The sequence below is a fragment of the Folsomia candida genome, unplaced genomic scaffold (genome assembly GCF_002217175.1).
Source record: "Folsomia candida strain VU population unplaced genomic scaffold, ASM221717v1 Fcan01_Sc016, whole genome shotgun sequence".
In the NCBI taxonomy this organism is placed as follows: Eukaryota; Metazoa; Arthropoda; class Collembola; order Entomobryomorpha; family Isotomidae; genus Folsomia; species Folsomia candida.
Genome location: NW_019091208.1, coordinates 1106013 through 1178101, shown reverse-complemented (window position 1 = coordinate 1178101; position 72089 = coordinate 1106013). Strand labels below are relative to the sequence as shown.

Here is a 72089-nt window from a genome sequence, read left to right as displayed (position 1 = left end):
TTCGAATCCTGGTTACATGGAGATCTATAATTTTGAAAAGTTTCCGGACTCGTGGAGACTCTGGGGCTGGTGTAATTGGCAGTTGGGAATTTACGCGGCTTTCGTCTACATGGTCGCGCTCGCGGTGGGGGCGCGTTTCATGGAAAATAGGGCCCCATTCAAGTTGAAGGGGGCACTGATCGGGTGGAATTTTGGCCTCGCGTTATTCTCGGGAGTCTCGTTTTTTAGGGTTTTGCCTGAAATTTTAAACGCCATTGGGACAAGTGGAGTTTTGAAATCGTTTTGCAAATTGTAAGTATTAATTTCTAAAAAAAAGTGGCGTTGTCTGTCGACACTGATAAGAAATGTGTGGGAAATTGTGATAATATAGAAATGTTGTGATAAAAAATACAATCTAAATTTAGAAATTTATTAAATTTCTGATTTTCGTAATCTCTTCATGCATTTTGAAGCAATTAATCATACATTCTTACAAATAATGTCTAAATATTACCCTCTTGAAAAGGGTTAAATACATTGTTGTTAAGAGTGTATTCATAAATACCTATATATTTAAAGACTTTAGACGTTTGCTCTTCCTCTATTCCAGGGAAGAAGCCAATCACGCCACGTACTTTTGGGCCTTAATGTTCGCCGTTTTCAAAATCATTGAATTTGGTAAATTACCATAAACTTTGACATAAATTTGGTAATTGTTTATTTTTGAAAAATCACAAATTATTTTATTCCAGGTGACACAGCCTTCATCATTTTGAGAAAACAGAAACTTATCTTCCTCCATTGGTACGTACAAATATATATTTACATAATTTTGGTAAATTTCTTTTTGGTTTTCAAGGTATCACCACGTGACGGTTTGTATTTATGGCTGGTTCCTGTGGAGCACTTATGACCCCGTGGGACGCTACTTTTTCGCCATTAACGCCTTCGTGCACTCCATAATGTACTCCTATTATGGGCTCAGGGTTAGTTAAGCACTGCTGAAAACCTGGTGGAGACAAATACAGGGTGGTTTTAATGTCAGGTTACAATGGAAAATTTTTCAATAGGAAAAATACGCAAGTCTCCATTAGTTACAGGGTTACTCTATGAGTTATGGTAATGGACCTGATGTCAAATATCGATTTTTTTGAAATCCTTCAAGTATGTGATAGAAGATCTTAAAATATGCAGAAAAATCATTTTCCCCGAATTTTTCAGGTTTCAATTTGGCTGCTAGGAGGGGGTGTGGCTTCCGTTGAGATACCACCTTTTCGTAGCCGCTATTCCACGCAGGGACTCCAAATTTCACATCAAGCTACCATGGGCCAATACAATTGCGGGTCTTTTTTTCTTTTTTTTGGAAATTAGGTGACGGTGACCGTTTTTAGGTCAAGATTCACAACACGTCAAATTTCTCTGAAAAGCCAAAGTCTCATATAACCCCATAACTAGGGTATCGTTGGAAAGGTCTCGGCAAGAGGATTAAGAATATATATACTTTGTAGGGTGTACGACCACTCCCTAGTCTTTCAGAAGCTGACAAATATTTTTGAGTTTGTCCTATCTCTTTCTATGTTAGCTCGCCAATCTGCTACAGTGTGAAAATCTGGAAGCAATGAAAATTCTCATTATACTGCTTCTGGAAGGTCAGGGGGCAGCTATATGCCGGACAAAGTATATATATTCTGAATCCTCTTGCCTATACCTATCTAACGATGCCCCATTTGTGGGGTTATGTGAGACGATTTACGAAAAAATTCGACATAACGCACATGTTGACGTAAAAACGGTCACCATGACCAAATTTGCAAAAAAGAGAAAAAGATCCGCAATTGTATTGGCCAATGGTAGCTTGGTATGAAATTTGGAGTCCCTGCGTGGAATAGCGGCTGCGAAAAGGTGGTATCTCAACGGAAGCCACACCGCCTCCTAGCAGCCACATTGAAACCTCAAAAATTCGGGGGAAATGATTTTTCTGCATAGTTTAAGGTCCTCTATCACATACTTGAAGGATTTCAAAAAAATCGATTTTCGACATCAGGTCCATTACCATAACTGGTGGAGTAACCCTACAGAACTTTTGCTTCTGAAATTCAATATTTTAAGAATTTTATCATCAGTGTTCCATAAGTTTTGCTAAAAATTAATAAAAATCTCAATCACAAATCCGTAACTAATGGAAATTTAGAAATAATTTTTCCCATTGAAAATGTTTCCATTGTAACCTGACATTTAAACACCCTGTATGTAAATACGCTCTAAATAAAAATAAGTAAAATTTACTCAAGTCATGAGTCATACTCTCTAACTCATAAAAGTTTTATGTCAGTTTTCTTAGGGTGTATTTGAATGAAAAAGTGACATTTTTTTTTAATTTTTATATTTATTTTAACAGTCTGTCCACGTAAAATGGCTCCCGAGCTATCTCCCCATGACCATTACGGTGATACAGATTGCACAAATGTTTGCAGGGGTTTTCATTAGCTTGTATACTGCGCGTGTAATTCGTAAGTTTGTAAAATCTATTTAAATTACACACTTAAAAATCATTCTACCCTTTTCAAAAGTAAATGAACTGAAAATTCTAAAAAAATAATAAAGTTTACTCTTTATCAAAACAACGTTACCTTGAATTTAGTATGGTTTGCTTAAGTTATTGAATTCAAAGTTCATTTACTTTTTGAAAGGGTGACATCATTTTTTAGAGTTCATAGCATTATTTTAATTGCGTAAATTTCTATTAATGAAAAGTGTGTTTGTTATTCCGCAGTTTCTGGAGGGGACTGTGACCGACCGTGGTCCAATATTATTGTTGCGCTCGCCATGTATTTCTCCTACTTTGCATTGTTCCTCAACTTCTTTTACCATCGATACTTTTTAAACACGAAGACAAAGAAGGTTGAATAAGCAAAACAAAGAATTATGAACTTCAAAAAATTTTGTAAAAACATTTCCTAAAAAAATCAACTCACATATGTAAATATCCCAGTTAAAATGTATTATTTAGTGGTTTTATCCACTTTATAAGAAAACCTTGTCCGTCCTTTAGGTATGACTTGATTTATAATAAACTTACATTTTTTATAAGGTAAAAATCAACCACAATAAATTCCTCATGGTTTAAATCTAAATGTGATATCTTGATCCGAAGCAAATATCAGACAATACAGAAAGCAAGGGGAACGTTCATATATTAGGTCGTCAAAAAGGTGCGTGAGTGACACATATTAGAAGGCCTTCGTACCTTATTCGAGTTATATAAATATGTAAGCTTAACATGCGTAGAGTATGGAAAGGGTGGGTGGATGTGTGGTCGAAAAATAGGCCTATGAAGTAATATATGGACGCACCCTAAATACCTGATGCGCAAAATATTTACTATTTATGCACAAGTTTCCAAGGACAATTGTGTCCATACAATGTTTCGCAATATGAAAATATCCATCCACGTGGTAGGAGATAACGTAATTATGTAAAGTTAATAAAAAAATTTAAACCTTTGTGATTAACAACAACTTACATAAGTTTTAGTCCCTGCCAGGAACTGAAACTTACTGCAGCATGTAAATAAATTTCAGATTCTAGATAATTTAATAAGTTTATGTATTGCACGTAAACGGAGTAAACAAATTACGAAACACAATAAATGTACGAAACTAGTTATAAATCCGGCGTAATCTGATTGTAATTAAAACATTATGCATACAATTAACGCAACAAATTGAAAGTAAATTTTCCCACGGTTTTGCAAATTCTTCAATTCCTTTTGGAATTTTGAACCAGCGTATTTAATTTGCACGTGCCGGATTTCTTGAATTTGTGCAATTTCGGTCTTAAAAATTTTGCATGAGAGATGTGTGAACATATGTATTGTAGATACCAGAGTAATTCACAAAAAAGAAGAAATTATGTATTTATGTACATATATAAAACGGGACTTGGCTTAGAATTCTGCATAAGTGTGTACATACCTATGTATGTACTTCAACATTGTTTCCTTTACTGGACTAAATTTTTGAACACAAAATAGGGCCAAATTTGTGCAGCAAACCGGTTCAAAGTTTTAGTTCAGGAGCGAAGCCCTAATAGCCTGGAAACCAGGTCCAGAAAACTGCATATTTACATACGCATATATACAAATATACATAATACATATGCAAAAACCAATTGCACGTGGAAAGTTCCAATGCTCCGTTAAACCCACGTGTTAAGATTATTAACGAGATTAAAGGAGGAGTCAAACTCATTATTTTTTCCTTGTATGTGTTTTCCTTGCACACATGGCCATCATTGGCGGCTGAGACTGGGGTACATTCTTCTTCCAGAAATTAACAAAATATGTATTTTGTTTAAATTAATTAGTTCCTCAGTCTCCCATACCACAATGGTAATGTCCCTTATGTCCCCCCTCACCTTCCGCGGCCACTGGTTGGCCATACTCAAGTTGGGTCTCACGGTATCCTACATGCATTAGTATTAGCTCATTAATAGAATTTCTACTGTGGACAGGTTTACTGGGGTATCGCTTCGATACAACTTATACCAAATCAAAACTTGATTTTTTTTCATTTTGAAATTAAAAACAAAACAAAAAACGATTTTTATTCTAACAACGTGCAAAATGTCGTTAATTTGTGACACGTCGCGGATGTCAAACGTGACGCTAAACCGAAATCCTGGGTACATGAAGGTTTACAATTTTGAAAATCTTCCGAACTCGTGGAGACTCTGGGGTTGGTGTAATTGGCAGTTGGGAATTTACGCGGCTTTCGTCTACATGGTCGCGCTCGCGGTGGGGGCGCGTTTCATGGAAAATAGGGCCCCATTCAAGTTGAAGAGGGCTCTGATCGGGTGGAATTTTGGGTTAGCGATATTCTCGGGAATTTCGTTTTTTAGAGTTCTGCCTGAAATTATTGATGCCATTGGGACGAGCGGGATTTTGAAGTCGTTTTGCAAATTGTGAGTAAATTTAATTTAAAGAAAGCTGGGGTTGCGCGTCGACAGTGAGTGAAATTATAAAAAAATACAGGATTAAAAATTTTTCAAAATCATTTCTGCAATTTTGTTTTATCTTACAAGGGATACTTCCGAGGTGTGGTGTCCAGGTAGCCACCATGTTTTTTTTAATCTACTGGGACCCAAGATGAAGGATCCATTCATACATATTTCCGTGTCAAACTTATATATATTTGGCGCCGAAGCGTGGTGCCACATTCGCCAAATTTGAATGTTTTTAATTTTAAACCCGCCACAACTTTTGAAATCCTGGGCGGATTTTCACAATTTGTGACTAAAATCATGACAAAGGGTTATATTTTCGTTGGCAATGAAAGGTTTCAAAAATATGAGTTTTTCTAATTTTTTCCCAAATTTCGCAATTTTCTTAGACATACATATGTAAATTTGCCAAAGGCTAATATATTTTATAAGAGTGTACGCCTTCTAACCTAACCAGTCATTAATTTGTAACGTATTTTAGGGAAGAATCCAATCATGCCACGTACTTTTGGTCCTTGCTTTTCATCATATTCAAAATTGTTGAATTTGGTAATTAAACAGTTAAACTATGCCATACTTTTTTTGAAAAATCATTTACATATTATTTTATTTTATTTTAGGTGATACAGTCTTCGTCATTTTGAGGAAACAAAAACTTATATTTCTCCATTGGTACGAATACTTATAATTTTGGTAAATTTCTTGTTTTAAAGATGTTTTAAATTTCTTAGATAGGTACATTTCTTTATTAAAAGGTACCACCACGCGACAGTTTGTATGTACTGCTGGTTCCTTTGGAGCACGTTTGACCCCGTGGCACGCTACTCGTTCGCACTAAATGCATTCGTTCACTCCATAATGTATTTTTATTACGGGCTCAGGGTTAGTTCTAAATACACTCTAAAAAATAACTTACAATGCAAGCCTTTTACGTGTATGTAAAACTCAGATCTCAGTGGGACTAATTTTCTTTTGTTTACCACACAAAATAAGCATACCCGTATTTTTACATTTTTACATTTTTCATAATGCGCTGATGAGATCGGGGACGCGAATTTGTAACTATTTTCCAGTCAAACCCTCGATTTTTAAAAAATTTTATAAATTTTCGAATTTTTGCGCGAATTCAAAACTTCGAAAACATTTCTCTTCGGAATGACTTGATTTACATGTGATTCTTGATTTATTCTTATTCTTGATTTATGAAAAATCTGCGTATAATATTTTTTGAAGATTTAAAAATCTGAAAGAGTTTGCAATTTTAATGAATTGGAAAAACTGGCAAGAATTTCTGAAATTCAAATTTCAACACAATTGGATTTATTGTTTATAAGTCAGGTAAATACGTAACTTTTTTTGTTTCTAAATTCGGCAGTCGGCAAACATAAAATTGGGAACTTATCTCCCCATGGCGCTCACGATTATCCAGATTGCACAAATGTTTGCCGGGATCTTCATTAGCGTCTACACTTCATACGTAATTCGTAAGTTGAAAATAATATGAAAATGAATGTGATCTCTTAAAAATAATGTTATATGCCCTTTAGAAAAATTAAATCTGAAATTTCCAACTTACGTAAATAACCTGTACTAAAACCTGAGTCAGGCCCCGTTCAATTCAATGTGGCGCCCTAGCAAAAGACAATGGCGCCCTAATGTATGTATATTCGGCGCCCCCAATTTTCTCCCCTTCTGATTACATAATCGTGCACAAATTTGTCTTTTGGACTAATTGCAGTAGAAAAAAATCAGCAATTGGGAAATAAATTTAATTAAATATTTGTACTCTTTTGAAAAAATGAGTACTTTTTACCAATTTTTTATATTGTGTTTGGCATGATAAATTATAGAACTCAATCAAAGTTGGTTTTATCTGGTGTATACGGGCCCACCCGCACCCCCAAAAAATTTGCTCCCTAGGCGGTCGCCTACATAATTCGCGAATACTTAAAACGTGGCCTGACCTGTTAAGCAAATATCGCTTTTGATTAAGTTTGCGTTACTCTAGATTTAGTTTAGTTTGCTTATAGTATTTAATTCAGAGTACTTAAGTATTTTTCGAAACCATAGCACTATTTTTTAGAGTGTAAATGTATATATAAAATTAGTTGAATTAATTAATTATGTATGTATCAAAAATATGTCCTTATACTTCAGTTTCTGGAGGCGAGTGTGACCGACCGTGGTCCAATATTGGCGTCGTCTTCGTCATTTACTTCTCGTACTTTGGATTGTTCCTCAACTTCTTTTATCAACGATATTTAAGTACCAAGTTTAAGAAAGTGAAATAAAACGGGGTACAAATATTTAAAACATAATTAATAAACATATTTATGTATGTATAGTTATCAAATCTGTGTTTGTAGATAACTCGCATTCAAATTGATTTATATTTTTGACATTTTTCCATACAACGCATACATAAATTTGCAAGGGTAATATTTGCATCCACATAATGTTTCGCAATGTACACGTGGAAGCAATTAACGTATTTGTGTAAAGCAGGAAAAAAATATTAATTAATAAAATACATAAGTTCTGATTCAAGTATGGAAATAAAATTTAGATTCTTTTTTGATACGTTTTTTGTAATACTGCGCATGTAAAAATTATGGAATTTCCAGTACGAAACTAAACATCTAGTTGTGAATCTGTGGTAATCTGATTGGAACTATATTGAGGCAAAGTTTCGCACGGTTTCGCAACTCTGCGAAACTAGATGCTAATTTCTGCGGCCAGTGTCATAAGTACACCCACGTGGTATACATACACCTGGATTTCTTGAGAATATGCAAATGTAATGAGTTGATTTATGACCTATGTACATGAAATAAGTTTAAACTATTAAGCTGCTTGGTGTGAAGACTTTGTCCGTCCGTCCGGTTGTTTGTCTGTCTGCAGGAAGGCAGCGAGATAAATAGTTGAGACCTGCTTGCAGAGTCGTTTTTGCATATGAATGGTCCCCAGGGGGAGGATCCTGTAATCTTTTTGGGTGAATCAGACTAGGGGAAAATGGGGAACTTAATCTGGGGGAAACTGAGATTCTTCCTGAAATTTAAGCTACGGTACGGTGAAATTAAGTGTTTCCCCGCTGGTCGGGGTGAAATGAGACTGAAGCTACTTCGTTATGTGCGTTTTCTACGGTGTATTCACAACAAAGAAGAAATAAACACTATAATACATACTCCAGTTGATAAAATATATTAATCCCCCTAAGCTAGAAATTAATGGACCTGAACTACTGTTCATCCAGTATTATTAGTCGCCAAAAATTCTGAAAGGTTACCTGGCAGATTATTTATTTTTCAATTAGCAACCAAATAACCTCTCAGAAAATTTTTCAAGAAATTGCGACTATAAATATTTTAAGAATAGTAACTCAGGGTCTTTTATTTCTTCTGGGAAAGGGTACACACAGACATAAATATGCATATTAGTTCCTAAATTATGTAAAGCGAAGGGGGGAGGGGGTGTATACAAATCGGGAATTTCGCGTTACGTAATTAATGAACGGCCCCTATACATTTAAGTATATACAATGTTTATATGCAAATAAAAACATGATTATCGGTCAAATAAATATCTGCTAATAAATAAATTTTTTTATCTACTCGTGTCAAGTTCTTAATTACAAACTACATTATGTAAACTTTCTCACGGTGCCTCGTGGAATAAACAAATGTAACCGAACTAGTGCAGATATGTACTGCCCCCCTTGCGAATAATGGCAGCTCAATTCCGCATTATACAAAATCTATGGTAATATGAACATGATAAATTATTCTCACGATTTACTCCGGTTTACTAGATTCAGAATTCAGTAAGCTGTGTACGCTTTTGTCTTACACAGAATTTCGCTACTTTAAGTCAAGGTGAGTAGCCATAAATCACAACTTAATACAAAATTTGGCTTGAAAAATAATGCTGACTTTTTGAAAAGTTAACGCCCCCTGAATTTGATATTCAGCAAAGTATACTAAATCCAGAGTAAACTTTACAAGTTCACGTTACTCTCAGTGTTTAACATAGTTTATTTAATTCATAATTCAATTTCCTTTTCAAAATGGTAACATTATTTTTAACCGTGAACATATTTAGATAAGCGATTTAATAACATCAATTAGTCCACTCTTAGAAATAGGGTTACGATTATAATCAAAAAGTAATCGTATATGACTCTAACGCCGTGGTTATACATACATACATAAATTTGTCATCGAGTAGTTACAATTGTCACTAAATAATTATAAAGTTTCACCGACTTGGTATTAAATTTTCACCAGAGGAAATAAATTTTTAATCAGTTGGTGACAAACTCATAACCACGGCGGTAGAGTCGTATACGTTTACATGTAACCCTATTTCTAAGAGTGTATGTAAATCAGGATTTGCATTATCTTTCAATTGCCGAAAACTAACTCTTTTATCTCATAATTAGACTTATGCATAAGAAACACACAAAAAAGGTCTAATTTTAATGCACAGACCATACAGAGATATGGCTCCCAACGCACATCCGCCACAAATTACGAGTGCTTCCTCAGTAAAGGAAATTCTCTACGAAGGAGATTACTACGATGTGACAAACTTTATTAAGCAGCATCCCGGCGGCTCAATTATTGAATTCTATGTCGAACATGGTAAGTATTTAAATCTGTAATTAATAGAACAATTAATTAGAGTAATTAATTAATTAAATTAAATAGGACAAGATGCCACCCACGCGGTTCAGCAGTTTCACCAACGTTCCTCCAAAAAAGTCAAGGTCATGATGCAATCATTCCCGAAACGTGAAGCGACCGACAGGCAGGGTACGGATAGTTATTGATTTATTGTTAAAGGGCGGATATGTGTTTACGAAAAATCCCTGAAACATATTTGCTTCCAAATAAAAAATGAGAACCAGGTATGTATTTTCGCAAAGTTTGTGGTTTTAAATCAGACTTGAGTTGGATATCCGTTTTTTGGATAAAACGTGGCACCATTCGGTTTGGTCGGATCGGATATTTTGATCAATCCGAAAACTGATCAGACTGAATCGGATATTTTTGAAAATCCAAAAACAAAATTGGATCGGGTTCCTGAAAATTCTGATCCATCTGACACAACAATTAAAATCAAATCCCCTGAATTTTTTGAAGAACAATTTATTCTTACAGAAAAAATAGCCTCTTCGTTCAAAAATTGACAAAATGAATGTATTTTTGACAAAAGTAGCTAAGGTAGGAACCAAATAAACAAATGCTAATAAATCTATGTCCGCCCTCCGCTCATAAAAATTAAAAAAAACACTTGTCACCCACCAGAAGGGGAAGATCCAGATATTACGTCATCAGTTTAATGGGTGGATGGTTTAGGTCTTCGTATCTGTCCCATGTTAAAATTTTCTATCCCTTAATGTTAACATTTGATGGATGGATGCTAAAATCCAGAATTTTTGATGACGTGATACATGTATGGATAGCCCCAAGCCTGTTTTTACTTGAAAATTTCAAGTTGAAATTTTTAAAATTTAGTTGTCCTTGGAACCGAGAAGCTGAAAAGACACCGCGCCCTCACGGAAGATTTTAACACGCTATATCTCGAACTGGAAAAGGAGGGAATGTTCAAACCTTCTTATTTGCATAATATTTATCGCATCTTGGAAGCCATCGCGATCGGATATCTTGGATATTTGCTCATTTTTTCACAATTTTATACGGTGAAATTGTTGGGCTGCTTGCTTCTCGCCTTGGGGCAGAGTAGGACCGGCTGGATGATGCAGTAAGTTCTGTAAAGTCTCGTACACAGGACGGATTTTTGACGGGAAAAAAGTTGGGAAAAGGCGAATTTAGAATTTGGAATAAGATAGATTTGAATACTTGGGGACATTTAAAATGTAAAATAATCAAATAATATTTGATTGTTTTAGCAGTAGTTTGATCGATTTTCCGTATCTCGACTAAATGAACCATTTCTGTTGAACCATTTCTTCCCAAATCTTTGGACATTTCCCAAGACAACTTAATGTTAAATTTAGAATCTTTTAGTTCTTCCGAGTTTTAAGTACTAAAACCATTTAATTCCTTCACCCGCCCGATGATACTTATGGCGTCCCCGACTTAATGCATTTTTCAAAAATACGACAAATTTTTCACTTTGTTTTCCTCCTATCCACCCAAAAAAAGTGAAGCCGGCCATAATTCGATGACTGGAAACCCCAAGGTGGACAAAGTCTTGCACAAAATAATTTGCGGGACGGGTGTCGGGATGTCGTCGACTTGGTGGCAGAAGGGTCACAATCGCCACCACGCGATGCCACAACGCCTCCACCGCGACATTGATCTGGACACTTTACCCCTGATTGCGACTAATGTTGCGATCGTCGGAGAGCGGGAGAAAGGATCGTTTCTTCTGCAGAATCAGGTAAATATTCACGCACTCTTAAAAACAAGTTGAGTAACCCGTCTAGACGGGTTTTGGGTAAGTTAAGACCGTCTGGGGTAATGTGATATCCCAGCGACAAGTTCAAATGGTGACACACACTACGAAATTCATATCGTGAAAAAATCGATAATCTCATAATACCCCAACCATTTAAAGTCAAGGTGTGGCGTTTTTTTTAAATTTACAATAAATGAAACATCGAATGACAATAACATCGAAATGGGTCTCGTTTTGTCCCATGGTCAAACCAAGTTCTTGCGCCCACGTTCAAATTGGACAGCTCACTCACGGCTAATCTTAGTATCACAAGTAGTCTCCGAAGCCCGCATTGCGGGCTTTTAGCCTCAGAGACAAATTGGTCAATCCAGGATTATTATTGTGGATTAATTAGTCCTTAATCTCAATCTCTAATCCCAAGTTTTAGAATTTTAATCCTTAATCCTCAATCGAAAAGTCAACTCCCGACTATATGGGGTGTGCCCAGATCAAGGGTCAACTCCCGACTATAAGGTGGGTGCAAGGGCCCGGGTCAAAACTCGCCTTGTATAAGGGGCGTGCCCATGTCGCAGATCGAGTCTCGACTCTAAGCGATGTTCGAAGCTTCAACCCGATTTCAATTAGGGGAGTTGTGTGCTCGGTTGTTCTGCTAGTCAACGTTTGTGAACTTTCTGACACTTTCAGCGTAGAACGCCCTCTACCGGCTGAAAATAGTTCCTCAAAACGCCGATAGGTGGCGCTGGCCATGATTTTAAACAGCTCTGGGGTAATGTGAGATGCGGGTGTAACCAACCGCTAACTGTTTTAAAACACACAATTGATGATTGATGACGTGATAAATGGCATAATAGCATCAATAGAGGGCGTATAGTTCATGATTATGCAAAAACGATTTATCTCACAATGTCCCAATCATTGAAAGCCAAGTTTGGCTCATTTTTTAAAAATTTACAATGACATTGAGTTGTATCTCATTTTGCCCCAAGTTTAAACCAAGTTCCAGCGCACATGTTCAAATTGGACAGACAAACACAGTGAGTCACGGCTATTCTTAGTATTGATAACAAGAATTGTGCAAAGTTGTGTGTGTGTATGTTACCTTTTGAACCAAGCGCTTCACTCGATGACGTGTATCACATAGCCCCAAATTTATTTAAATTACCGGCCAACGCCACCTAACGGCACTTTCAGGTACCACGTTGCACTTTTTGACGCTAGAGGGCGTTTTTCGCAGAAAGTGTCAAAACGTTCTCAAACCGTTCTCAAAAGGTTCTCAAAGCATTTCACTTGATGACGTGTATCATACTGCCCCATCTTTATTAAATTTGCAGGCCAACGCTATCTAGCGGAACTTTCAGGTACAAGGTTGTTTTTTTTGCAACTAGAGGGCGTTTCCGCTGAAAGTATACAAACGTTTCCAAAACGTTGTCGACCACTAGATCAAATAACCACAGCTGCAATTGGTTGAGGCTTGGCTTTTGATGAGCGCACACATCAAATCAAAACTAGGGCATGTAATCTCGATATTTCGAGATCTCGAAATGAAATTAAAATACCGAAATTATCGGTATTCAGATATCGAAATATCGATATTTCGATATTACAATACCGAAATTCAAATCTTGCAATTTATGAATTTATTTAATTAATATAACACTTTCGAATCAACGTAACCCCTTGGAATTCAAACTTTGGGGTGTAACCAGGTCAAAATTGAAACACTGGGGGTGTAACCAACTCAAGATTTAGAAATAATAATATCGAATTTTGACTTGGCCATAGCTCTACCTAAAGCTTCTAAAATTAAATTTTGACTTGGGTACACCCTACAATTTTCCCAAATTGAATTTCGAACTGGTCACACCCCTAAAGTTCCAAAATTTATTTTCGGTTTGGTCACACCCCTAAAGTTCCAAAATTTATTTTCGGTTTGGTCACACCCCCAAAATTCCCAAAATCGAATTTTGAGTTCGTTACACCCCCAAAGTTCCCACAACTGAATTTTTGACTAGGTTACACCCCCAAGGTTCCCACAACTGAATTTTTGACTAGGTTACACCCTCAAAGTTCCCACAACTGAATTTTTGACTAGGTTACACCCTCAAAGTTCCCACAGCTGAATTTTTGACTAGGTTACACCCCCATAGTTCCTAAAATCAAATTTTGACTAGGTTACACCTACATTCGGTATTGTAATATCGAAATATCGATATTTCGGTATTTGAATATTGAATACCGAAATACCGAAATACCGAAACCGATATCGAGATTACATGCCATAATCAAAACCAAGAATTGTGCAGTGGTGTGTGTGTGTGTTTGCAGTTGAACTTGGCGCTTGATTACGCACGTGTCTCACATTGTCCAAGCTAACGTCACCTAGCGGCAGTTTAAGCACTATGTTGCATTTTTAGTTTCTAGAGGGCGTTTTTCGCTTCTAGAGGGCGTTTTTCGCACAAGTGTCAAAACGTTTCCAAAACGTTGACCAATACGAAACACACCCTTTGGATCTGCCGAGACTTGATCAAATGAACGGGCTCACCCCCTAGAGTTGACATTTGACCTGTGACCTGGGCACATCCACTAGACTTGATATTCGACCTGTTACCAGGGCACACCCACTAGGCTTGACATTTGACCTGTAACCTGGGCACACCCACTAGACTTGATATTTGACCTGTGACCTGGGCACACCCACTAGACTTGACATTCGACCTGTGACCTGGGCACACCCACTAGACTTGACATTCGACCTGTTACCTGGGCACACCCACTAGACTTGACATTCGACCTGTTACCTGGGCACACCCACTAGACTTGACATTCGACCTGCTACCTGGGCACACCCACTAGACTTGACATTCGACCTGTGACCTGGGCACACCCACTAGACTTGACATTCGACCTGTTACCTGGGCACACCCACTAGACTTGACATTCGACCTGTTACCTGGGCACACCCACTAGACTTGACATTCGACCTGCTACCTGGGCACACCCACTAGACTTGACATTTGACCTGTGACCTGGGCACACCCAATAGACTTGACATTTGACTTGTGACCTGGGCATGCCCACTAGACTTGACATGCGACCTGTGACCTGGGCACACCCACTAGACTTGACATTCGACCTGTTAGCTGGGCACACCCACTAGACTTGACATTCGACCTGTTACCTTGGCACATCCACTATACTTGACACTTGACCTGTAACCTCTGTGCCCCACGGTGTAGTTGACACTTGACCTGTGCCCTACTAATTTTAATTACCTACAAGCGCCACCTATCGGATGTTGGCTGTTTTTCAGCGCTAGAGGGCGGGCTTTTGCTTTTAGTGCCTAAACGTTTTCAAAACGTTAGAAAAATGGCACACTTTAGAGTCGTGACTGAACGTTTTTCGTTTTAGGGGTAACAACCATAGAGTCGGGATTGAACGTTTTTCGTTGTCACAACCTTCAGAGTTGTGACCGAACGTTTTTCGTGGTCACACCCTTTAGAATCATGACTGAACGTTTTTCGTTGTCACACAAGTTAGAATCGTAACGTGATGAAGTCTAGAGGCGCGACAGAACGTTTGTCACACCTTTTAGAGTCGCGACAGAACGTTTTTTGTTGTCACACCCTTTAGAATCGTGATTGAACGTTTTTCGTGGTCACGCCCTTTAGAATCATGACTGAACGGTTTTCGTTGTCACACAAGTTAGAATCGTAACGTGATGAACTCTATTATTAAACGTCGTGCTATACAACGTGACTATCAAGTCCACGCTCCTTTGCTCTGTGTGAATGTAAATGTGTAACAATTATTCAGCAGACATTTGTATCGCTGACTAAATCGTTTTGCTTAGAGCCCGCATTTGCGGGCTTAAGAGACTAGTTGATTGATAATGTAGCACTTTGGGAACGTCCATGTATTACGTCATCGTATTTTTGGGAGGGTTGTTTATGAAAGACTTTCTATCTCCCCCTGATAAAATTCCCTATCCCTTAATGTTTACGTTGGGTGGGTGGGCGCTAATAAAATGGAAAATGAATTTTTGATGGCGTAATGTATGGATGTCACCTTATTCAAATTTATTAAAATCCACGTTAAGGGGCCATCCATATATTACGTCATCAAAAATTACCGATTTTAGCACCCACCCACCCAATGTAAATATTAAGGGATAATGCATTTTAACAAGGGGAAGATAGGAAGACCTGACCAACCATACACTAAAATGATGACGTAATATTTCGACGATACCTAATATAATTTTTTGCAGATTTACTTTTACTTGACGATTGACACCCTGCTGGCAGCCTTTGCTTGGCAATTGTACCTTCATCCGAGACACGTGATTAAACATCGAGACTACCTGCAGGCCCTCGCCCTCTTTGGGCATTACTATTTACTCCTGTATCACTGTGGATTTTTACCCTGGCTGATATCAACTTGGGCTTTGTAATTTGACATTTTTTAATTAAAGGTGTGAAAATGAGGAATATATATGTAATGATTTGTTTGTGAATAGGTCGATCTTTATGTTTGCACATTTTGCCCTGTCACACACTTTTCTACCGTTAAGTGAAGGTAAGTAGTACAAAATTATGTGCCTAGGGGTCATCCATATATTATGTCATGCAAAATCGGGATTTTCTAGGTTATGTTAGGTGACCAGCACTTAAAATTAAGCATTCGCCGTTAATATTCAATGAAATTTTAATGCTATTACCTCAAAAAATTCTATATTGTCATTTTCTAGCTTTATTGTGCACTTAGATCTTTTTAAAATGATAGAATTACTTCACTTAGGTCGTTTTAGAATTAGTGCGACGATTTTGCAATTGATTTGAAGAAACCCTTCAATTTGGTACACTTTGTAGTGAGATTCAAGAACATATGTAATTCCAGTGAAGCAGTAAATTGCAAATGTTATAAAGCAAATGACCTGAAAAACTCTCTCGGTACTCTACTTGTATGCAGTAATTTGCATACTACATAATAAATATGTATTTTTTATGCAGAAATCACACACTGGGTGGAATACTCGCTCCTGCACACGGCCGATATCGAACAGCGACCCTGGTGCAATTGGTGGATGGGATATTTAAACTATCAAGTGGAGCATCACTTGTTTCCAACCATGCCAAATTTTCGCCATCCTCAAATCAAGGATAGGGTTCGAGCACTGGCGGAAAAACATGGCCTTAAATATTACGTGTTTTCATATACAGACGCTATCTACAGGTCGTTCAAGAATTTGCGAGATGTTTCACAACAATTAAAGGAATCCTGAAAGAAGACGGATTTCTGAAAATTGACTAGTAAATAATCTGTTCATTTTAAACTTACTCTCCGTGGAGGGGTAAAGATATTCATAGCAAATAAAATAAAATTATGTTGATGTTTTCATCGTGTGATAAGTTAAATGAGTTAACGTCGTGTCCATCATGTCTGTCAATATGTATTTACATACGTAATAAAAATTGATGTGAATGTGCACGCTTAATAAAAAAGCATGTATCTATCTGATTAATAAAAGGAATCGTGGTATATCTAAATATAAACATGTCGAAGCCTCTCTTTACCCCAACGATTGGTATATAATTTCACTTTGGTTTGGTTTAAGGATTCTTTTTCTGTACAAATCTCGTTTTTCCCCAGACTACTCTCCTTTGGGACCAACCCCGAGTGACCCCTGAATCCTCTCCCCGGGGTCAAACAAATGTATCATGCCGTAAACCAATCTCGATTTCTCGACCGGTTTTTTCCTGACAGACAGACAGACAGACAGGTGGACAAATTCTTCGCATAAACCAGCTGAAGGTACTTACATTAGGCTCGAATTCAAGTAAATTTCAGATGATAAGTATCTTCATATGTACATACATACGCATAAGGAAAACGAAGTAAAACATATGCAGGGGAGCAGTTCTGAATCCGAAGTGTGTAAATATGTTAATTAATGCGGTACTTATAACATTGTCTAGATTGAGGCAACATTATTGACCACATTTTCTCACCGTTTATTACCCATAAACCAATGGAATTCCCATTTATGTTTGTAAATATGTAGTTTACCCTCTAGAAATAAATTCATGTGATTTTTTTATCGACACGTGTTCCACCAAAGTGTGTAACTTGTTCATAAACACCGACTGGATTTCTTCAGAGGATGTGAGTATGCACCGAGTTATTTGCTGACCTCTGTATTTATACAAATAGGGACATAAGAATTGTTGAAATATGTATGTAAATATGCAGATCCGGGTACAATCTTATAATGCGATGGTGTGAAGTGTAACCCTCCGATTTGGTTGAAATTTTAAAATTACGTGGTCCATGTCTATACAACCAACGTTTCTTCAGGCAGTTTGTGCGATGGTCATAATTTGTCAAGATATTTCAGGTTAAAGTTGGAAAACCTGCAATTTTTAGCACGAGAAGAGAATGGAAGTTGAGTTTGCTTCTTCTGCTTGGTAAAAATCGCCCATTTTTCAACTTTGACGTCAAATATTTTGATAAGTTCTAACCATCGCACAAATTGCCTGAAGAAACGTTGGTTGTATTGAGATGGACCACGTAATTTTAAAATTTCAACCAAATCGGAGGGTTACACTTCACACCATCGCATTGTTAGTTAGTAATAAATTATGCCCAGGTTTTAAAAAGTTGGAAATTCCATGTGCTCATACAACCGTGTAAATAACAGGTTTTTTTCTTGTATGTACTTTATTTAACAGATTTTTATCTTACTTTTTATTATTTACGAAACGTAAGTACATACATGCAGATTTCCACATGTTATACATGCAAGAGGTACTGCATAAGTGGCTACTTTATGGCAAGACGACTGTCCGTCCGTCCGTCCGTCGGCAGAATATTAAAATTAATAAACCGTAGTAACGTTAGAAGTAGCTCACCCTGTAATAATGGTTTGGTTATAACCTGCCCCAAAGGTGCAGAAAAATGCAACAAAATAGATACATAATTTGTTTGCAATTATGCACCAATGGTGCAGAAAAATCCAACAAAGTAGATCAATAATGTTTATCAATATTGCACCAATGGTGCAGAAAAATTAAACAAAATAGATCAATAATTATTATGCATCGAGGAAAGTCCAAAAATTGTGCATCACTGGTGCAGAATTACCTACCAACGATCAACGATAATTTTGAAAAATTTATGTCAAAATTGTCTAATAAAATCCGCCGAGTAGTATGCATTATTGGTGCGTTATGCATCAAAGCCCCCAATTCTTTCGCATCATTTGGTGTTTCCGATTGTCAGATACCAACGGTGCTATTAATTTATGAAAAAATGGACCAGGGACATTTTAATTAGCATCAATTGATGCAAAAGGGTCGTTAACAGACAGACGGACAGACAGACAGACGGACGGACAAGAGGAATTCAATAGCTCTCATGCTACGCAGGGTTAGCTAATAATGGGTACGTATGTATCGAGATATTCTGATTAATTTTAGATTTGACACCCAGTTTTCGTGAATAAAATTGGGAAAAACATTTGCAGGAAAATTGTTCAAAGTTTTATTCTGGAAGATTTGCTACGACATGAAAGCTCCAGATAAATATTTACGTCTGAAAAAATTCATTAGTGTGGGAATGTGTGAAAATTTATATTTCTGCGGTAAACATCCATCTCCGGATTATTTAATGAGCTTAACAAATCCAATGTGGATAAAGATATTTACTTGCTACAAAAGTATTTACATGATTATGTATGCAGGTGGATTCTTAGAGTAGCGGTAGTAGTAAAATAGTAGTAGTAAAATAATATAAAATAACTAAAGGGTGATGATTTAATTCGTCCCGATTTCTCTTTGGAAAGCTATAGATCAAAAACTGTGAAAACTTGGAAGCTAATTTGTGTACTAGATACAGATTGCTAATTAGTCTTTCGACAATTTATAGTAATCACGCAATTACTATTTTCTTTTAATTTTGTGCTAGTTATTACAAATTTGTGTAAAAAATGTCGAAAAAACAAACACCCAATAATTATGTATATGTACTTGCTGTGCATGATATTTAATGTGTGTATGTATATATCGTTTCCATCCAATGTTTCGCAATATTCAGATAGTGGGAATTAATCTAAATAAATATTTATGTATGTATGTAAGTCTTGAAAAAATACCTAAACATGTAATAAACAAAGCATGTTAAGTATGTAAATAAATTAGAGATTCTTTTTTGATAAATGTTTTGAAGAAAAAGAAATGAAAATATGCAAAATGTCCGGTACGAAAGTAGTTACTAAGGATAAGTGCTGAATCCGGCGTAATCTGATTCTAAGTAAAGCATTAAGGAAATACATAAATTAATATAACGTTGCTTGGTAAATTTTCCCACGGTATCGTAATTCTTCAACTTAAGCGAATCTCTTATACCTGCGTATTTAATATCCACGTGCTGGATTTCTGGAGAATATGCACAAAAATAAATGTATTTAGTAGAGTGATCTACCCGTTAGGTAAGTACAAATTATTAAGAATTTAGCTTCAGCTACTTTATGTCAAGAGTTTGTCCGTCTGTCTTTCTGTCCGTCTGCAGGGTATGAATCAAAATAATTGAGATCGGTTTGCAGCATCATTCACATCCCACCAGGGGAAAGAACTTATGTTTGTGGTTTGACATCCCCAACTTCGCACCCGAGGGGGGGGGAGATTGTGGCCAGGGGAAAATGAGATTTTTTACTGAAATTGAACCTATAGATGATTTACAGTATTCCTGCGTTGGGTGAGGTGAAGTGAGACTTAAGCTACTTCGGGACGTGCGTCTTGTCCGGTTAATCTACTAATGTTTAAACGGTTTGTAAAGTTGCTTTACAAGAAATATGGGGTATTATGTATGTAAATATAATTTTAAGACTACACGTGATAAGTTCTTCAGTAAAAAGTAGATACGTTTGTTGAGTTAACTTTCTCACAATACATGTATCGTAAACTATTTAATGGAATGGAGTAGTAGCACTGGATAAAAATAATGTTACCCGTGCGAAATAATTAATCTGGATTCAATATTGCGTTTTCTAAACTAAATCCATACTAACGTGAACTTGATGAAGGGTAAAGTTTACTCTGAATTTTATGCAACATAAATAGAATTCAGTAAACTTGGTAAAGTTTGCTCTGCCGCATACATAATTACCATACTTTAAGTGAAGGTGAGTAGCTACATAAATAGATAAATATATCGCAAAATTTTGACAACTGCAAAAAAATACTGCCACCCTTTTGAGAAGGAATGCAGTCTGAATTCTAAATTTATCTTAAGCCTGTTATAACTGCGTCATTTTTGTGCTACAAGGTTATGTGGCGCACGTCGTAATTCTGAGTTTGAACCATTTTTGAAAACAAATCGCCAATTTTCCAAATTGAAAGTTTTGAATATGTACTTTGAACCCTTGACAAAAAATGGAATAGTAAAACATCGCGGTTTTAATCTATGAAGCGTAGTACTCTTTTCGGATTTTTTTACGCGAAACGTCATGCATATACATACTTTGCTATGTATTAAATTGCTGGAATTTCATTACAAAATGTGTCAAATATTTTAGTGCTTTTTTCAAGACAATTAAAAGATTTTACCGTAGTTTCGTTTTTTGCTAATCTTTTCATGGGAAAAAAACCATCCGGAGTACTAGGCTTTAATTCTGGGTTCAAAAATGTATTTGTTAATTTGTCAAATGGGTAACCTTATTTTTTTAGGGTAAACATACATATCTAAAAAATTGAATATTATGATTTTGATTTCTACGTTCAGTTGCAAAAACTACTTTTTAGATGGCCCCCAACGCAAATCCACCACAAATTCAATTTCCTGGGGGTGATTCCTTAGTGAAAGAAATACTTTACGAAGGACATTACTACGATGTTACCAAGTTCATTAAGAAGCATCCCGGCGGCTCGATTATCGAATACTATGTAGAACATGGTAATCAATTAGTTGATTCAAAACCAATTAAATCAAAATTCGAACTATGTACAATTAATTAATTAATTAAAATAGGTCAAGATGCCACCCACGCAGTTCAACAGTTTCACCAGCGTTTCTCCGATAAGGTCAGGGTCATTTTGCAGTCCTTCACGAAACGACCAGCCACTGACATACAAGGTATGGATAGTTATCATGCATGTAGCATCAAAGGGCGGGTATGTATGTATGTATGTAGGAAACATCTCTGAAATATCTAAACAGTTAATATTTATCAAATACCGAAATCTAAAAAAATGAGTACATATTTTACAAAATTTATATATAATTCTCTGAATTTTTCGGGATCAGATTATTTATTTTAGCAGGAAGGTGTTATCGCTTGGTTCAAATATTTCTAAAATAAATCTCTGAGAAAATATCCAATATATTTATTTACGCATTTTAGATGACAAAAGCGGAAATAAGTATATATTTGTAGGTAAATATTTACGAAAACTCACGTAAAAAATACGTATTTTTTACGTGAGTTTTTTTCTCTTTACTAAAAGGAAAAATATACTTTAAAATACTGCACGAATTAGGAAAACTTTGATTGTGGGTCAGCATCGAATAAAAGAGTTCGAACAAATAATTATCCGTCCTCTGCACAAAAAAATTAAGAACTTTTTGTAACAGGTAAACATGCAAATTTCAAGTTGAAATGTATAAAATTTGAATAGTTGTCCTTGGAGCCGAGAAGCTGAAAAGACACCGCGCCCTAACGGAAGACTTTAAAACACTGTATCTCGAGCTGGAGAAGGAAGGCATGTTCAAACCGAGCTATGTCCATAATATTTACCGTATCTTGGAATTCATGGCGATCGGCTATCTCGGATATTTGCTCCTGTTTTCTGAATCCTATCCGATAAAATTCCTTGGCTGTTTGCTCCTAGCCTTGGCGCAGGGAAGGACCGGCTGGATGATGCAGTAAGTTAACAAATAAAGATGAGTAAAATTTGCGATGACACAACTATTTGTGTAAAATTGACAAAGTAATATCAATACTCAAGTTTGAGCGAAAATTCTACAAACTTTTAACTTGCATATATGTCATCGCAAATTTTACTCCACCCTGAGTCAATTTGAACCAAATTTATTCATACTGTGTGATTTGTATTGAAAAACTTGTCGTTTATTTAGAAAAATCGTTAAGTTCGGGGGAGAAACTTCCCGAACAAGCATTTGAGCTGAATCTACATAAATATTACTGTCCATTTAATACATAGATTCTACATAAACTTTGAAATTTTTATTTGAATTTTCAATAATTTTACCAGCACGAAAAACTTTACGTCTTTGCTGTAAATTAACCATAATTATGTTTTGGGTCAAAATCTGGCCACGAATCGAAGAGTAAACTAATTATTTTTCCATTCAAATCAGTGAAGCTGGACATTTTTCACTTACCGGAATTCCAAGGGTGGACAGAGTCTTGCACGCAATAATTTGCGGGGTTGGTGCCGGGATGTCGTCGAGTTGCTGGGCGAAGGGTCACAATCGCCACCACGCGATGCCACAACGGCTTCATCGCGACATTGATCTCGACACTTTGCCGCTGATCGCGTATAACGTGGCAATCGTCGGAGAGCGAGAGAAAGGCTCGTTTCTTCTTCGGAATCAGGTTAATATTCGGGCACACGCTTAAAAATTATGGTATTTTTTGAGAAGTAAATGCACTCTGAATTAAAGTAAGAAGGTGATTGTGTGAAGTGTAACCCTCGGATTTGATTGAAATTTTAAAAGTTTAAAATTTTGAAAGTGTTGTCCAAGTCAAGACAACTAATGTTTATTGAGGCAGTTTGTGCAATGGGCGGAATTAGTCAAACTATTTCAGGGCAAAGTTGAAAAACTGGGGATTTTTACCAAGTTAATCCTTCTCCAATTCCCTTCAAATCGTCCATTTTTTCAAATTTAACCTCAAATATTTTGACAAGTTCCATGGATATTTGGTAAAATCCATAATCCGTCAATATACATAATTTGTTTCAGATTTACTTTTATTTGACGATTGACACCCTGCTGGGAGCCCTTGGTTGGCAATTGTACCTTCATCCTAAGCACGTGATTAAACATCGCCACTACCTTCAAGCCATTTCCCTTTTAGGACATTACTATTTGCTCTTGTATCACTGTGGATTTTTCCCCTGGCTGATATCAACTTGGGCTTTGTAATTTGACATTTTTAAATTTCCCGGGGTGAAAATTAAGTAATTAATAATTGCAGGTCGATCATTATGTTTGTCAACTTTGGCTTGTCACACACGTTCCTGCCGTTAAGTGAAGGTGAGGAGGATACAATTTTATGACAATGTACAGTGTCGGACAAAATTGAACGTCCACTTTTTTATGCCGGACTAAAATTGATATAGCGACTGACCTACTCACCCAATCTCACCGGTCTTGACATCAAATTCTAGACCCACTAATACTCTTTCGAAATCAGTAATCAGATATTATATTTCCATTGGGGGAGATGTGAGATAAAAATCTTGAAAACTAAAAGTGAAAATTAACGCGTCAAACGCGCCAGGTGCATTTATTTTCAGTTATATCAGGGTAAATTAATTTTCTCGTCGAGATAACTTTATAAATAGGACCTACATACAAACATTACTATACTAAATTTGATCCAAACTATTGATTTCATTTAGTCACAAAGAAATCCCAACTGCAATAAATGATCATATAATTTCCAACTTGAAATCGAGGTCAAAATGGGTGTTTACGTGAACGACAAATAGGATAAAAATACAAATTTATAAATACAACACGTCAAAAAATCCTAGGAACCTAAAAAAGACTGCCTGCGTTCAGAGCAAGTTAAGAAGGGCTTGTAAAGAATCTTATCACACAAATATGTCGCATATTTAGTGAGGAAAATTGAAGTAAAACCATTATTTTCAGCCCGAATACTAAGACCGGTGAGATTGGGTGAGTAAGTCAGTCGCTATATCAATTTTAGTCCGGCATAAAAACGTGGACGTTCAATTTTGTTCGACACTGTATGTATGACAACGCTTAAAAATAATGTTACCCTTTGAGAAGTAATTGCACTCTGACAATGGAGAGGTTTAAGGTGGTTATCACCGATGGACACAGGACTTCAAACTTTTAAAAACTTCTAAAAATTCAGACATAGCATGAGAACATCAAATTGTTAAAAATTTAAAAATGAATTTTTATATTTTCACGGGTGTAATTCTGAACAAAAATTGGGTTTAATTTTTGAAATCGGGTTACAATTCGAAAACTTAAAGCGTTTTTAAAAATCCTGATTTAAATACGGCTGATTTTTTTGAAAATTCCGTCAAGTGCGTAAACATGCCCATTCAGGAAAATGCAAAAATATGGGTCCACTTACATATGTCTGACAATGGAGGTCTCCCCACGTATGCTCATAGACTTATACGAAATTAGTGTCAATCGAACACAAATATAATTAGTATGAAATTTGCAAATGGAACTATCTGCCAATACGCAGGTTTGTCGGAGATATTTGCATTCAAAGCAGAAAACATGCGCATGAAATTTGGAAAATGAAAATTATGCCAGAATTTTGGTGCGTTTTCTCCTCTTTTTATGCAAATATCTCCGCCAAACCTGCGCATTGGCAGATAGTTCCATTTGCAAATTTCATACTAATTATATTTGTGATCGAGTGACACTAATTTCGTCCAAATCTGTGAGCATACGTTGGGAGACCTCCATTGTGAGTGTTAACAATTTAAAATTAGTTCGGCGCATATCAGTGATAACCACCTCACACCTCCTCATGGTGAGTTTTATTACGTTTTAACGAGTATAATTACCATATATGTTGAAGACAAGGAATTAATTCGGGCACTTTATAAATACATAAGTAGGGGTAATCCGAAAGTATCAAGGAAGAATATTTTGCCCCAACTTTTTTTATTAGTATGAAAGCTAATTTCATATTTATCTATCTCAGATTGAATGGGTTAAAAATTTACGGCCACGGCCGAGTCTAGAAGGTCGTCAGATGTGACCGAAACAGACCAAATCGCTCAAATTTAGCCCAACTTTGTTACGTAGATTTAGGCCTATGTACAAAACGGGAATAGATAAGTACCTCGTTTTACATTTAGTAACTAGGTAATGAACCAAAGTTCAGCCAGGGAGAATGCAGTGGAAGCCTCCACCCGCAAGGCAGAAAAATGGAGGCAAAAACAGGATTTCAGTTAAGTTATTGTCACCATTTTTGGGACTCGGAATAACTTCTACTTGTATTAGAAAAAAATGTCGAAAAGATTCAAAATTTCTGAAAAGTTGAGTTTGCTATCGGATATTATCGCACAAGTATCTGCGATCCCAAAAATGTAAATTTTATCAAGATCCTACCAAAATTAAATTTTTGGACCTTTAGGGTTGCCGTTTTTATCCGACATTATCTTATCCGATCGGATAGGATAGAATGACGGATATCCGACACTTGTTATAATAACATGTCCTATCCGATCCATACATGTCCTATCCGATACATTCTATCCGAGCCTCGGATAGGATGCATGTTATAACAAGTGTCGGATAATGTCGGATTATCCGATCGGAGAGGATCGGATAGGATCGGCAACCCTATGGACCTTTTTCGTATTTTTGGTGCCTTAAAGCTGTTGCGGCGGGCGCAAATGTGGCGTAGAACTTTATTTGTTTCGGCAGATGATATATTATGAAAAGACCGCAATTTTGCAGCATGAGAAATTAATACATGTTGCCTGAGACGTACACGTGGCAATGGGGTCAAACTACCTAAGGGTTTTAGTTCACTCATGGGACCCTACAACATACCCAAAGGGTGTCAAGATTTGCTATTATCACCCTCGGAAGCTCCCCTACTAAGCATTGCACTTAATTAAGTTAACCATCTAGTTATAGTTTGCTTAATTTATTCCGGCTTCGTTTGAATGCTTTTATGTAACAAGGGCAACATTATTTTTTAGAGTTTACCCTACATACATATATTTTATGACGACATACATATTATTTTCATATATTTAGAGATCACGCACTGGGTGGAATATTCACTCCTGCACACGGCCGATGTCGAACAGCGACCCTGGTGTGATTGGTGGATGGGTTATTTAAACTATCAGATTGAGCATCACTTGTTCCCGACCATGCCGCATTTTCGCCAACCGCAAATCAAGGATCGAGTTAGAGCACTGGCGGCAAAGCATGGTCTTCAATATTATGTTTTTTCCTATAAGGAAGCTCTCAAAAGATTGTTTCAGAATTTGCGAGATGTGTCACAACAATTGAAGGAATCCTGAAAGAAGGCAGATTTCTGGATAGATGGATTAAACTGCATAAATCTCCATACATACATAATAAAATATTGTTACTATGTTTTACAGTAAAAGCGACCTTCGTAATATTAAGTAAATGTGCAGGGTGGTTTAAATGTCAGGTTACAATGGAAAATTTTTAAATGGGAAAAATTCGTCAATTTCCATTAGTTATGGTTTTGGGATGGAGATTTTTATTAATTTTTATCAAAGCTTATGGGCTACTTATGATTAAATTCTTAAAATATTGAATTTCAGAGGTAAAATTCGGTTATTAATGGAGATTTGCGAATTTTTCCTTTGAAAAATTTTCCATTGCAACCTGACATTTAAACCACCCTGTATTTGATAAAATGAATAGACATATATGCTTATATATTAATGTTAGTTTATTAAGGTTTGGGCACTAAAATTAGACCCATTTCGTATACATTTCTTATGAACCAAATGGTGAAATTATAAAATACATACGCAAGAATTAGTAATTACTACGTGATTCTTAAATATAAACGACTTGTAAATGCAAGTAAACGACATCTGAACCCCAACAAGTGTTGTCGCCTTGCTACCAAATTGCATAAGGTACGCAGTCATATAATCCAGACATAAAATCCATAATCTCCATAACTACATATCCACTGTATGAAATATTGATGTAAAACAATGCCGGGGTATATGAAGGATGCAACACAACGCAGTACAAACAAAGTAAATTATCTTTTCTTAATTTTCAACACCAACTAGAACGATCAACTTGTAGAGATGTTTCAACAAGCGCTGATAGTTAGGTCATGTTAGGGTACCAACAATGTTTGAGATTTATGTATGTTCCTTCACACCAAGCTTTTAATATAACCACAATAGAAACAAAGCCAATTCAAGACATGGTAAAAGATAATTCTGAACTTTATTCAGATAACAGCAATCTTAAGTGGCAAGTTACTCTTGTAAAATGTCATTTCCAACAAGAAGCCTAGAATTGCAAACCCACCGAACAACAAGTAAAGTTGAAAAGCTACGAAAAGATTTTCCAACGCTCCAGTACTCTCTGGGTCTTGTGCCGGGTGATTTCGAGCAGTTTCTTCGGACTTGAATGTCCAGAGTCCTGCGTACAGTATGAAAAGCCCGTTAGAACTGAGCCACTGTAAATTTCGCTATAATCCTTCCGATCCAAAGTACTTAAAGTACCAAATAACGTTCCGCTTATAAAATATTTCCTTAACAATGTTACAAGTCACGTTAGAATACTTTCTTTTTAGAAAATACAAAACTTCCGGAACGATTTTAGAGCTTGGCTGGAAAGCGAGATTGTCGGCAAAAATAGCCGCGGCGGAAAATTCGCTGAAGATTATTTGTTTAGCAGGAATTTCTAAAACAGATTTAAAGTTAATATCCTTCTAAAATTGCGAAAGGATTCAAAGTAGTTGATCTTGTGTATATACCTCCAACCCAAATATAATTGTCAAAATTGGGCAAATCTTTTCGAATCGATAGCTGCCACCGGGTTGAATATTTCTTATCCTCACGAGTGTACAATTTGTACCCAAATTCTGTCAATAATTCACGAATATTTTTTATTGCGTATTTCTCGACTGGTTTTGTTATGTCGGTTGTAATTATGGCGTCGTAGGTTGAGCTCATAACAATCATTGCTACCATGCAAAGTAATCCAAACCACGTAAGGGTATTCCTAAAAATAATGGAAATAGATCGATATTTTTTCATGAAATGTACATAAAAGTTATACTGAAACCAACTAAACATAAGTGAGATCATGATGAATTGTTTTTTTACTAATTTTGTTCGTTCATAGCCAATTAGTGGTTGCGTTAACTTCCATATTGAAGGCTACATATTTTGCAATAATGTACAAATCAGTGATGTCAATAAAGCAAGTAAGAAGCAGTTAAGCAAAAAACATATTCCTTTGAGGACACTGATTTCTGCTTAAAAAATATCTTACCTGGAATGGAGCGACACTCCGAGAAATGTTGCCGCAATATCGCAATACCCACCTAACTTTGTGATTCCTAAAAATAGTGAGCTTGTAAAGCACACCATCCAGGTCCAAGTATCAATGATGGTGAAAAACTTTGAAATCTTTAATGATAACAAGGTCGAATTTTTCTGGCAGTAGAGCACATAATAATCGATGTTTTCTTGGAGGTGAAGTTTTTTGCCGGGAACAATAGAAAAAAGTTTCAGTTTGTTCGTAAACTCCAAACTCAGCGAATAAGTTAGTCAGGTGACTACAAAAAAACACAATCAATAATAGTTAAGGAAATTACACTGCGACTCATAAAACAAGGACACCTATCATTTTCCCCAATTTCTCAAACGAACTCCAAAATATTTATAGGTTCTTTTCGTCATTAACTACTACGGTGGGTAGTAGTCTTGTCGCAACTTTTCATCTTGGTTCATAATCATACAACTTAGGAATCTACAAAAACATAAAATTCAGGTGACCCATAAAACAAGGACATATCACAAAAAACAGGATGTTTGTTATTCCACTGGGCGAAATCAATTGACCTAGGGCCAGAAATTATATTATCAGTATATTTGTAATATTTTGGTCCATAGTAGGTGTAAATTAAACAATTTCTTAGGCAGGTATGCCATAGCGAGGGGTAAATTCCAGGAATCTGGCAGAGGGGCAAAGTAGAAGCTTTACATGCCGATTGGTAGAGTATATCTAAAATTTCATAGCAGGTAATTGTCAGGCGACATTACGTAGTAACGTTCAAGACCAAAGGGACCACTTCCAGTGGAAGAAACAAGCAAGGTGGCACGCCTTAGATGCTGCAGAGAGAAAAATCCATCATTTTCCGTCGCTCAGGCAACTCCTTTGTGACTGTAAACCAGACTAAAGTGGTTTTCAAGCTTCCCCCAGCGAAATCAACGACGAGAAAAGTCCGGCGTGCTTGCCCGATCCTCTGCAGAAATAAAATGAAGAAGAAGCGTGTCCTCTCCGGGAAGCACAAAGATGCTCAATCGCAGTGGGCAAAAGACCGAATGACGTGGACCTCTGAGTCCAGCAGCACCGTATTTAGCGACGCAAATGAGTTACATTGGATGGCCCAGATAGGATCAAGTATAATTTGAATGACCTTATCGAAGAAACCCTAAGTTTTACCACATACATAGCAGGGAAGGTAATGCCATGATCTGGCCGTTCATCGGTGGCAGGATGAGGTCTCAAATCTTGGTGTTGCGACCACGCTGGACTCACAGGGTTATCAAAACGTTTCAGGGGAACATTTACCTCCTCGGAAGCAAAAACTCGGAAGAAGAAAACGGCTGCCTTAACAAGATAATGCCCCATATTAAGCTCCACGGTGATCAATGAAATGGTCCCAAGACAACGATATCAAGATTCTGCCTTGGCCATTGAGGTGCTTGGATCTAAATCCGATTTAAACTATTTGGGGATATTAGTCACGTTTAATTTATCCTAATACTCGGCAGTGTTCAACAGCTTCCGAACAAAAACAAGGAATCATTGATGCACGAGATTCAATGCCAAACAGTGTTGTCAATAAGCACGTGGGGTCAATGAATAATCCATTTCTTTCTGATATCAATAAAGTGCGTACTTGTACTGAGTATTGTTGGGAAAGAGAATTGATAAAACACAAAATAACTGGCTAAAATGGAAATAATTCCAAGCCTGTCCTTGTTTTATGAGCCACCTGATTTTTACGTATTGTTAGATAACTTCTCCGCCACTGCATCAATTTTAATGAAACTTTGCAACAAGACCACCAGGCACCGCAGTACTTAATGGTGAAAGAAGCATAAAAATATTTTGAACGGCCTTTGAGAAATTGGAAAAAATCCTAGGTGTCCTTGTTTTGTGGGTCGCAGTGTAGATTCAAAACTTATTTTTACTACCGGTTTGAATAAAATGTAAAGTTCAGCTTCTTCCGTAACGCTTAAAGTGGTCCAAAATATGGTAAACAATGCGATCCAGTAGATAAAAAGTAGAGGTGATCTTCGCAATCAAAGTTTTCCAAGCGATACACCCAAGGTGAGTGTATCGGTAATCGGAACTGTTTTGGTTGTAGTCAAACAATACCCTAGATTTTATCAACGCTTCGCCAGTCGGAAACACAATATTGCTGTGTTCAATTGGTATTACTCCCCACGCCCCCTTTGCAGCATTTATATTAGTCGGATTAAGCAATAGGGTCAGAATTAATTTTTGCTTGAAATTCAATATTTTAAAATAAGTTGGAAGAGAAAAACGAAACCAGTACAGGTAAAAATAAGTGTTCCATGTACCTAAACCATTGGGTGAGAATACGATGTATACCACGGCATTGTTGTGATATCCCCAAGTGTCGAATTCTAAGACGTTGAAATATCCACCATCATAAAACATGACGATTTCTATGCAACATGTTTTCCATAAGGGGAAACCTCTTGACGTGTTGGAGTACAGATTTTTCACAGCCAGACCGCTTTTATGGGCGAAGGATAAGTGGTTATCGTATTGAAAACCGAGATCCTGAGCGGTGGGATTTGATTCTTTGACTTTTTGAACTAGTGCTGATATTAACAAGCAGTTTGGATTATGGTTAAAGTTTAAGGCAAACGCTTTATGGAAAATCGAGGATATCAGAAATGATAGGACGAAACATATGAAATTTCTGGCCATTGTGGGTGAGGATCTATTTGAGAGATCCAACTGCTCAGGGAAATAGCAGAATTACCATTGCAGGATGGGTAAGGTAAAGAAAATTACTTTACACGTGTCAGTGGTAATTGTATGAACCACATTTGTATTAATGAGGTTTCTGGAAATCGAACTATTTGTAATTAGGCTCGCAGTTTGATGTACGCGAATAACATCCGCTATTTCCTAAATATATGTAAGCTGTATAAGAGTGATAAAATTCTTTCATTGTTTTAGAATTCAGCATAGGAAATAATCTTTATTATATAAGTGAAATATAGTCTAAAACTGTGTCAATACCCTTGACGTATTCTATGCTCAGGTTTACGCATGTATGCATGTACAAATGGATTTTCTTCCAATTATATAAACCATATATGAGTATTTAGATAATGTATTAAGGTAGTAATCAACCATATTAAAATGATAACCTTATGTAAATGCATTGTACAATAATAATTTTGCTTAACAGTACATATAATCAACAGGCCGTATCGTATGTAAATATTATGCGAATTCATACTTGGTTGATTTGCATAAAGTTACGTACATATTGGCAGTTCATATCCGCTCCTTTTATGTATCTGTCACGTGAATAAACATCATGAATGTCAAATGAAGTTATAGACCTTCATGATGGAGATACACTTAAAATTAGATGGTGTGAAGTATAACACTTCAAGTATCAGGCACCGATTTGATTGGAATTTTTAAATTGTCTAATTTCAAAATTCCCTTGCTCAATGACTTTTAACAAAAGCAAGTAAGCGCAATTTTATCTATTAGTTTTGATTATTATTTATTTCAGGTTCGTAGACTAGGAGGTTAAGTATTTTAGTTTTCCCGAATGACTCAGCTTATGCATATGTGAATGTGAGTATTGCAGACCTTGTTAGATAATCATGTAAACATCTAGGTATGTTTGGGAAATGATTTTTTAGAGTGTTATTTAATCTTTATATTGATTAATTATACGTGTCTCAATACAGACCATACGTTTTTAACGTCTTCTATACCGTGCACGCCTGTCATTTTCTATCAGTACATCCTCCAACTTTTCCGTTTTACCGTAATATAGTCAAATCGACTGCAAAGCATAAGGATGTATTCAACCTATTTCCTCCCCTTCATCGTACAACATTACCGCATTTGCCAGAAAATATTTAAATACTATCCATTTCAATTCGACCCGAAACTGAAACGATTCATTTGCAAAAATACTTCTCCCCGTGGGGAAAAAATGTTAAGGCTACTTTATCTAGTCATGCTTTCATACACGTTGTTTGTCTCATGTCACCTATGTCTCATGTCGATGCCGCTGGCTAAGAAAATTCAAGGTTTCGTCTTTTGTTTAATATTCCTTATAGTAACTGGCTCCTCTTGGACTTGGAATGTTTTAGACAAGGCTGAAATACAAATGATCAATACTTGCCTGGAGTTTGAGGATAAGATATTGGACGGTATGTAGGTCTATTAATCCGTACGTAGAATTTTCGAAGGAGTAGGGTTGTTTTAGGGTGCTGGAACATCATTAATTTGGAACTAGGCTAAATAAATTAAATATTTGTTGCTTTTGTCACGTGTGAAGAGAAATTCAAACCTTCCAAACAAGCCGAAGCCATGCTTATCTTTCTCAAGATGCTGAAACACTCCTACTACTTGAACCCGTTAGCAATACTGGGAATGATATTGCTTGATCCTTGCACCCCTCCGTTCATTCTGTCAATGTCAGCCAGCTGCTCGGAAATCCGGTGGAATGGATTAGTCATACTGATCCCACTTTTGGAAACGTACATCTGCTTTTGCTTCTTCTACATTGGGACGACCGGAATCGTACACAATTTCTTCGTCGGAATTAGCTCGCTCTTGAACTACTTTCAGCTACTCGACAGGTGAAATCAATGGTCAAACTATGTATTTTAAATTCGTGCACGTCACATTGAAAAGTAACAACTTTTTGAATGCTCAGGAAAATACTGGAAACTGCCACAACGATCGGGGGCGAATCGTGTCTTCAAAGATACCGCATGATCCAACTAATTGAGAAAATAATGAATGCATTTCTCATGGAGAAGGTTGCGCCGTCCTTAGTTTGCGGGATGCCACTGCTGCAAATAGTTCTGCAATATGTGACCATCACGATGTATGGCGGAATTGCGATGCCAGTCTTTCTCATGTTCCCCATGACTATGGTGAATGCGATAGTAAATAATATACTCATCTTCACACTGGCGTCGTGGGTCTTCAATTCGTCTGTGAAATCTCTGAAGAAATTGGAAATGAGGATTTTACAGTGTACGAGGCGATCCGTAATTCGAAAGCAGTTGAAATCATGTGGAAGGCTTAAGATTAAATTTGGGTCTAATTTTATCGACAGTGGAACACCGTTGGTGATACAGGATTTTTGCTTCAATCAAACCATGTCGCTCATTTTAATAAGCGAAGGAAAACAAATATAGTTCAAATATATTTGTGATGCCATATTTTGTATCAAGTTCAAGAGTAGAATTACAAATTATAGCATACTTTATGGGATGAAATATATTTTCTAAATGTGGAATCGATCATTTTTTAAATAAGTTACAAATTTATTGTTGAACTGTTTTTTATATTGGGAAAATGCTGTATTGAATGTATGTAAGGATTAGCCGAATACTTAGTGGTCTACTGGAAAATAATATAGTGTTTCATTTTACAATATGGAATAAAATATTAGTTGCATGGCTAAATATGTTACGAATTCTGCAAGTGTTCAGTTTTGTTGAAATTTATTCCCACTCAAAGTCAAATCCCGTCCTGGTGTCGGTGCTATCAGAATTAAATCTTATCAAGCCAAGACCTTCGGGTAAAGTAAGACTTGGAGGAATAGTTGTTCGACAAAACCTTTAATAAAAAAGAAACATTTTTTTACATTCATCCCAGTTTGAAACTAGAGAGTTATACATTTATGTAAATTCTTGTAATTCTACAAAATATGTAACACAACTATGATTGTCAATTGTGGGGCAAAGCAAGGATTAAAGTACCGATTTACGAAAGTGCTTTTGCCATTTCTTGAAAGTACCAACAGTACCAAATTTATGACCATAAATCTTAGTACCCAGGACGGATTTTGACGCGAAACGACCGGTCCTTTGCTTTGTATTAAACTACTCCTGTAGTCGACTTACTGGAATTTCATTACAAAGTGTACCAAATGGGAATCGAAGTGTTTCTTAAAATCGGTTGCAAAATATTACTAAAGTTTCGTCTCCCCGTTTTTGCTAAATATTTTCATTTGGAAAATACGTCCCAAGTTTTAGATTTAACATAAGAGATATGTCTCGACTTACCTAGCAACTTCGCTGAACTGATTGTTAAACCAGGTGTAGGTTCTGACACTATCAAAGTTACAGTCCGCATTATACTCGACATCCACCCTGGTGAAGCGTAACGTTGGTTGAGATGGAGTTGAAGGGCAAAGTGTGAACCAGTCGATGACACTGTTGTTGTACTGCCCTCCACCTACCGGGTAGCTGTAATTGCCCTTCACTCCGGTCAAGCTGGCGTGACCGGTCAATATTTGATAATTGTCTGGACCGCTGGAGAAAAACTGGAGGCTGAATCCCATCGTGGGGGCGTGTCCGACGTTTAAAGTGATGAAGACATTTTTCGAAGGGAGTGTGTAATTCTGACCAACAGTTGTCCTTAAGTAGAAGAAAACTAAATATGTCAACGCCTGAATCGAGTATATTTCGTAAGAACCGTCGAAATCGGAATGTTTTTAATCGTTTCTCGGCTCTGCGAATTTAGTTTCAAATTCTTGATGACGATTTTGCATTCCCATTTTTTAAATTAACATTCCAGATTTCGAAATTTTTTAAGGGGGGGATATCAAGGTTAAGATTTGTAGGACTAAATGACTCCTATCTAACCTAAATCTCCAAAATCAACACATCTTCCAGGATTTCTAGTAGGCTCTGGAAATTTATTCTAAAATTCTGGAAGACTAGTTCTGTGAGCATGGTGTTTCCAGTTTTCTAAAAATATGCAGTCAAGATTATGACAGTTCTTGATCATAAGCTTAAGGAACCTTCAGAAAAATTGGAACTCCTCAAAACCGGCCAAAAACTCAACGCTATCTTATTATTTAACTTACACACTATGTAAAAATTTGTCGTCAAAAATATTAAAATAAATTCGAAATTGTTCGTATGTAGATGTGCAGGGATGTGGAATCAGATATGGGGGGTTATGCCAATATTTATAATTTCGTTAATAATTCTGCGGAACTTACACCCTCGTTTGAGCTCCTGGGCCGGCCGATGCGTACCCGAAATCGGTCAAGTATAAACCGTCCGACTCCTTAAGGCCGGATGAGACGAGCAAGAATCGCTGATTCTGAGCGGGAGCTTTCAAAGTCCAAATGCAACGCATGTCCGCCCGAATAGAACCTCCCACTTGGAAATTGATCGTTCCCGAGGAAGCCACAATATAACCGCCGCATGTTGTAACTAAAATATTTTGACATTATGTATGTTTGTGTCAAACAACCGTGGGAATTCATTGGGAAACAGTTTTAGCTTCACATATTTATTGCTATGCCGGTTTTACTAGAAAAATATGGGAAAATCAACAATTCAAAAGTGTTTCCAGATCTGTTTGAAACAGCCGACAAAATTCGCAAATTCACTCGCGTTATGCATTGCGAGTTTACATGCCCACATCGCAATTTAATTCGCCAGTTAAATATGCACTTTCAGAAACGTATGTATGTAGTTAAAGTTTTTTACGACTATTTTTAACCATTTTTTGGGGAATTTGGCAATTTTTTTGTACGTTACGAACTCCCTACGAACACCCCATTAACTCCAATTTTGATATTTTATAATCGATTAATACCTGTCTCAACTGGGACTGGATCCTCGGGCCGGTTATTCTGGAAGATTTCTGGTTCACCTTGTGAATAAAAGATTAAGCTAAAAATTAACTAAAATGTTCAATTAAATTTTTATTAATCAGTCTTCTAAAGAACTTATGAAAAAGAAGGAAACGTTTCCAAAAAACGTACCCTGGGCCGACATGGCTAGCAGGACGAGGAATAAGAAAACAATGGTTGAGTACATGTCTGTTTGAGTGCACCTCACTTCTTGCTCTAATTACAATATGCTGTTTCGTCCCAAATTTATATCTGTATGCACCAGCGTACGTTCCATGCATAATTGATTTTCGACCTTATCGTATCTCGTTATCAGACTAATTGAAGAGATAAGTAGTTGTTTATTGCGTCATGTCCAGTCCAGGTTGGCAAGGGAGTTTTATAAAGTGGAAAGTTTTGTCAATATATATCAACTAGAGTGATTGGGTTGGTTGGCTGACAGATCCTTATATGTATTTAAAATGAATTGATAAAATGAGGCGTTTGTAAATAACACATTTCGTAACCAATTTTTTAATCGAATCAGATCGGCTTCAGTTTATTAGGTACGTATTTGGTATTCATGTTTCATTTTATACATATATATTTAAACGTATGTATAAACGTATTCATTGAATATACTCTTGTATGTGTTTTAAAGATGCGTAGCCAATTTAGAAATTGACGAATTTGCTAGCCTGGGGATTGCGTTTCTCCTCTTTTTATGCAAATATCTCAGCCGAACCTGCGTACTGGCAGATACATAGTTTCATTTACAAATTTCATACTAATTATATTTGTGATCGATTGACACTAGTTTCGTCCAAATCTGTGAGCATACGTTGGGAGACCTCCATTGTTAGTTAGCATAACTAACAATAAATATGGCAGAGCTGCTTGAACTTATATACATATTTGGCTACATACATTCTAAGATACATGCTAAGATTTCATACCCATGAATACCCTGGATGCCAAGCAATACTGGGAAGTTTCCATGAAAACTTACACCGATATAAAAAGTTTGGCATTGCACTCAAAAAATCTCTAGACTTCGCCTTATTCAAAAATGCATTGCTTTGTTAAAAAATCGTAGGGCGATAATTATGATCAAATTCTTCCATTGTTCGGTAATTACTAGAAATTTAATAAATCTGAAATTCAATAATTATCTATGTATGTATATACAACTGTTTGAATAGACCGAGATAAATATGTGACAATTCCTTCCAAGTTGATTAAACAAAGCTACATACCTATAATAATAATAATTTATTCTTGAAAATTCTTACAAGGCTCATGGCCCATAGAATTACATGTTAGGTTACATCGTAAAGCATTAAATAATAAATCAATAATACTACAATGACGATTATTTCCTTGCAAAATTATCCTAAATAAAGAACGTCCGGGAATGAATGGGAATGGTCTGAAAATGTGGTCATAAAATCACAATGAGTTATCGGAATTTTAAACTTTTTGCATATGTATAATACCAAATACGTACCTACATAATTTAATTAATAGCTAAGGCCGCCACACCCCCGTTGGCGACTAGTTCGATTTTCTTGCGAAGATTTTTCATTAAATTTTTTCCCGAAGTTTTTGCCACTTCCGAGGTGATTTTCTTCCATCGTCCTTTGAATTTTCGAAAGGTGTCAGGCACATCTTGAAGCCGGGAGTATACTGACTTAGAACGTGCCCAGAATTTTTCGATTGGGCGGAGTTGGGGTACATTAGGTGGGTTGATATCTTTTGGTACGAAATCAATATTTTTCTTTCTGAGGTACTCGGTCACTTTCTTTGCATAGTGACAAGTGGCGAGGTCAGGCCAAAACAAAACTTTATCATTTTTGTGAAACCTATTAATAAATGCTTCCAATCCAGCCTTGACGCAATTTTTCAGATAAATATCTTGATTGATATTCCCTTCGAGAACTACCGGGTCTGATACATGTCCGTGACTGGAGATGCATTGCCAAATGCAATATTTCTTTGGAAATTTGTCTTTTTTTCGTACTTTTTCTTCATAAGCCACTTCAGAGGGATCCGAGCTATGAAAAAAATGACGCCCTGGAAGATTTGAAGGGTCAACCGGAACATACGTTTCGTCATCCAGGATCACTACTTTTCCACGCATTTTCTTCAACAATTTTTGACAGCAATCCTTGATCCGACTTTCTTGTACGGGCTTGTAATTTGGTGCAGGTTTTTTGGTCCTTGCTTTGATTCCTAATTTATGGACCTTAATTTCCCCCAGGTAGCTTTTGGAAATTTTGACTTTCCTGGCAGCTACAGCTACTGACGTTGATGGCTTGGTTTTGAAAATTTTTTCAATTCTATTTTTCACTCGAGTGGTCGCTAGCTTCGCCGGACGACCAGCTGGCTTCTTGAATTGCACATTTTCGGAATCCTTGAACTTTTTTATGTAGGAATACACATTTGAACTTGGAATTCCTTCCTGCTTAAAAAAGTTCCAGGTCACCTTGGAGTCTCGGTTGGCTGTCGTGTTGTAGAACTCCATCACTCGTTTTGCTAACAGCTCCCTTTCAAACAAGCTTCTTCTACCCTTATCCATTTTTGAAATTTAAGAGTGATATACCAAATTGACCCTAATGAAGTGGGCTTTCAGAAATTTAAATTATTATAGTTCGCGGGTTTATTGATTTGTCAATATACTCGCTAGAGCGCGCATTCCCATTCATTCCCGGACGTTCTTTACATATTTACCCTGCTTACTTTTGGTTACGGAATAATATTTATTTAGCAAATAATGTTTTACAGTTTACTCCATATTTTGGAAACCCCTTTCATAAGCAGTATTTGATTAGTGCCACGATTCGTCAATATTTACCATATCTTATTTGTGCCGGGTAAATACATATTTTCCCCGATTTCGATGCTGACCGAATAAAATCGAATAGCAAACTCATAACTTAAAATCTTAATCTTTCATTAACCCGAAACGAAACAAAATGATTCTTTCTTCAATTTCCGATTTGACACGGCTTCAAATAAAAATAATTTCTTACTTTGTCCCCTGTCCGATCTTTCTTCTTCTTAAGAAGAAACCAATCCTGTACAAAATTCGGTATAAATCACTTTCGAACCCCGTTCCACGGTGTTCGCCCTATTCGGCATTTTCCTCTCATCCAATGCAATTTATCACTTAACTCGGTCAAATTAGGATATCATGAGGAAATTTTCAACCACATTTTTCGGATTCCTTCTCCCCATCACGATACTAATGACGGTGTCATGTCTGTACATTAATGCGGAAAAGTGTGTCACCTTACTAAATTTTATACTAACTTATGAAAAATTCTTAAATTCTCGGCAAATTCGAAGTTACCAGAAGATAGTGAAATTAATCGTGGGCCTGTTAGGCTTAGTGGCATCAATTGTAGCTCCGATTTTTCTGATTGTAATTAATATCCTAGAACCAGAGCGAGCCCCGTCTATCGGTTCTGTAATAAAAAATGTTGTTAAAAGTAGATTCGCATATTTTGTGGGGCATTTTGCCGCAATTATACTGCAAGGATGGATATACGCCTGGTTAGCGCCAGGATTTTGTATGGCGATATTTAACATTTTTATTGCCTCAATTTTTTCCATGTTGGTCTGTCTTCTAGAAATCAGGAGGTAAGGTTTGATAATAAATGTACAGGATGGTTTAAATGGCATGCTACAATGGAAACTTTTTTAGTGGAAAAAAATTCGTAAATTTCCGTTAGTTACTGTAATTTGCTTCTGAAATTCAACATTTTAAGAATTTTGTCCTCCGTTTTGACCAAACTATTCGGTAAATTCGCAAAATTTCGGAAATTAATGGGAATTTACGATTTTTCCTATTGAAGAATTTGTAATTGTAGCGTGACATTTAAACCACCCTGTATATGGCAGCAAGAATCAGTTTCATTAATTTTTAATTTAGTTACTTTCCTAGTACCAAAATAGTTCAGAAACCAACAATCTTTTGAAAGCTTGATGAATACATACACGATTGAAGTAACGATCGTTACTTTAATACAGAAAATTTAATTTCCCAGGATACATTTCTAAAATGTTTTTTATAAACTTGAGAATCTTTTAAATGGAAAAATATATATCTTTGCGCTTTTCAGCTGGACAAAATTTGCCACAATGTCAAAATTCTCACCGGTAACAATTTTATCAAAACAATTGACAAAGTACAACAAACTGAGGATAATCGAAAATCAAACTAATCTCACGTTCAGGGCTGTCTTTGTTCCTTGTTTAGTTCTCATTTTCGTTTTCGGAAACATTCTGAGCACCTTTATAGCCATCTCGTATCTCCGGGATGGGACCTTGTTTCAAAATTTTGGTCACTTTTACTTCCTTCTGGCCAGTGTGGAGACATACTTGGGGGCCCTGTGCTTTGGTACGTTGTCCGGAAAGGTGAACAAAGTGTCGATCCAATTTCTACACAAGCTAAAGAAATGTAGCTTTACATCTGACCAAGTTCTACGCAAGAAAATTGGAGCCTGTGCTCCAATCAGGATTTGTTTTGGGAGTAATTTTTTCAACATTTTGACACCTCTAGTAATAATTGGAGTTTGTGTTAAGTGGACGGTTAAACTACTTCTGATCAAGACGGGGTGCTAAAGAATTATTAAAAAAAAGGTCTAATCATGAATTACATACTGTAAATAGATTTTGGTAAATTTCATTACTGGGATTGAACAAAATCGCCCCAAAAAAGGTTATTGCAGGCAGGTTCTCCTTTTAAAACTCGAACCATAATAGGGAACATTCTGAAATGAATATAATTTAGAAATGAAGAAAAAGCTCTTTACATGATACATGTGATTTAGTGTAGTGAAAATTCCAAGGTCAATTAATGTCACATAGTAAATAAAGTTGTTAATTGGAGTTTTATTTTTCTTAGTGAGGCAAATACCTAACAACGAAAAAAATTACTAAGTATGCATTTGACCCACCCCAAAAAAGTGACCATCTGCGATATCTCAGTCATTTCTCAACCGATTTTGATGAAATTTTGCACCGATTATTGTTGCATAATATAGAAATGGGATCTGATCCGACTAAGCGATTACGTGATCTTGACCGGAATTATGGGCAAAAATGTAGCCTTAGAAACACATTTGTAATTATTGCTGGTTACTAGCAAACTTTATCAACAGTTTGATACCCACGAATTGTAGGGCAGTTTATCCCGAAAATTTAAAGCATAAATATATCAAAATCTGTTAAGAATTGGCTTAGTTATTCCAATTTGAAGTTCAGAAATTCCTGCTCGTGCTACGAATCATTGCCATTGACAACGACGCAAGACTAATAAATTGAAAACAAATTACATTCAAAACTGTAAACAGCACAACTAGTCGTTTCTGTAACATGCTTGGTAAACTGCGTGAAATTGTTGTTGTTGGGTTTGCACCTCCAGATCAGGTGTTTAGTAATCTAGGCCGGACATTTTGACCAAAATGATATAAATCGGTTAAGAAATAACGGATTTATTCAATTTTAAACACCCAGCATTTAATAAAATTATTCCGCATCAAACTACTGAAAAGGGGTAGTGCAATGCAGTTATCCAATGGGCAATCTAATTACCCAATTAAAAGTTATAAATAAACAAGGTCCCTAAAAAGGGGAAATCTTAGTGAGGGAGTGCAATCACAACTAATAAATAAAATTAGATTGAAGAATTTTTGCATCACCGCTCTCGGTACCATTTTTACTGGAAGAATTAATCGTTTAAATTGAACACTTGCTCCCTCAAAAGGTTCGATGATTTTGCATAGAGTAGCCAAATTAATATATGAAATTGAAATTTGTATATTTTTTTAAACAAATACGTAGCTCATAATTATTTAGTCATTATATCTTACATATCTACCTCAGTTAATTTAACCCACTTCTCGTTCACTACACAGTAAAAATGTATTTCTTCCTCAATTTATTCAATAAAACTAACAATTCATGCATATGCAAAGAAAAATTTATACTGCATCCAGTAAAAATAGTACCGAGAGCGGTGATGCAAAAATTCTCCAATCTAATTTTATTTATTAGTTGTGATTGCACTCCCTCACTAAGATTTCCCCTTTTTAGGGACCTTGTTTATTTACAGATATTATTAATGCAGAATCACTTAATTATCTATTACGGTTATTTGCAGCATGAACGCTCTTATAGTATAAGATACGGGCTGATAGTGAGTTATACATAATGAATTTTCGTGACTAATTTTTTAATTGAGTCAAAATTATTGGGAACTTATCTACTTACATGTTTGCTGCAAATCTTAAAGATTGTATTATTTTTCGATTAAATTCTTACATCACGCTAACGAACAAATAAATTGATGATTGAGTCGAATTAATTCTTGAATTATTGCCACACGTGCCACTGTCAGTGGAAAATAACTTCTGGGTAAGTATAGACCCTAGGAGAATTGGAAAAATGATGATAAACCGTGTCAAGTTTATGTATTTTGGAAAACAAACCTTCATCAGAGTGCTACCTTCAGTTAATTTTCGAGAGGTAAAAATTACGATTAAAAATTTCCATTGTTTGTTCGATTTCCTCGAAATTTAATTCATCGGAACTTCAATAATTATGTAGAAGTGTTTGAATAAACCTATATACAGTGTCGGACAGATGTCTACGTCCACATAGTCGCGTCAATTTCATTTTCAAATTGTCACTGAACTACTGAACCAATTTTCATCATTGATATATCAAATTCTCACAAATTTAACGTAATTTCATAAAACATATGAGTTATTTCTGAAAATTCTGGGAAAACTGAGAATCATAGTGCAGAGCGAGAGAGGATGAAATTTGAGCGGACAAAAGTCTACGTCCACTTCACTTTAATTGTCAACAACAAAAATCTCTCCAATTTATAAAATCAGGTAACTTAATAAATCTATCAATAACATATGCCGCATTAATTTTTAAATAATTTTCTTCCAGAAAAATATGATGGCGTCGACACGCAAGGAAATTCCTATCGCTATTCGAGATCTTGTCATTCAGGACTGGAAGGGTGGACAAAAAGGGGGCTGTCGCAGAGACAAATATGGACCAAGTATAAATTAGCAAGGACAACCATCCAGACAATCATTAAGAACTTTAAAGCTAATGGTTCAGTCCAAAACAAGGTCAGAAGTGGTCGAAAACCCATTTTGGCTCACCGAGAAGTACGCCACGTGCTCAACAAAGTCAACGTTACACCCTCACTTAGTGCTCCAAAGCTATCTACCGAGATCAAGGAGATGTTCGGCAAACAGGTTAGTCCTATGACCATCCAAAGAACACTGAATAAGGGAAATTTGAAATCCCACAGAGCAGTCCGGAAGCCTCTTATTGTACCGAGGAATGCAACCAAACGAGTGAAGTTTGCCAGAGACCACATTTCCAAGCCACAAACATTCTGGGACATATTTTATGGACTGACGAGTCAAAGTTCAATGTCTTTGGGTCAGATGGGCGTCGTAGAGTGTGGAGATATCCAAAAGAAGCTTTGAATCCAAAAAATCTCAACCCCACAGTTAAGCACGGCGGCGGGTCGGTAATGGTGTGGGGATGCATGGCTTCAAGTGGGGCAGGAAAAATGGAATTTATTGACGGAATTATGGACCAATACAAGTACCAGGGAATACTTGACCGTAATATCCAGGAATCTGTTCGAAAACTTGGACTTGGACGACGATTTGCCTTCCAACAAGACAACGATCCGAAACACTCTGCCAAGTCCACCATGGAATACTTCAAGAAAAAAAAATTCCGAAGCTAGAATGGCCTCCCCAATCTCCAGACTTGAATCCCATTGAGCATCTGTGCGACCACATTGAAAGAGAAATAAGAAAACAATCTTTTTCAGGAATTCCGGGCCTTAAATCCAGAATTCGTGAAGTTTGGGAAACCATTTCTGAAGATGTGACCAAGAATTTGGTAAACTCAATGACTCGACGCCTTGAAGCCGTCCTTAAAGCGAACGGAGGCCCAACCAAATATTAAAAATTAATTGTTATAACATTCCTTATAAATTACAGTTTTTTTTGTATGTTTTCTCTGACTGGACGTTGACTTTTGTCCATCCAATTGTTTTCATTTTGAATTAAAATACATCTCTGGCCTAAAATAAATTTTTTAGCGGAAAACTAATAATGTGCTATGAAATTACGTTAAATTTGTGAGAATTTGATATATCAATGATGAAAATTGGTTCAGTAGTTCAGTGACAATTTGAAAATGAAATTGACGCGACTATGTGGACGTAGACATCTGTCCGACACTGTAGGTAAATATGTGCAAATTGATCTCATATTGGTGAAACCAGAATAAACACATAGGTAGGTACATACCTTTCCTTAGAATACCATTTAGCTAATAATATTTTAACATTTTCTCCATATTCTGGAAAACCTTTTAATAAGCGAGCCGTATTTGATGAGGCCCACGATTTACCAATATTTACCAAATCTTATTTGTATCGGGAAAATACATTCATCAACTTCTACGCTGAACGAATACATACATACGCCTCTGATTTGCATAATTTATTTTACATTTGCATAAAGGTATTTCCTCTTGTAACATAGTTTAATTAAAATCCACCTAGAACCCATTCATGAGCTCTTAATAATTTAAGTTCTTAGTCTAGCAAAGTATTCTATCAGCACGTAGACCTAGTAGCTCTGACAAAATGACTCTGTCTTCAATCTCCGATTTAACCCGGCTTCAAATAAAAATTGCTTCTTACTTTGTCACCTGTCCGATATTCCTTCAACCCCGATTCGGTACAAAGTTCGGCATGAATCCCTTTCGAACCACCCGATTCCTCTCACTGTTTTGGCATTATTCACGATTTTCGTCCCGGTTAGTTCAATCTATCATTTAACTCGGGCTAATTTGGATATCACGACGAAAGCCTCGATCACACTGTTCGGATCGATTCTGCCCATCGGGATATCAATGACAGTGACAAGTTTCTATGTAAATGTGGAAAATATTGTGAGCCTGCTTAACTGTATACTAGTTTATGAACAAAACCTGTTTACCATGGAGATACCCCGAAAGATTCGAATTTATCAAAAAATAGTGAGAGTAATCGTGGTCCTGTTGGGTCTGGTGGCGTCACGCGTATCTCCAGTTTTGCTTATCTTAATTAATACGTATCATAGAACCAGAAAGGGCTCCGTTTGTTGGTTCTTTGATTCAGGCGGGTAGTAGAATGGAATATTTTTTGGGGCATGGTGTCGCAATTATTGGTCAAGGCTGGATATACTACTGGTTGGCAAGTGGACTTTGTATGGCGATATTTAACATCTTTATTGTCTCCGTTTTTTCCATGTTAGTCTGTCTTCTGGAAATCAAGAGGTAATTTAAATAATTAGTGTTGGAACGAGGAAGTTTTTTTTATGAATTAGAATACTGTTATTTTTATGATTTCAAATGAGATTACCCTTTCCCTTACATAAATCCATTTCTGCGCTAGCATTCAAACTGGTTCGTAAGAAAAGCCAAGTTTTTCAATGATACTCCTAAAAATTCTTATGGCTGCCAGGTAACCTTTTACAGAAAAATGGTTTAAATGACGACGTCACGTGTGCTTGGTGCATGAGTTTTTGGCTTATCTCCCCCTGGTGATAAAATGTCTCCTAAATCGTTACCCAAAAATAGAGCAGTATAGCACCTCCGTCGGGTGAAGATTTGTCTCCAACTTATTTAGAGTGTACACAGTTATCTCTGTAAAATACTTTCGTAAGGGAGCCGCATGTGAGTTGTAACACGATTTGTCAATGTTTTCCGAGTTTTACATATTTCTTCCGGTTCAATACATACATCGATTTCCATGCCGGATGAATAAAATTTAATGATTTATAGTTCATCACATTGTTGATTATACATAAATAGTTCCACATTACATTCTCAGCTCATAACTTAAATTCATCGTGCAGAAACTGTTCGTTCATAAAAGCACTAAATTTTTCTAAATTAAATTTTTGATTTTTTGTCTGAGTATCTTATCTGCAAAGCGGTTATCAGGCACAGTCAGATAACCTCTTAGATTATTAGTTATCCTTTGCTTCAATACCTCTTGCGAAATGATTCTATCTTCAATCTCCGATTTAACCCGGTTTCAAATAAAGCTAATTTCTTACTCTGTCCCCTGTCCGATCTTCCTATCTCTTAAGAAAAACCCGATTCTGTACAAAATTCGGGATAAATCACAACATTCGAACCGAATTCTTTTCATTGTCTTGGCCTCCTTCAGTATTTTCCTTTCATCCAGTGCAACGTATCATTTAACCCGGCCAAATTTGGATACCGTGACGAAAGCGTCTATCATATTTTTCGGGGCAATTGTGCCCATCGCGATATCAATGACGGTGTCAATTCTTCACGTCAATGCGGAAAATTGTGTCACTATGCTGAACTTTATATTAATTTATGAACAAGTCGTCTTCCGGACAAGGGGATCCGGGCAGATTCGGATTTATCAAAATATAATGAAAGGAATCGTGACCCTGCTAGCATTACCGGGGACAATTCTGGGTCCGGTTTTTCTCACGCTAATAAATATTTTGGAACCTGGGCGAGCCCCGTTTATTGGTTCGGCCATTCAGCCTGATATGGTGAGAACATGTACCTGTTCACTTTCATTCATGTGATTCATTATGATAGTGAGTGAAGGATTCCGTAATTTCAGATGAATTGCTGTGAATGAAAGGATTTTTCACTCCTTGTAATTTGTACCCTATGCTCAATACAAGGGGTGAAGAAAGAAATCAAGCCAGATGAAGTGAAATGAATTTGAACGAAAATGATTGAATTTGAATGAAGATCTTCAGTCAGAAATAAGGATGACTAAAACTTTTTAATGAAAACTAAATTTTTGAACAGGTATGGGTGGGAGGTGGAGGGGGCTATTTTATGGGGCATTTTGCCGCAATTATGCTACAAGGATGGATATACTACTGGTTATCGAGTGGACTAAGTATGGCAATATTTAACATTTTTATTGCCTCGATTTTTTCCATGCTGGTCTGTCTAATCGAAATAAAAAGGTAACTACTAACAATGCGATGGTGTCAAGTGTAACACTACGATTTGGTTAAAATTTTAAAATTGTGTGATCCAACCCAAGTCAATACAACCAACGTTTCTTGTGCGATGGTTGGAATTTGTCGAAATATTTGGGTTCAAAATTGAAAAACGGTCGATTTTACCCTGGTGGATGAAGCAGACTACAATTCTCATCTCATAAAAAAATCGCATATTTTTCAACTTTGACCTCAAATATTTTGACAAATTTCAACCATCGCACAAACTGCCTGAAGGAACGTTGGTTGTATTGACTTGGACCACATAGTTTTAACATTTCAACCAAATCGGAGCTTTACACTTTACACCATCGCATTGTGCGATGTTAGTCGTTCGTAACAATAACGTTTATTGACACCTTGGAGGGATTTATTCATTTACCTAAAGCTATTTTTTGCAACAATTTAATTGATTACACTAAGATAATTATTACATAACGATGAATCATTAAACTTGTTCCTTCTCTCTCTCTATCCTTTAGCAACAACTAATAATTGTACTCGTGTTTAGCTGAAATCAAAAATTAACCTTTTTCAGCTGGACAAAACTCAACGCCATATCAAAATTCTCACTGGCCTCAATTTTAAGAAAACAATTGGAAAAGTATAACGAATTAAGGATCATCGAAAGTCAAACCAACGCCACCTTCCGAGCCGTGTTCCTGCCCTGTATCGTTCTCCTTTTCGCCGTTGCAAACATCCTGAGCTCTTTCATCTCCATTTCGTGTCTCCGGGATGGCACCTTGTTTCATAATTTTGGCCACTTGTACTTCCTTTTTATCAGTTTGGAATCTTATTTGGGGTCTTTCTGCTTTGGAACGTTGTCCGGAAAGGTGAATAAAGTGTCGATCAAACTTTTACGGGGTCTTGGGAAACATAGCGTTGCAGATTATCCCGCTCTACGGGAGAAAATTGGAGCCTGTGCTCCAATCAGGATTCGTTTTGGGAATAATTTTTTCACTATTTTGACACCTCTGGTAATAATTGGGGTTTGTGTAAAGTGGACGGTTAAACTGCTCCTGATCAAGATGGGGTGTTAGGGGATTGTTGCGGTATATACAATTGAATTTCATAATCACTCCAAAAAAGGTGATTATGATGTGAAAAAACGATTATAGACAAATAATGTAGGTTTGATTTTTACAAGGATTTTTTCATATGCAAAGTTTATGGCGTACGGGTGAACTTTAGTTAATTACTAAAGTTTCTGAACTAATTTAGTTTTTCCTTATAAAATCCAGAAATAGTCTGAAGCAGTTAACAAAGTTTACAAAGTTTTGTCTAAACTTTAATACCGAGCTGTTATATAAGTACTACATACACGGTATTATTTGTCAATGCCATATTGGAAGTCAGAAATGAATACCGCCTTGTATTATTTAAATACTGGAATTCTATGTAAGTGTTCATGACACATAATGGTTCATTGGTAAATAATATTTCCTATAACGTTATCTCTGGAAATGCTTGCGTAAAAAGGCCACATTTGAGTTGTAACACGATTTGCCAATGTTTACCGACCGAGTCATACATACATTCTTCCGGTTAAATACATCCATTTCCATGCCGGACGAATAAAATTTAATAATTTATTGTTTATCACATAAATACTTCTACATTACACGCTCAGCTCATAATTTATGTAAATCCATCATGCAGAAACGGTTCGTTCAATAAAGTTGGGCTAAATTTGTCTAAATACAGGGTGTTAATAAAGTCCGATCCCATTTTTCCTGTAAAAAAGTGAAGGCTAGTATAAAAAAAAACTACCCGTGATACTTACAAAAAATGTTCGACATATTTACCTTAGTATTTGGTCTTGTTACCATTTACTTTAACCATGCCCTCAACTCTTTGTTTAAGGCTCTGTGCTAATTTTTCCAATGTGCCTCTGGAAATCGAATTCCATACATCTTGAACTTTTTTTTACTAGCTCTTCCCTCGTCCGGGGTTGTGGCTCTTTGTATACATTTTCCTTAAGTATGGACCACTGGTTCTTCAGGGGATTCAAATCTGGGCCGTTAGCGGCCCACACCCCCTTGCTCCAGACCGTTGAAACTTGCGTCTTGATGAGACTCAAACTCGCTTTTGCTGTATGGGCTATAGCACCATCCTGCATGAAAACTATTTTTCTTTCATTCGGAAATATTTCCTTGTTCCCCATGCTATCGAAATAGATAGGTAATATTTTTTCCATATAATGCTTTGCATTGACTGATTGGCCTTTTGGTATGATATGTAGAGGGGTCACGCAACGTGCACAAAATCCACCCGCTGCCATAACTTTAAGCCCGAATTTTGGGATCGCTCTTGATGGTACATCCGATTTGTTTTCTGTCCTGTAACGAACATTTTGTTGGTTCAATTTTGGATATAGTTCAATAATAGATTCGTCAGTCCAAAGGATGTGACTGCGCAATTCTTCACCAAGTCTTTTTTCACTCAAATGGGCACTTTTCTGAAGGAGTTCTTCAAATTTCAGACGGTCATCGATATATTTTTGTGACATGAGAGGTTTTTTTGGTTAGTTTGTAAGCTGTGTGACCCCACTTCGTAGTTTTCACAAATTTTTGCACGGTCACACAGTTAATTTGCTTCTTCTTCTCTTTATAGCGTTTTGAGTCATTTAACTCCCTTGCTCAATTACGTAATGAACTACCGGTTTTCTTGCAAAGTCTGTTTTTAATCATTCTTTTTGTGGTAGGTGACACCTTTCTGGGTCGCCCTGGTCGCTTTTTGTCGTGGACAAAATTTGTATTCTTCCATTTCCAAACAGTTCTGCGGCTGCAGCCCAATTTTTGCACAATTTCTGTAGGTTTAAGCCCCTGCTGATGCAATGTTTGTATCTCAACTCTAAGATGCTCATGACTTACACGTTTAGTTGTTCCTCCCATGGTAAAAATTTGAAATAAATAACTTCACTGGTTCAATAGTTCCAGCTGAATTTGTAACAACCACGCTCCAAAAAATGCATGGGATCGGACTTTATTAACACCCTTTATGTAAAAATTTTGATTTTGTGCCATTTTGCTAGCAAACCAGTCTGGCAGAGTTTGCTATCTGCAAAGCGGTTATCGGGCTGCCAGATAACCTATTAGATTTTTATTAGTTAAACTGAACTTAAATCATTTATCAAACCATTTGATCAGTATTTACCAAATGATTCTGTCTTCAATTTCTGATTTAACCCGGTTTCAAATAAAGCTAATTTCTTGTTTTGTCCCGTGTCCGATCTTCCTTCCTCGCACGAATAACCCTATTTTGTACAAAGTTCTGTATAAGGCACTTTCGAACCCAGTTCCCCTCACGGTATGCGCCTTATTCGACATTTTCCTCGCATCCAGTGCAATTTATCATTTAACTCGGACAAATTTGGATGTCACGACGAAAGCTTCGATCACATTTTTTGGAGCGATCCTGCCCATCGCGATCTTAATGACGGTGTCAAGCCTGTACATAAATGCGGACAAGTGTGTCACCTTACTCAACTTTATATTGAGCTATGAAAAATTCCTAAAATCTGAGAAAATTCGAATTTATCAGAAAATATTGAAGTTGATCGTGCGCCTGTTAGGATTACCGGGGTCATTTTTAGCTCCAATTTTTCTTATTTCAATGAATATTATAGAACCCGAGAGAGCTCCGTTTGTTGGTTCGGTGATTTGGGCGGGAAGTAGAACAGAATATTTTGCAGGCCATAGTATCATTAGTATCGCAATTATTGGGCAAGGATGGATATACTGCTGGTTATCAGCGGGAGCTTGTATGGCGATATTTAACGTATTTACGGCGACTATTTTTTCCATCTGGGTCTGCCTTGTTGAAATAAAAAGGTAAGCTACCCTCCATTCGCACACGGTTGAACTTTTACAGAAATTGAGAATTCTGAGAAACTACATACGCCACTGACAGACTCACAGTCGCCCGTCAGTATAATTTAAGGGAATTTGAGACTGACAGTGCCGAAATTTCTCTGTTAAAGTTCAACCGTGTGCGAATGAAGAGTATGTTTCGTACTTGATAATTAGACCCAAGTTATCTTTGGAAGCAGAAACAAAAATTGGTCTAATTTTAATGTCCAGACCATAACAGGTGCTCCCAAAATTCGATAATTAATCGATCCGAGAAACACATCAATTAATCTGATTACAGAGAAAAATTTACCTTCTGGCATATTTTCAGCTGGACAAAATTCACCACAATTTCAAAATTCTCACTGGCAGCAATTTTAATTCAACAATTAACCAAGTATAATGAATTAAAGATCATCGAAAGTCAAACTAACGCCACCTTCCGAGCCATGTTTCTACCCTGTATTATTCTCCTTTTCGCTGTTGGAAACATCCTGAGCACCTTCATCTCCATTTCGTATCTCCGGGATGGGACCTTGTTTCAAAATTTTGGTCACTTTTACTTCCTGTTGGTCAGTTTGGAAACTTATTTGGGGACACTCTGCTTTGGAACGTTGTCCGGAAAAGTGAACAAAATGTCGATCCAGTTTCTAAAGAATCTTGAGAAACGTAGCGTTGCAGATTACCCCGTTCTACGAAAGAGGATTAAAGCCTCTGCACCAATCAGGATTCGTTTTGGAAGTAACTTTTTCACAATTTTAATACCACTAGTTATGATTGGGGTCTGTATCAAGTGGACGGTTAAATTGCTGTTGATTAAGACAGAGTGTTAGTAAATATATGTAGGTAAATAATGTATGTACTCTAAATCCACGCAGGTTTGAACTTTTACAGAAATTAAGAATTCTGAAAAACTTCGCAACTGTCAGTCTCAAAGTTCCCCATCAGCATTATTCGAGGGAATGTGCGACTGACAGTGGCGAAGTTTCTCAGAATTCTCAATTTTTGTATGCATTTATTGGGCAGATAAAATTATGAATATTTCTATGAGTGAGGCACACACGAGTAAAAATAATATAACTCTTAATTATGTAAGCCTCAGAATGTTAGATAAGCAACATTTTGTATTTTATTTGAAGTATGTGACACTCTAATTTCGTACACTTTGCAGTAAAATTCAAGTAATTCGAGTGAAGGGGTAATTTCAGTGCCGTAATTTCCGGACCTTTACTGCGTGATATTAACAGTGAACAGATGTCGGTTATGAATCATGGATAAAACTTCAAACTCAAAATATGTATGAATTTTATATTACCGTATAAATCCCCAAAATATGCCCACTATTGTTAGTTTAGTTTGGCTTGTGTATGTATGTATGTGGTACCGAAGTTTACCAATAAAACAAGTTCGTTAAGGTTCATAATGACCCTACCATTTCCAAATTTTCGGGTGTTACATAAAGCCGAAATTTACAATTTTCTGTAAAATTCTCACAAAATGTATATCTAGAGTGGTAAGAAAACTTTCTTGCTATTATCTAAGAATTTCTTTACGAAAATCATAAAATTGTATTGCTATATATTAATTTTTCGTGCAAATTTAAACAAAATCGGCTGAATAAACGCCTCCGGTTGATTTGCATAATTTATTTTGCATAATACCCATATCCCATAATGGGAATTTGCCTAATTTCAAATTATTCAAAATATCAATTTCGCATAACTAGTATTTGCATAATCTTAATTTTCGTTCGATTTGTACAAACTTTGGTTCTGTCCAGAATTTTTGGTGCCTTGGTTCTCTCGCGCCACGCACATTGTTCCAATAAACAAACTAAATTACAAGAATAAGGGACTGGCTTCTAAGAAATTGAATGATCTTCACCAAAAATAGTTTGAAAGGGGAACCAAGCTAAGTATTCCACGAAATATGTATTAGAAGCTGAAGAAAAATTATAACCGGAAAAATAATAACCACTGAAATTAGCAAAATGTTAGGATTGATGCATGCCTGGCCCTGAAATGGTCAGATGGTATAAGTTCACTTCATAAGGTTCTACATATGGGGGTAGAAACTTATGAAGTCACATTGTTATATATTAATAACCCAAAAATACACTTGAAATCCTGGACTTACCAATTCATTGGCTATTGCCAGCACGAGTATACTCAATCCTAAAATTATGCGATATCCAATTATGTAAAAAGTACTGTTATGTGAAAAGGTATTTATTCAATAAAGATTAGACAATATGACCCTTATGCAAAATAACTTTATGCAAATCAACCTATAACCGAATAAACACTCAGATTCCGGGGTCGTGTCCTTAACGAGGAGTAATTTAATAATAACAAATTTATCGAATCCCAGTCCTTTATCTTACGTAGTCATTGCCTATGTTAAACATGGAAGGCCATACAGTTTACCACAAGAGATCCCAATTTTGATAATAACCATGTTAAATAAATCATTGAAATTAAATAGGCCACATAACCACGATAATGCAAATTTACCATTCGTAGTTCGTAATTACAATTAGGAACAATTCGTTATTAACGAAGTGTATGTCCCAACTAGACTAATGCAGGTCTGTGTTAAGGAATAACAATTCAGAAATTAATTAATCATTAGAAAGACAACAATATAAACAAGTTAATAAATACGTACACTCTTAAAAATCCAGTGTTAAAGGAGATGACAAGCAGGGTTATGTAAAATATATATATTTTACTCCACCAATGAAGTATTGATAAGAAACACCCTATTTGCAGTATTTTTATCTCGGTACTAAAAGCTCCACACGTCCATCATATTCTCGATATGGGGGGAAAATTAAATGCATGTATCAGATAATACAATTATGTATAAAATTATTAGCCCCTGTAAACTGGGTGTCACTCACTTGAGTTCCACTACTTTCGTGTGTTTGTTCATCGAACTGTTATTTGAATAAATCTTGGCTTAAGGAAATAATAACTTCAACAACTTTAAATACATTAAGTTTTGACTTTCTATCTAGATTTTCCACGAAACTGAAATGAAAATTATATGAAGACACAAAACCATACTATATTTTTTAAAATACCTTGCGCCTGATATGAGTTGGTTAAGCATCAAGGAAAGTATAAACTAAATAATTATCAGATTAATTCGATATCACATTAATTAAATAATTTGACACATATGTACTTCATAATAATTTACCTACAGGGTGTTAATAAAGTCCGATCCCATTTTTCCTGTAAAAAAGTGAAGGCTAGTATAAAAAAAAACTACCCGTGATACTTACAAAAAATGTTCGACATATTTACCTTAGTATTTGGTCTTGTTACCATTTACTTTAACCATGCCCTCAACTCTTTGTTTAAGGCTCTGTGCTAATTTTTCCAATGTGCCTCTGGAAATCGAATTCCATACATCTTGAACTTTTTTTTACTAGCTCTTCCCTCGTCCGGGGTTGTGGCTCTTTGTATACATTTTCCTTAAGTATGGACCACTGGTTCTTCAGGGGATTCAAATCTGGGCCGTTAGCGGCCCACACCCCCTTGCTCCAGACCGTTGAAACTTGCGTCTTGATGAGACTCAAACTCGCTTTTGCTGTATGGGCTATAGCACCATCCTGCATGAAAACTATTTTTCTTTCATTCGGAAATATTTCCTTGTTCCCCATGCTATCGAAATAGATAGGTAATATTTTTTCCATATAATGCTTTGCATTGACTGATTGGCCTTTTGGTATGATATGTAGAGGGGTCACGCAACGTGCACAAAATCCACCCGCTACCATAACTTTAAGCCCGAATTTTGGGATCGCTCTTGATGGTACATCCGATTTGTTTTCTGTCCTGTAACGAACATTTTGTTGGTTCAATTTTGGATATAGTTCAATAATAGATTCGTCAGTCCAAAGGATGTGACTGCGCAATTCTTCACCAAGTCTTTTTTCACTCAAATGGGCACTTTTCTGAAGGAGTTCTTCAAATTTCAGACGGTCATCGATATATTTTTGTGACATGAGAGGTTTTTTTGGTTAGTTTGTAAGCTGTGTGACCCCACTTCGTAGTTTTCACAAATTTTTGCACGGTCACACAGTTAATTTGCTTCTTCTTCTCTTTATAGCGTTTTGAGTCATTTAACTCCCTTGCTCAATTACGTAATGAACTACCGGTTTTCTTGCAAAGTCTGTTTTTAATCATTCTTTTTGTGGTAGGTGACACCTTTCTGGGTCGCCCTGGTCGCTTTTTGTCGTGGACAAAATTTTTATTCTTCCATTTCCAAACAGTTCTGCGGCTGCAGCCCAATTTTTGCACAATTTCTGTAGGTTTAAGCCCCTGCTGATGCAATGTTTGTATCTCAACTCTAAGATGCTCATGACTTACACGTTTAGTTGTTCCTCCCATGGTAAAAATTTGAAATAAATAACTTCACTGGTTCAATAGTTCCAGCTGAATTTGTAACAACCACGCTCCAAAAAATGCATGGGATCGGACTTTATTAACACCCTTTAGATGCTTGAATTCTAAACGAAAACGTATTTAAAAAGCTGACAAGGGACACTCACGACCTGTCGTTTGAGTCAAGGGTACCCACTATGTTTTTTAGAATCTACTAGGACCCCTGATGAAGGATTCATATTTCCGTGTAAAACTCATATTTGGCCCAATGGCGTGGCGCCAAACTTAAAAATTTGCATTTTCGACCAATTTCAAACCCTCATAACTTTTGCAGTTTACGTCGGATTTTTAAAATTTTATGCTTAAAATGATCACAAAAGTCGAAATTTTAGAGAAAAAAATAAAAATAAAAAAATTTTAATTTTTGAGATATTTTTAGCATTTTTTCGACGAACCCAAAATTTCGAAATTTTGCGAAAAGTTAAAAGCGATAATTTTGGAAAAAATTTCATAGAATACGAAAGTTGAACTCCTTGTCATGATTTTTGCCAAAAATTTTGAAAATCCGTCCAGGATTTCAAAAGTTATGGAGGTTTTAAAATGAAAAACCATCAAATTTGGCGAATTTGGCGCCACGGCACGGCGCCAAATATGAGTTTTACACGGAAATATGAATGAATCCTACATCTGGGGTCCTAGTAGATTCTAAAAAACATAGTGGGTACCCTGGACTCAAACGACATTTCGTGAGTGTCCCTTGTGAGTAATATTCAAGTACCACGGGATGACTAATACGCCACCGTATAATAGTCTAGAAGCACAGTATTTATAATTTAGGCCATCTGATCGATTTACGGTTAAGCCTCTGCCCGAAATCTGATTTTACCGGAAAATGTATACAACCCATTTCCTCCCTTTACTTCTCCGCCATTTAAAAATATGCCAAAGGCTAAACTCTGTGCCCCAGTCAGGAGTCGTTTAGGGAGTAACTTTTTCACCATTTTAACACCTCTAATTATAATTGGTGTTTGTATAAAGTGGACGGTTAAATTGCTTCTGGTCATTTGATGAACACGGGATGCTGGATAATCGCCGCGGTGTTCGTCCATATCCCATCCAAACGTGAATGCATATGGGGTAGCAACGTAGATAACTAATTGTGACTAATTGTCAATTAACCCCTTGTCGCGCAAAGACGACAATAATTGTTCGATAAAAAATGATTTAAGGCTAGCCTCCATGACGTAGTCGTCTCAAAAAATCATTGAGTAATTTAAACTGCGCGAAACTTGCATCCCCTTTTGGACTGTGAATTATATTAGCCGAATGAGCCGAATTAGTTTATTATTTAGCACCAGTTTTTTTATTTTGGCCTAGAAATCATACAAAATTGAATAATTTGAACGCCAAACTAAAAATAACTGGTGTTAAATAATAGGATAATTCGGCTCATTCGGGTAATGTAATCGCGGATCCAATACTTCTTCAGGTGGACTCGACTCATCACAAGATTTCCCATACTTTTACATACATAAATACACAGCAATATTCATCAATTTCAAACTAATTTTTCGAGACCTGGAAATCGAATTTCGAAATTCTGTACACCGCTATTTTTGATAATTAGCTGCTTAAAAATATGCGTTTAAAATTGATCGATATGGATAAGCCAATTTTGCCTGATGATTAGCATGTGTTCTTATGGAATTTACACTATTTGTGGCATCCAGCCATTCTCAAGCTACCAAAATGTTTGATTTCGGCTCGAGTACAAAGATAACGGGATGCTCTACAATATCGTCGACCAGAATTTCGAAATTCGTCCTAGTTGTTGAGAAATAATTAAAAATATAGGGTTGTGACGTCACTGTTATGACGTAGGCGGCGCGTCATGGAAGCTTGCGTTAATTCGGGATCAAGACTAACAATGCGATGGGGTGAAGTGTAACACTCCGATTTGGTTGAAATTCGAAATAACGTGGTCCATGTCAGTAGAACCAACGTTTCTTGAGGCAGTTTGTGCGATGAATTTGTCAAAATATTTTAGGACAAAGTTAAAAAACGGGCGGTGGAAGCAACCACAACTTCAATTCTCTTCTCGTGCTAAAAATCGCATATTTTTTTAACTTTAGCCTCAAATATATTTTTGCAAATTCTGACCATCGCACAAACTGCTTCAAGAAAAGTTGGTTGTACTGACAGCGACCACGTAATTTCAAATTTTCAACCAAATTGGAATTGGAGTATTACACTTCACACCATCGCATTGTAAGATAGAAGAAATTAAAATAAATTAAAAAAATGTACACAGTTAGAAAAGACGTTTATTCTTCGACAGGTAAAATTTTTATTAACTGCATATTGCATAAATCACACTACCCCATCGTAAAGTAATAGGGAAAAGTTACCCTAGATGAAGAAGGTGACGCAAAGTAACCCAATATTGCGCACGTTTAATTTCATATGAAGGAGCGATGTCATACATAGCGTAAATGCCAGATCGCAATACCCTACATTAAACTTAGCTACCCCGTATAAGCTAAACTCGGCATGGTCTATCACCTATATTGAGTTAAACGCCCGCTTTTTACTTTCAGTCAGTTTTTTGTCCACTTGATCTTCTAAAGATTTCAGTTTATAAATTTCAACAAATTATTAATTAAAAATGGACACTGCGGAGGTCAAGCGACTTCTAACGTAACTGGATTCAAACATTTGAAGGTATTACTTTCTTACTTATTTTTCGGTTTGTATCCTTTTTAAACAGTTTTGCAATTTATCACATATCTAAAACATTACTTGTAAAGGGTGTTAATAAAGTCCGATCCCATGCATTTTTTGGAGCGTGGTTGTTACAAATTCAGCTGGAACTATTGAACCAGTGAAGTTATTTATTTCAAATTTTTACCATGGGAGGAACAACTAAACGTGTAAGTCATGAGCATCTTAGAGTTGAGATACAAACATTGCATCAGCAGGGGCTTAAACCTACAGAAATTGTGCAAAAATTGGGCTGCAGCCGCAGAACTGTTTGGAAATGGAAGAATAAAAATTTTGTCCACGACAAAAAGCGACCAGGGCGACCCAGAAAGGTGTCACCTACCACAAAAAGAATGATTAAAAACAGACTTTGCAAGAAAACCGGTAGTTCATTACGTAATTGAGCAAGGGAGTTAAATGACTCAAAACGCTATAAAGAGAAGAAGAAGCAAATTAACTGTGTGACCGTGCAAAAATTTGTGAAAACTACGAAGTGGGGTCACACAGCTTACAAACTAACCAAAAAAACCTCTCATGTCACAAAAATATATCGATGACCGTCTGAAATTTGAAGAACTCCTTCAGAAAAGTGCCCATTTGAGTGAAAAAAGACTTGGTGAAGAATTGCGCAGTCACATCCTTTGGACTGACGAATCTATTATTGAACTATATCCAAAATTGAACCAACAAAATGTTCGTTACAGGACAGAAAACAAATCGGATGTACCATCAAGAGCGATCCCAAAATTCGGGCTTAAAGTTATGGTAGCGGGTGGATTTTGTGCACGTTGCGTGACCCCTCTACATATCATACCAAAAGGCCAATCAGTCAATGCAAAGCATTATATGGAAAAAATATTACCTATCTATTTCGATAGCATGGGGAACAAGGAAATATTTCCGAATGAAAGAAAAATAGTTTTCATGCAGGATGGTGCTATAGCCCATACAGCAAAAGCGAGTTTGAGTCTCATCAAGACGCAAGTTTCAACGGTCTGGAGCAAGGGGGTGTGGGCCGCTAACGGCCCAGATTTGAATCCCCTGAAGAACCAGTGGTCCATACTTAAGGAAAATGTATACAAAGAGCCACAACCCCGGACGAGGGAAGAGCTAGTAAAAAAAAGTTCAAGATGTATGGAATTCGATTTCCAGAGGCACATTGGAAAAATTAGCACAGAGCCTTAAACAAAGAGTTGAGGGCATGGTTAAAGTAAATGGTAACAAGACCAAATACTAAGGTAAATATGTCGAACATTTTTTGTAAGTATCACGGGTAGTTTTTTTTTATACTAGCCTTCACTTTTTTACAGGAAAAATGGGATCGGACTTTATTAACACCCTGTATTTTTATGTATAGAAAACAATATTTGTTACGATACACTATTTAACCTGGATAATTCGCTCGTACGTGAACTTCTTCCTCTGATAGGAGACAATAATTGCTTAGAACCTATACATAATAGTGTTAGATAATTAGCTAAATAATATTATTAATATGAATTGTAATTTTGATAATAATAATGATGAATTGGCGTATGCAAGTACAATAAATACAAAAGATAACCGATACTCTATATATGTAATTTATTAACTTGATATAGTTACTCTGCGCCATGATATGAGATAAAAAAATTATACTACATAAACTATCCAGATGCTTTTGATTCATGTGGGGTACGAAATGTGGCTTATAAGGGGTAATGCAACTAACACTATATAATGCACACCGAGTGCAAGGTAGAGTAAAACGGATTACCCCATGATATTTTTCCCTAAATATACTCTATGTAGCATCACTGCACTTATTACTCCGTTTGAAGTTATTTTTTTACCTCATATCAATGCAAAATTTTTAACTGTGTATTCATGTACAGTATGTGCAAGTAAGCAATTATTTATTTGTTATAGATCTTGTGACATAAATATACTTGCATCGAAATATTAATGTACGTCTGTAGCTTAAATATAATACAAGTATGCCTACAATTATCCATATAAACTTTGTCCAGAATAAAAGTCCTATTTATGTACAATGATACCGAGGTCGGCAAATGTGAAAATTTTCAATTTAAACAGGAAACTCCGGTTTAATGCTGTAGCTACAGCTACATAAGTATTATAGTAATTTTTTTGGAGAGCGTACTAATTCTATGGCTGGAGTAGATAAATAATTAAACGAGGAACTAATAATGGTTGAATAATAATGAATGACAAATGTACATACAGTATGTAACTTATTTAATGCTACGATTTTTAATTTCAAATTCAACTTCAATTTTCCCAAGAACAGGTAGATATTTCAAAATTGTTTTCATGCCAATTATTCACCATATATTGGACTACATTGAGGCAAATTTTCAGAGGAATGGAGATAGAACGGTTGAATCCACAAATATTTTAATGTCAAAATATTGCGAATTGCACGTTACATAATTAATGCTACGATGCACAACCGGTGCAAATTTGCCGTTTTTCCTAAATACGGAGCAGAATTTCGAATAGATAAACAATTCTGTAGTATTTCTACTACAAATGAAAATAATCTGCCGAATTATAATAAATAAATAACAAAGGACACCGTTGTCAGTATCAAAATATTGGAAAAGTGACCTGTCTCCATTAATAACGTTTAAATTTAAGGAAGCTTTGGAAACAATTTAAAATACACACCGAATCTGTTCCAAGACTCGCGGAGGAAAGGAAAACCACAGAAGCTGTAGCGAATTGTCATCGTCAGGGTCGAAAACCCAGTAAAACACCACACGCGGACGAGACTATTGTAAAAACAGTGACAATAATGCTTGTCTGTCCGCGCCCGAAATTGCGAAAGATGTTCAAAGTGACCGTTTTACTGCTCTACACCTATGAATGATTAGACGCAGGCTGATATTCGCAGGAATATCCGGGGAAATTCCAAATTATACACCATGCATCTTATGGAGCAACCACAAGAAACACTTGGGGTGGGCAATGCAAAGCGAAGATGATCCCATGTTTACCGGAAAAAATTTCTGTTCCCAGATTAGACCATAATTCAACTTTTTAGCTCAGATGGAACGGTAAGAGTGTGTAAGGAGCCCAAAGAAATTTCAAGGAATTAATTTGTGAGACAAATTATCGAAAATAGCAGAGATAAGGAAATCTAAGCTGTGTGAACCGCTAAACCCTGGTATGAAACTTTCGAAATCTTGCAGGGAGGTCAGGTTTTGGGGCAGTATATGTTGCCACAGGGTAGTAGCACTGACGTGCGTCGATGGGATCATGACCAAAGGGGTTTACCTTGCTTTGTTAGAAATAAGTCTTGGCCAATTCACAACAAAGAAAGACTTCGGTCATAGATTTATTTTCAACAATTGCCGGATATTAGACAAATATTACAAAAATCATCTTAAATGCCTCAAGGATAATAATATAAAGGTTTTGGACTGGACACTAAAATTTCTTGACCTCAACTCGATCGAGCATACCCCAAAAACCCTGCGGCGTCTGGTGACAACACCAAAACCGATAAGCACGGCTCCCCGACACACCGTGATAACAGAAAATAAATAAAGATCGACCATAGCATAACCGAAAGGTTGGTGGATTAGATGCCCAAACGATTTCAATCAGTTATTGGGGTCTAACGAAATATTGAACCGCTCCTACCCCCGTAGCATTAATTATATAACGTGCAATTTGCAATATTTTGACATTAACATATTTGTGGATTCAACAGTTTTATCTCCATTCCTCCGAAAATTTGCCTCAATGTAGTCCAATATATGGTGAATAATTGGTATGAAAACAATTTTGAAATATTTACCTGTTCTTGGGAAAATTGAAGTTGAATTTGAAATTGAAAATCGTAGCATTAAATAAGTTACATACTGTATATGTACACACCTTATATATATGTATATACAGGGTGTTAATAAAGTCCGATCCCATTTTTCCTGTAAAAAAGTGAAGGCTAGTATAAAAAAAAACTACCCGTGATACTTACAAAAAATGTTCGACATATTTACCTTAGTATTTGGTCTTGTTACCATTTACTTTAACCATGCCCTCAACTCTTTGTTTAAGGCTCTGTGCTAATTTTTCCAATGTGCCTCTGGAAATCGAATTCCATACATCTTGAACTTTTTTTTACTAGCTCTTCCCTCGTCCGGGGTTGTGGCTCTTTGTATACATTTTCCTTAAGTATGGACCACTGGTTCTTCAGGGGATTCAAATCTGGGCCGTTAGCGGCCCACACCCCCTTGCTCCAGACCGTTGAAACTTGCGTCTTGATGAGACTCAAACTCGCTTTTGCTGTATGGGCTATAGCACCATCCTGCATGAAAACTATTTTTCTTTCATTCGGAAATATTTCCTTGTTCCCCATGCTATCGAAATAGATAGGTAATATTTTTTCCATATAATGCTTTGCATTGACTGATTGGCCTTTTGGTATGATATGTAGAGGGGTCACGCAACGTGCACAAAATCCACCCGCTGCCATAACTTTAAGCCCGAATTTTGGGATCGCTCTTGATGGTACATCCGATTTGTTTTCTGTCCTGTAACGAACATTTTGTTGGTTCAATTTTGGATATAGTTCAATAATAGATTCGTCAGTCCAAAGGATGTGACTGCGCAATTCTTCACCAAGTCTTTTTTCACTCAAATGGGCACTTTTCTGAAGGAGTTCTTCAAATTTCAGACGGTCATCGATATATTTTTGTGACATGAGAGGTTTTTTTGGTTAGTTTGTAAGCTGTGTGACCCCACTTCGTAGTTTTCACAAATTTTTGCACGGTCACACAGTTAATTTGCTTCTTCTTCTCTTTATAGCGTTTTGAGTCATTTAACTCCCTTGCTCAATTACGTAATGAACTACCGGTTTTCTTGCAAAGTCTGTTTTTAATCATTCTTTTTGTGGTAGGTGACACCTTTCTGGGTCGCCCTGGTCGCTTTTTGTCGTGGACAAAATTTTTATTCTTCCATTTCCAAACAGTTCTGCGGCTGCAGCCCAATTTTTGCACAATTTCTGTAGGTTTAAGCCCCTGCTGATGCAATGTTTGTATCTCAACTCTAAGATGCTCATGACTTACACGTTTAGTTGTTCCTCCCATGGTAAAAATTTGAAATAAATAACTTCACTGGTTCAAAAGTTCCAGCTGAATTTGTAACAACCACGCTCCAAAAAATGCATGGGATCGGACTTTATTAACACCCTTTATATATGTATATAAATTTAGCTTCTCAAACGATCCTACCAGGTTTGAGGGGACGCATTAGGAGCAGAGTGGAAAATTTAATTAAAAATAATCATATTTTAATGGATTTGACTAAAAGGCAATATCTGCTTATCATCCAGTGTCACTTATAAATACAAATGTGTGTAAGTAATTATATATGCAGATTGAAGTAACTATTTCAGTTAAATTAGATTTGCTTGATTAAAAGAATAATTAATCTTTGTGGCACGTAGTACATACGTTAAAATTATTATGATTTAAATATGGTTAATGTTAAATATTCTAGTTGCCAAAACTAGTGTTACGTCGATATGTATCTATGTGGTCCATCCATACATATGATTTGTTATGCCTCGTCAATTACATATTTAGTTCAAGTCAGTAATGAATTTCACCTCAGAAATATCTTTCAATCTATCAGCAGGTTTTTCACGAGTAAGTGAGATGATTAACTTAGAATTTAATATCACTGCATGGGATTTTACCTGCCAAAATTCAGCACCGTTAATAACTTGGTGAAATATTTTTAGTTGATCATATTTGCTATGTAAATCCAGCACTTCAAGCATAACTAGGCCAAGACTGAACAAATGCGACGTTTTTCCATAGTGTCCACTGTAACGAACTTCAGGTGCCATATATGCCATTGCCCCAACTCTAGAAGTTGAAGTAGATTCACCCACATCAAGTATTCTGGATAACCCAAAATCTCCAATTTTCACGGGAAGCTGGAACACAGAAGCTGTGAACATAATATTGTCTGGTTTTATGTCACGATGGAGAATGTCTTTCGAGTGCAAGTAGGCAAGACCTTCACGAATTCCACGCACAATTTGGAACTGTGTCATTTCCAGATTTAGATCTAACGTTCGGTCATTACACATGGTGTTTAGCCATGACCGCAAGTTTTGACCGCATAACTCCATCTCAATGAAAGTAAGGCTTGAGGTTAATTTCAATGACATAATGCTAGTTAACTCGGAGGAGGTTGAGTGAGTTGAATCGGAAAGATCAATTTCACCAAATTTACCAAATAGTTTATGACCCTCCATTTCACTTAGTTTGGCGTTGTGAGTCTGTGTCACATTGACGATGTGTTTATGGCTTAGTTTTGTACATATGTCTGTTTCCCTCGTAATCATCTTCTGTCGTGTTGTACCCAATCTTTTGTGTACAAGCACCTTGACGGCCGTATTTTTATTCATGACAGAATTGTGTGTCTCGTAAACAAACCCAAATGAACCTCTACCCAGCAGAAATTTGAATGTGACGTTGCTCAGGAATCTTTGCGAATTTGTGTCCTGTAGAAGCCTCATAAGTTCAACCGTGTCGACGACAAGTTTTTTTGGTAGCTTTTCTGGGTTATACATGCTAGCGTTCACTAAATCAAGCTCAGCAGTTGTGTTGCCTAGAAACTTGTCGACATCATGGACCGACGCCAACCGATGCTCCTCCGTCGGTTGGACCATTCGAATTAGTAGGGGCTTTAAGTTTATCGATGCAAGCTGAATTATTGCATCTGAATCAAGTACGCTATAATCCTGGCTTTTCAATAAATCGAATTTCTCGTTCCTCTCTACCCTCTCTCTGAAAAGCATGACAAGTTCAAATATAACAAGCCCTACGGAATATAAGTCAGCCTGGCGCCCGTATTTTCCCGTGTTGACCTCTGGTGCTCGGTAAAGCCTGGTTCCTTGGTTTGCCGTCAAGGACTCCTTTATCGTTTCTCCCCGAATTTCCCGACTTAACCCAAAATCTCCAATTTTCAGCGGGAAATCGAATTTCTCTGGGCGTCCGGAATATGCAAACAGGGCATTGGCGGGCTTAATGTCTCGATGAGTAATTTTGTTATCGTGCAGGAATGTCAACCCATTGATTAGGTCTTTGATGATTTGTAGCTTAATTGCTTGCAAACCCACATCTTCGATTGCAGCGACCGAGTGGATGGATATCCAGGTCTTCAAGTTATCGCCGAGCAGTTCCATTTTAATAACGTGTATTGGCAGAGGATCACAATCCTTGGCTAATGTGAGCAACGTATGTCTCCGCTCTTGTCCATCTTCATCTTTGATGTCGACTGAATTGATAAATTTATTCAGTTCGCGGAATGAGTAGGTTTCTAGTGTTAAACTTTTAACAGCGACGATATTTCGATGCGGTGTTTTTCCAACGAGTAGCGCTTCACGTTCCACGCGGTAGTCAGGGCCAACCTCGTATATAAATTTTGTTGCAAATGTCTCCCCAGTTGTTTTGTGAAGTGTGGAGAATACAAGGCCGAATGATCCCCAGCCTAGGAAGCTTTCCAGTTTGACCTCATTGAGGAACGACATTGTTTGTTTTCCTGAAAAAATAATATTACGCAAAATCTTAATTATTTTTAAATCTAATTTTATCTTTATTTTTAAATCTGAATTATTGTTACTTAATTTAGAATTATTTTTGGTATTGTATTCTTTAGCATAGTATTGGCCATTTTTTGGGCGAAAAAGATTGACGCGAAGAAATTATTTCACATAAAAATTGGAGCGAACTCAAACCCCAAAAGGGACCTATGGAAGTTTTTCCTTGGTGTTTTTATATACGTTGGACGACTCATCCTAAACATTTTGGCATTTCTAACAACTCTGTGCAACTTTTTTACGCCCACGAGAATTTTTGAAAAAATGTTGTTTTGAAAAGTAATAACATTGAGCTTATGGGGAAAACTACCTAGAAAACCATTCACTGACCTGGTCACTACTGTCCAAAATTTGGGGTCCTGTCTTCTCAGCAATGCGATTGGGTATAATCCTGCAAAATTTCAAATTGTTATCACGCCAATGGTACGAGATATCCCCAGCGAAACTAGGGGTAGGCAGGGTAGGCATTGCCTAGGGGCCCCCGCGGAGCTGGGGCCCCGAAATTCCCTGGAATTTTTATAAATTTGTTACATGTCGAACAGTGGCGAAGCTAGGGATAATCGCTGCATAAGGTCATTAAAAAAATCAAAACTGGTCCAAATTAGGTTAGGAAATTCTACCACATTTTGTTTTATAATTTTCAGTTAAAAATGCTGAGATGGGAGTCACCACTATGACATTAGCTAATTATTTTTCTACAGGCTTTGCGCGCATCTCCAATCTTTAGCAACAGTTTGAAATATTCTAAACGTAGAAAATTGAACCCGATACGACGAAGAAATGCCACAAATCTTATCAGGATGATCCTGGCGTTGATTATAGTTGGTTTAAAAATGATAAATTTACTTTTGTCATTTAACTAAATTAGTCGTAATCAAGCAACCGCAAAAACTGAAACTCAATGTAACTACGCCAGCGGCCTCGCTCCGATTTTGAGAAACAATATGTAATTAGGTAACCTTAGATAAATAATTAAACACGTGTTTCTGGATTTTTCATAATGCTCAGCATAAACGAAATTATGACATAATCTATAAGTGAGAATTTCCATGTTTGCCGTGAAATTTTTCTCTCTCGCCAGAGAAATACAGATTTTCGCTTATGGAATCCATGATAATTTCGCTTAAACTTAAAATGCGTGGACATGAAGCGTCTTTTTCGATTTTGACCAGACAAATTTTAAATTGTTCACACAAGGAAATACGCGGTACTTCTCATCTTTCCTCAATGGACGTATTTTCATCACGTTCTCACGTGGTGCAATTTTTGGAAAAAGTCTTCAAAAGTCTTTAGAAACGTATTTTTATGCTTTTATGGAAGTAATTTGGCAGCACCATGGAAGTTTTATGGAAGCATTTTTGTTCTTTCGCTTTTGAAATAGCATCAAAACTGTAGAATTTATAACGTTATGAAAAATCCTAATTTTGACTGAAAATGTACTAAATATTCAGAAAACACTCACCTTTATGAAAACGCTAAAGTACGCTAGTTTCGGTGGGCGAGCAAATTTAAAAGCGGAAAAAACGATTCATATCCACTTAGATATTTATGATGGAGTTTGTAAGCGAGAATCTGTATTTTGTCCCTTGTGAGAAAAAATTAGGGATAAAAATTTTACCTCATGGATTCCGTCATAATTTCGTTTAAACTGAGCATTATTAAAAATTCTGAAACACGTGTTTAATTATTTACCCAAGGTTCCCTAATTAGCATGGTTTCGTCAAAATTGGAGCGAGAGTCTTCGCATTGTGGGTGTAATCTGCCAGTTCTACAAATACACTCAGTTGTTGAAATTGTGATTTTATTGAAAAGATATTTTAATTAAGCCCTTGTCGCTTAACCAGTCAGCCTCGCACTGAATCAAGTTCATGGTTGCCTATAAACCACAAAATTTTCCATTTTCATAATCTTGTCAAATCTGTCAGGGACAGGGGCCCCCAGCGAACCTTTGCCTACCGGCCCCAAATTTATAGTTCTACTAGTGGTATGTAGGTTTAGCATGTGCTGTGAAGCATTGTTACTCTAAAGAAATTATTTCTTCACCCAAAATGAAGTAAGTTTACCAATTTTGCACATACTTAATGAATAATTCGATTACGTAAATACCTGATTTGTGTTGAATTACATTAAATGGAAAGGTGACACGAGTTGCAATTTTCTCCAAAGTTATTTTACTGCTAAACGACGGGTTTGCAAGAACATGACTTTATTTAATTATTTAAATCCGATGAAAAGTCTGGGCTGAAAGTGCAGACCAACACTTTGCCAAAATGGCAGCTGCTTTTTGCAACGTGGAATGAATGGTTACTGAGAAATGAGAAGATTATGCAGGCCGATCATGTTACTCAGGAGGGGAGCTTGCGAGGTTGATAATAACAGATCTTGATGCCCTTTGGATATGTGGTAGGGACCCATGAGTGTACTAAAACCCTGAAGTGGTTTGACTCCATGGCCACATTTACGCCCGCCACACCCACTCAAAAATGCCCAAAAAACGCTTTCACTCCAGTTTTCACTCACTCAAATCCACGCCAAAAATCCAATTTTACTCGGATTTTGAAATTTCTTTCACCAATATACTCCCAGATAGTTTCTTTCTTCAATCCAATATCAAACTCAATTTTTTCGAAATTTTTAGTATTTTTAAAATTTAAATTTCTGAATGAGCATTGTTGTAGCAATCAACAAGGCAAATTATGCCTGCGAAATAATAATCAGCAAAATTGAGTTTGATATTGGATTGAAGAAAGCAACTATCGGGCAGTATATTGGTGAAAGAAATTTCAAAGTCCGAGTAAAATTGGATTTTTGGCGTGGATTTGTGTGAGTGAAAACTGGAGTGAAAGCGTTTTTTGGGCATTTTTGAGTGGGTGTGGCGGGCGTAAATGTGGCCATGGAGTCAAACCAATTCAGGGTTTTAGTACACTCATGGGTCCCTACCACATATCCAAAGGGCATCAAGATCTGTTATTATCAACCTCGCAAGCTCCCCTCCTCAGCATTAAGTTGTGCCTGGAATCGAGCAGTGTGGGTTCGTGTGTGTGTAGTTGCTGGGGGACGTTCATAAAGTATGTAACGAAAGAGGGGGGGGGGATGGTGGGTTGAACGCTGCGGTTATATAGTGCCTATTTATGTGACAAATGTTGAAGTTGAACTAGAAAAAATCGCCAGCTTTGCGTCACATAATTTATGACCGTCCCCGTATTTACATTATGTAACGGTCATAAATTATCGAGAATGTAGATTAAATTCTCGATCCACTAAAATACAATTGACTTGGTGACATTCTGCTCCATGGAGATATCTATGTATCAAAGTGGGAAGACGTATCTCTCTTTCCTGTAAGTGTGTATGCAAGTCGAGAAAACTTTATACACTCTAAATAAAGTTGTGCTAAATTTGCTCTATGTTGGGTTAAAAAAGAGGATGACACAACTAAAAAGGGAAAATTTGTCCAACTTGTGTAAAATGTGTCAAACCATTGCTTTTTTCACTCAGCCTTGGGTAAATTTAGCACGAATTTTATTTAGAGTGCACGAAGATTTTAACCGTCGTGTTAAGCATACGATGATAAGTTAACATTACTAACTATGCATGTGGTCGGATTATAATAATTTTAAGTTACCAAACCTTCCTATGTATGCAAATATGAACATGTATGCAAATGTGTGATGGTGTATTGAAACCGTTTCTTACATAATTATGTAAGAACACATTATGTACAAATCAGTGTTTCTTTTTGTGCGCACGAAATTGTTTTTATGCATGCACGGTGCATAAAAATGCATATAAATGCATAAAAACGCATAAAAATGCACGAAAATGCACGAAAATGCATAAAAATGCATGATAATACATGCAATGCAACTTATGCATGGAATTTCATATTTTTAAGAAAATTTATATTTTCGTACCCTGTCAAATTGGAATTTGGTAGACATATCGAATAATACGGAATTATTATTCGACAAGAAAATTTCAAACAAATGACAAGTAAAGAACGTCCGGGAATGAATGGGAATGCGCGCTCTAGCGAGTATATTGACAAATCAATAAACCCGCGAACTATAATAATTTAAATTTCTGAAAGCCCACTTCATTAGGGTCAATTTGGTATATCACTCTTAAATTTCAAAAATGGATAAGGGTAGAAGAAGCTTGTTTGAAAGGGAGCTGTTAGCAAAACGAGTGATGGAGTTCTACAACACGACAGCCAACCGAGACTCCAAGGTGACCTGGAACTTTTTTAAGCAGGAAGGAATTCCAAGTTCAAATGTGTATTCCTACATAAAAAAGTTCAAGGATTCCGAAAATGTGCAATTCAAGAAGCCAGCTGGTCGTCCGGCGAAGCTAGCGACCACTCGAGTGAAAAATAGAATTGAAAAAATTTTCAAAACCAAGCCATCAACGTCAGTAGCTGTAGCTGCCAGGAAAGTCAAAATTTCCAAAAGCTACCTGGGGGAAATTAAGGTCCATAAATTAGGAATCAAAGCAAGGACCAAAAAACCTGCACCAAATTACAAGCCCGTACAAGAAAGTCGGATCAAGGATTGCTGTCAAAAATTGTTGAAGAAAATGCGTGGAAAAGTAGTGATCCTGGATGACGAAACGTATGTTCCGGTTGACCCTTCAAATCTTCCAGGGCGTCATTTTTTTCATAGCTCGGATCCCTCTGAAGTGGCTTATGAAGAAAAAGTACGAAAAAAAGACAAATTTCCAAAGAAATATTGCATTTGGCAATGCATCTCCAGTCACGGACATGTATCAGACCCGGTAGTTCTCGAAGGGAATATCAATCAAGATATTTATCTGAAAAATTGCGTCAAGGCTGGATTGGAAGCATTTATTAATAGGTTTCACAAAAATGATAAAGTTTTGTTTTGGCCTGACCTCGCCACTTGTCACTATGCAAAGAAAGTGACCGAGTACCTCAGAAAGAAAAATATTGATTTCGTACCAAAAGATATCAACCCACCTAATGTACCCCAACTCCGCCCAATCGAAAAATTCTGGGCACGTTCTAAGTCAGTATACTCCCGGCTTCAAGATGTGCCTGACACCTTTCGAAAATTCAAAGGACGATGGAAGAAAATCACCTCGGAAGTGGCAAAAACTTCGGGAAAAAATTTAATGAAAAATCTTCGCAAGAAAATCGAACTAGTCGCCAACGGGGGTGTGGCGGCCTTAGCTATTAATTAAATTATGTAGGTACGTATTTGGTATTATACATATGCAAAAAGTTTAAAATTCCGATAACTCATTGTGATTTTATGACCACATTTTCAGACCATTCCCATTCATTCCCGGACGTTCTTTATTTGTTTTGCTATAAAACACAAGCCGATATTCAGCCGTTCATAAAAATCGTCAGGGTCATTCATTTTCATTTACAAAACTTTCATTCATTTTTCGTGTTGAAAAATGAAAAATATTGGTACACTAAAGTACGACAATGATGAGAAAAATTCTTAAATAGCGCGTCGATTCCTCAATTAACCGAATATTTAGAAAAATTGCATTATTCCAATATTATTTGCATGTAAATTATTTTTGTGCATTTTCGTGCATTTTCATGCACTTTTTCCGATTTTTAGTGGGTGTTAATAAACGTTTAAAAACATTTTCGTGCACTAGTTTTGTGCAGGTGTTATTTAACAGCAGAAACACTGTAACAAACACTGCTTATGCATAATGTTAATGCATAATATCTCTGCCAAACCTGCGCATTGGCAGATCAGACGTGTTCAACAAAAAATTATTCATTCAAATATTCATGCATTGTCATGAAGTGCAGGCAACATTCATTCAATGTATATTCATTGACAATTGGCAATATTCATTCAAATATTCATTCATTGACAATAGGGAACATTCATTCAAATATTCATTCATTCATTAACATATTTATTCATTCACTAAAATATTCACTAATTTATTCAAATATTCATTTATTCATTCAAATATTCGTTCATTTATACATTCAAATATTCGTTCATTTATTAAGTAGCTTCAGCTACTTTATGCGAAGATAGAATAATAATGGTAGAACGGATCGAGATAATCGACATCGGTTTTCGACATTACGCA

At 36.5% G+C, this 72089-nt stretch overlaps 6 protein-coding genes and 1 non-coding gene across 7 annotated transcripts in view; 5 read left to right on the top strand and 2 right to left on the bottom strand.

Annotated features, from left to right (window-relative positions):
• The window catches only part of LOC110856468 (putative fatty acid elongation protein 3), a 3785-nt gene extending 142 nt beyond the window's left edge, over nucleotides 1-3643 (top strand). The window contains exons 1-6 of the mRNA XM_022104947.2: nucleotides 1-291; nucleotides 590-657; nucleotides 732-783; nucleotides 839-965; nucleotides 2378-2489; nucleotides 2753-3643. The exon at nucleotides 1-291 is cut by the window's left edge and continues 142 nt beyond it. Coding sequence (XP_021960639.1) covers nucleotides 1-291; nucleotides 590-657; nucleotides 732-783; nucleotides 839-965; nucleotides 2378-2489; nucleotides 2753-2889 — 787 coding nt within the window. The 3' untranslated portion in view covers nucleotides 2890-3643. The remainder of the gene's footprint in view (nucleotides 292-589; nucleotides 658-731; nucleotides 784-838; nucleotides 966-2377; nucleotides 2490-2752) is intronic.
• A 2107-nt stretch (nucleotides 3644-5750) lies between these two features.
• Nucleotides 5751-7480, top strand: LOC110856467. Its single transcript, XR_004836423.1, has 3 exons — nucleotides 5751-5862; nucleotides 6356-6464; nucleotides 7138-7480. It is a non-coding gene; the product is annotated as an uncharacterized LOC110856467 (transcript).
• Nucleotides 7481-9477: 1997 nt separating this feature from the next.
• LOC110856466 (acyl-lipid (8-3)-desaturase) lies at nucleotides 9478-16935 on the top strand. The gene is made up of 7 exons (XM_022104945.2): nucleotides 9478-9620; nucleotides 9687-9791; nucleotides 10497-10743; nucleotides 11148-11385; nucleotides 15671-15849; nucleotides 15920-15978; nucleotides 16413-16935. Exons 1-7 carry the CDS (start codon nucleotides 9479-9481, stop codon nucleotides 16682-16684), a joined length of 1242 nt encoding a protein of 413 aa, XP_021960637.2. The 5' UTR covers nucleotide 9478; the 3' UTR covers nucleotides 16685-16935.
• Nucleotides 16936-33941: 17006 nt separating this feature from the next.
• Nucleotides 33942-36562, bottom strand: LOC110856568 (cubilin). Its single transcript, XM_022105053.2, has 5 exons — nucleotides 36428-36562; nucleotides 36259-36315; nucleotides 35654-35870; nucleotides 34710-35063; nucleotides 33942-34260 (listed from the first exon to the last, which is right to left on the bottom strand). The coding sequence occupies exons 1-5, from the start codon at nucleotides 36480-36482 to the stop codon at nucleotides 34146-34148; spliced, it is 798 nt and encodes a 265-aa protein (XP_021960745.1). The 5' UTR covers nucleotides 36483-36562; the 3' UTR covers nucleotides 33942-34145.
• Nucleotides 36563-46261: 9699 nt separating this feature from the next.
• On the top strand, nucleotides 46262-47118 carry LOC118437832. Its single transcript, XM_035857223.1, has 2 exons — nucleotides 46262-46908; nucleotides 46983-47118. The coding sequence occupies exons 1-2, from the start codon at nucleotides 46378-46380 to the stop codon at nucleotides 46998-47000; spliced, it is 549 nt and encodes a 182-aa protein (XP_035713116.1). The 5' UTR covers nucleotides 46262-46377; the 3' UTR covers nucleotides 47001-47118.
• Nucleotides 47119-47214: 96 nt separating this feature from the next.
• On the top strand, nucleotides 47215-49055 carry LOC118437800. Its single transcript, XM_035857179.1, has 2 exons — nucleotides 47215-47340; nucleotides 47915-49055. Exons 1-2 carry the CDS (start codon nucleotides 47228-47230, stop codon nucleotides 48414-48416), a joined length of 615 nt encoding a protein of 204 aa, XP_035713072.1. The 5' UTR covers nucleotides 47215-47227; the 3' UTR covers nucleotides 48417-49055.
• Nucleotides 49056-63523: 14468 nt separating this feature from the next.
• Nucleotides 63524-68288, bottom strand: LOC118437833 (eIF-2-alpha kinase GCN2-like). Its single transcript, XM_035857224.1, has 3 exons — nucleotides 68109-68288; nucleotides 66333-66393; nucleotides 63524-65944 (listed from the first exon to the last, which is right to left on the bottom strand). The coding sequence occupies exon 3, from the start codon at nucleotides 65931-65933 to the stop codon at nucleotides 63972-63974; it is 1962 nt and encodes a 653-aa protein (XP_035713117.1). The 5' UTR covers nucleotides 65934-65944; nucleotides 66333-66393; nucleotides 68109-68288; the 3' UTR covers nucleotides 63524-63971.
• Nucleotides 68289-72089: the final 3801 nt, after the last annotated feature.

Coding starts and splice junctions, on each gene's coding strand:
- LOC110856568 (XM_022105053.2), bottom strand. CDS start 36,482: ATGTACTCAACCATTGTTTTCTTATTCCTCGTCCTGCTAGCCATGTCG. Junction 35,871..36,258: donor TCCAGTCCCAGTTGAGACAG/GTATTAATCGAT, acceptor AAAATATTTTAG/TTACAACATGCGGCGGTTAT. Junction 34,261..34,709: donor CAGTTCAGCGAAGTTGCTAG/GTAAGTCGAGAC, acceptor TTTTTATTAAAG/GTTTTGTCGAACAACTATTC.
- LOC110856466 (XM_022104945.2), top strand. CDS start 9,479: ATGGCTCCCAACGCACATCCGCCACAAATTACGAGTGCTTCCTCAGTA. Junction 11,386..15,670: donor CGTTTCTTCTGCAGAATCAG/GTAAATATTCAC, acceptor AATTTTTTGCAG/ATTTACTTTTACTTGACGAT. Junction 15,850..15,919: donor CTGATATCAACTTGGGCTTT/GTAATTTGACAT, acceptor GTTTGTGAATAG/GTCGATCTTTATGTTTGCAC.
- LOC118437800 (XM_035857179.1), top strand. CDS start 47,228: ATGCTACAAGGATGGATATACTACTGGTTATCGAGTGGACTAAGTATG. Junction 47,341..47,914: donor TGTCTAATCGAAATAAAAAG/GTAACTACTAAC, acceptor AACCTTTTTCAG/CTGGACAAAACTCAACGCCA.
- LOC118437832 (XM_035857223.1), top strand. CDS start 46,378: ATGATTCTATCTTCAATCTCCGATTTAACCCGGTTTCAAATAAAGCTA.
- LOC118437833 (XM_035857224.1), bottom strand. CDS start 65,933: ATGTCGTTCCTCAATGAGGTCAAACTGGAAAGCTTCCTAGGCTGGGGA.